Here is a 70,612-nt window from a genome sequence, read left to right as displayed (position 1 = left end):
CCTGTGATCTGTCTGGTTTTACTCTTTTTAAAACCTTAAAAAAGCTGCAAACAGCTTACCAAATAAAATGAGGGTGTTAATCGACCGACTAACTCACAGCAAATGCTTGTATTGCTCTGCAATTGCTGGTCATGTAAGTACGCTGGTATTTTTAAAACTCATTATTATTTCAAATGATCATATAAAATGTGCAAATACATTCCACAATGTGTTTTCAAACAGTTGTTTCAACTGTTGCCTGATTATCTGGGTTGCCAAAAAAATTATTTTTGTACATTTAACACAGATTTATTAATTTGTTATCAAGATTAATCTGAAGTGTTACTTAAAAGTGCATGAATCCTTTGGAGTTTTTTTTAAATGTTTCTATGAACATGAACTCGAACATAATATTTATGTTCAAATGAGTCATTTGTTTCATTTGTTTAATTAGCCAATACATACAATATTACATATCTTCTTATGGAGGCAAAAGTAAAAAAAGTCTATTCTGTATATCATCATCAGGACTTTGATTTTTTCTTTAATCTTCCTTTGACAAAATAACTTGTGTGCTTAAGATCATTTTCTTGCAGCATGACACTTCTCTTGGGATCCACTTCATAAGAAGATGTCTATACTTTTTCCTGTATTACGACTTTATTGATCCATCAAAGACAGCAAGTTGTCCTGGCCCAGGTACAGCTGAACACGCCCACAGAATGAAGCTACCACAGGCATGTTTCACAGATGGAAGAAGGTTTCGATACCAGGGTGAAGTTTTTCCTCCACTAAACTTAAAAGATCAATTTTGTTCTCACTCCTCTTCAAAGCTTCTTACAAGCAGCAGCCCCCTGGTTTCTCCAGATAATGTGAAGTGAAATGCAATCATATTCTTTTTTGGAAATGTATATATGTATACATTTACATATATATATATATGTGTATGTGTATGCAAATATACAGATAAAGAATCACTCCAGCTGTGTTTAATCTGCATCAACAATCTTTCCCTGCAGCTGTGGCTCGACCACTCATCTTCCTGCTGATATGGATGGATCCCCTTCATCTCCCTATGCTGTAATCCTCGTTTTTTCTTTCTTTCTAAAGAAAACATTGTTTTTGAGGCTCCAGTTATTTTCATTGAAAACAAAGGCATGGGTTTCCTCAGTCGCTGAAACAAAAAGCTGCATCAGAAAACAATGAGTGATCTTGGTTGCTCATCCTGCTTTTGTAATTTTGTTTGTGTATTCCAATTTTCTTTATTTACCCATAGATTATGCTATCTGGCTATAGTGTGAAAAAGGCTGACTAACAAAGAAACACACATTTCTGAAAGTGCAGCACTGCGGATTTTTGCTTAACCGTTGAGGCAAAGTTACCTAAATCCAGATAATAAGAGAGTCAGGTTGACTGAAGTGGACGAAGACCAAGAGGGGAAGAAACTGATGAGAACAGAAGGAAAGTGGATATCATTCTCTTTGTACTAAAGTAGTGGCTGTGTCTCCTTGTCTCAGAGTTCTGTCTCCCTTGTCTGTCTGTGTTTAAAAACCCCACCTCCCCTCGTGTTTCTCTCCTCCCCTCCCCTCTCCTTCTCTCCTGGTCTCATGCCGAGGAATCCCAGGCAGCATTTAATTGCAGAGTGCAAAAGCTCTAGTCGGGCTAATGAGCTCAGCACCGCTGCTGACACTGTTTCACACACTCTTTGAGAAAACAAAATACCACATGGAGTCCTTTACCAGAGGAGCCTCACAAAGCGGTTGGATTTCAGGTGGTGGGAGAAGAAGAAATTCTCAAATCAAGGTACTGTCGACTGTGTGAGCGAATATACCAGAGGCAGGAGGCGTAAGAGGTGGAGAAAGAGAGGCGAGCGGGCGAGGGGAGGGGAGGGGAGGAGACGGGAAATACACTGCCAGAGAGACAGAGAGAGGGAGAGACTGGACGCCTGCAGCAGCAAATGAGACAGAACAACGAGGCGGGAGAGGTAGAAAGAGAGACAGAGAGGGAGGGAGGTGGAGAGGGGCCCCTCATAGGATAGAGGGCTACAGGGTGAGGAAGAAGAAGGAGCGAGAAAAAGTTAGGAGAAGTAGGAGAAAGAGGGTCTAAGGAAAGTACGCACACAAGGATTAACAGTTACGGGAGAGAAGAAGAAGGGAAACAACAGACAGGAAGGAAGGGGAGGGAGAAGTCTTGGGTAGAGCGTAAAAAAGAGCTGGAGAAAAGTTTTCTTGTGGGAAGACGCAGATGAGGAAAACAGAGGGAGTGAATGACTGGGCTGGAGAGAGCTTGGAGGGGAGGAAACCCGTTGTTTACTGAGGCGTTTTCTACACAAATCTTTGGGCTTCTTTGGACATGTACACAGAAAGCTCACAATCAACGGGACACCATCGATTTCTTCAGCACAGCAACACCCCCACCCCCTGCCCCTGGCAGTACTGCATCCACTATGATCAGCCATACGACTATCACCGTGGGTCCGGATACCAACCAGCATCAGTTAGACAGACGGACCACCCATCACTGGACAGCAGGAGAGACATCCAGGCTCCTCGGGTTAAAGATGTAGGAGGCAGAGCTCCACCAGTGGACAGAGTTGAGAGAAGTGGTCATCGAAGCCCACAGAGGAAGCCTGTGTTTGCAGGGCCGGGCCCTTACAGCCAGTCAAATGACTGCAGCCAAGTCTGCCCCTTGGAAATGAACCCTGCCCAGTGGAACTACCCACCGGAGCCTGGGGTGAGACACTACTCATCTGTAAGAGAACAATGTGGCTGTGTGGTGCACAGCGACACCAGGGTACACCCCTTCCACACCGGGATACCACACCCACTCCCTCATCTTCAGGTCAAAGGTCAAGGGTATACGCGTAGGAGGACAGTCAGGTACATCTCTGTGGATGAGGAAGAGGACTGTGGATGCAGTTGTGAGAACTATCATTTGGAGACACACAAACCGGGTCATTTGCTCAAGCAAAATGGCCACAGTGGACCAAGGCCTGTGTTCTTTGAGGGAAGGGAGGAAAAAGATAGCCATCAGGACCGCGGAAGGCAGAGGGGTGGATCAGAGGAGGGTTTTAATGGTTGCGGTAGCTCTCATAAAGGGTTCTTCTCCACTGAAGTCCCACTAAAACATTTGAACCAAAGCAGACGGAAGGGGCACTGCGCCCCTCCCTCCACCATCACCTGTTCAGAAATATCCAAATCGCCAACCAACAATGAACACCAGCGCCAGGGTTCGGAGGTGATGAGGCACAAAAGGAAGCAAGATTCAGTGAGGGATCAAATCCGGCAAGTGGTGACAGATCTGGAGGACGTGCTGGGGGGTTTGAAGCAAGTTCACGTTGAGATGAAAGAGGTAGGAGGCTCTATAATTAAAGATGTTTAATCTTTACACGTAAATCAGGTGTCTAATCATTGAAGTCTGGGTCTACTGCCTTTTATCAAATCTCCTCTGGTTACTTTGACATTTAAAACGATTATCACAAAGCTCAGATGCTGAGAAAATGAGCCACAGTGCAGACCAGTTTGACACAGGTTATGTATCTATGTGGGAATGTTTATAGGAGAACGTGTGTGTGTGTGTGTGCACTCCGACAGCATTGTTTGTGACTCAGCCATCACCCCTTACTGAATCAGTGATTAAGGACAATTTGAGATGACCTTTCGCAGAGCGCTTCTGTAACTTGCAGCATACCGGCTAGCACATTTCAAAGCCTGGTGTTAGACTATTACTAAATCATACCTTGCTCTTAGAGCATCCATTTTGCATGCAGCTGGAAATGAGCATTGATTCACAGCTTATTATTGTTGTATTGTTAAGAACAAAACATTTCCATCAATGTGAATTGAGACACTTAAGATCAAATGCTGATACAAGTGTGACAATAGGTCAATACACATGGAAGGTTATTATACTTTTACATTGCCTCTGAAACTGAAATAATCATGCTAGTTCTAATGAATGTTAAGAACCAGGTTTGCTTTTTGATCATTTGTTGTAATTTATGCTAAAGAATCTGGTAACAAAAGCTGTTTAAAACACATTGAATTCCAAGGTAAAATAGTAAAAACTTTTACATTGGTTAGCACAGATAGTAGAACTAAGTTTAATTGTACTCACCTTTTCTTTTACCATTCAGGTGGTCAAGCAGATTGATCGTCTTACAGCCAACATCAGTCTCAGTGAGGAGGCATGCATCTATGCATCTTCCAATAACCATCACAACTCAACTAATTTAGGAGATTTCAGGGTGGCCCAGCTGCCCAATCACAAGCCTGCTTCAATTCAGACATCACAACATGCTGATGAAGACCGCGTCATCCTCAGAACTAATTCTCCCTCCCCTGTCCACATGGCTTCAGTTGTCAAAACCAGCCACTTCATCCCACCCAGTCTCCATAAAGACCACCAAAAACCAGGCATGAATGGCCACCTGCCTCATCTTTGCCCCACGAGAGACTCCAACCACACTGGCCAAACATGTCCAGAACACCACCCACAAACCCTACACCCTAAGGTTATAATAGGGAACAGCACCGCCAATCCAAGAACTCAAAAGCCTCCACCTTACCCGCAAAATGGTCGCTGTGGGAAGGGCCCATACCCACCGCTCAAGTCTGTGAGGACCCCTGCCTACCCTGTGAGAGGACGCCAGAGCACCAGCATGGTGTGAAGGAGGGGGTGTTCTGCCCCAGTACCACAGGGGCCTGAAACTTGAGGCCCTGCAACAGTGAGTGGAGGTCAGAGAGGGACCAGGCAGGGGGACGACTCATGGTTAGTTTTTTCTCTTCCTTTGCCGTGTTGATGTTTGTGTCAGCTCACAGCTGATGACGTTTGCTCTGTTTACTGGCAGAGCAGGGTTCAAAGTCAGTAAATGAATTGCAGTGCTCCTCTCAGTTACAAGAAGAGTTGTGTTTGATGTGTGTGTGGAGTCTGTGTGTGGGCGGCAATAGAGGGGGAGGGCGTAATATGTCTGCTTTTGTTGATATCACATGATTTCCCAGTCTTCACTACACTGTAAAATGTGTCTTGGCAAGTGGAATACACCATTATGTCTCAGTTATGTTACACATGTGGTTGTAATCAACCGACAGAGCCAGTCATTTTCATTTGCTGACGTAGAATTCTTCTTTCATGAGTAGGTTTGAGGAATTTCTGACCTTAAAAAACAACATTAGCTGCTTTTTATTACATATTTTGAAACATGGAATTATGGGGAGTTTTATTTAAGCATCTTTAAAAAAAAAACTCAGATTTGTGCTCTTTTAATCACCGTAACTTGTTAAATCTAAAATCAGAGAGCACAGTAAACTCCTCAGACAGATGTTTTTTGCAGCATATCTTAGTCATAAGTTTTAGGGAACCAAGACTTGGCAGGAGTTCAGTTGTTTTTGGCACAGGAAGACCCCAGAGCCGCTTTGACTCCAATCGTGCGACACTAGACTTAGACCTTCTTTTATTGTCATTGCACAAAAATCACACGTGAGTTTTGACAACGAAATGTCGTTCCTCGACTTCCGGTCAACATCGCTAGATTGCTAGATTGCTAGATTGCTAGATATTCAAATTATACAGATAAAGAGGCATCATTAGATTTACAGGATGATCATTGTTTTAACTTAGAATTGACATAATTTACTGTTAGGGGTTGATGAAGGGGAACTAAAATCTCCATCTCATGCCAAAATCATATTCATCATTACAGCCTGTGAACTAGAGGCTGACGTAATAACAAGGTGACATCTGGGGAAAAGTCCTATAGCAGAGATGTAGCAGGGGAATATTAAACAGTGTATATATAAAATTAAGCCTTCCTCTGAGAAGTCCACCTTTGCAAATGCTGCAAAGACAGAGACAGATGTGCTTCTGTACTTCCCTCTTGTGCAGACTATGCGTAACTGCAATCTATTTTTCTAGCCTCTCCGAGTTGGGTAAGCGCAGTCTGGTTTTAATCATAAAACCCCCTAAGCCACGTGCCAAAGCAGAGTGAAGCAAACTCTTGGTATACTTTTGATGTCCATATAAACAGTAGAACCGCCGCTCAGCAAAGCAGCACTCCACACAATGCTGTAGAGAGACGCATCCAAGGCTAAAGCTTCATGTTGAGGTCAGCAGGCAGACAAAACGTATTGACAAAGGTACAAGTCCGTGAAATAATTTTTTTATTTGAATGTGATAAGAAGAGGATGTTCTAAGTAACATTCTCTTTTTTTTTTAAAGCTGTCATTTCAAATTCTTGAAAGCTTCTATGTTGTTGGCATTTCAAGTGTCTGAATCATCTGAATTAGTCACTTAGAGCAGACCCAATGTTAAAGCTGCTTGCAAAAGACATTGCTAAGCAACCCAGGCACACACATAAGGTGTCCCTTGACCGCTTTTCTTTTTTGTTAAAAAAAAGAACAAACAGAATTCCTATTTATATCTTTAAATGTGGTGGCTAGTCTTCATTGGACTGTGGGAATATGCATCAAAAGGAAAAAAAATGAATACATAGCGCCACTGCAATATAGTTGTAAACAACCTTTAATTTAGAGATTATCAAGGATATAAATATTTCATATATCTCTATTATAAATTAAACATTTTAAAATGCTATAGAATTGCTCAAATTTATTCTGTCATTTGTGTATTTGCTTAAAATTTGACTTGAGTTGATCTGTATATTGCTGATAAACCAAAAAATTAACGAAAACTTTGTTTAAAAAACCAAAGCCAGAGTAGTAAGTAGCCGAATGTTTCCAATCCTCTGACCCAAAAAACTTCCACAGGCATTCGATTGTTGGAAGAGTGCAAATAAGGTAACTATGATATTAAATATTGATATTGTGTTCATAATTGAAGCATGATAATGCAGTAAATAATCCAACAGCAGGGAATTGGTCTAAGAACACAAACAATATAGAATTGGCTGTATTGCACTTAACACTGGTAGCCATATATTCAAAAGAAAGAAGAAAAATTTCCTGTGACGTCTGTTCTAGATAAGATCAGAGTCGGAGATGAAGCGGGAGAGATGCAGTACAGTGATTGGTGGTTAGAGTGGAGGTATATGGGATCTGTCATGAAAGGTGATACAATCTAACACCGACCATGCAGTAACTATCTGCTATCACAGTGTGTGGCTACTATTGCTACTTTAAATCATGTTGGTGGGTGCAGGAAACTCTTAACACGGTAAGAGTTCTTAAATCTTACTGATATTTTTAGTGAGAGGTTTCACCTTCTTGATCTCAGTCATCCCACTTTCGTAGCGGGATGACTGATGAAGCCAAGACCAAATAAATTTTACTGAAAGCTACACAAAATAATTGTGTAGTGGATATTTTGACCACCCCAGGTTTTGAGTGATTACCCCATAAAATTCCAATGTCATTTAAATAATTAACAAGTCCTCTCATTATTTACTTACATCAATTCAGATACCGTCTTTTATTATGCTAGATAAATATGCTTTGACTGAATTACCAGAACAGTCCTACTTTACGTACATATCGTCACTTATTTGGGAAAAAAAAAACAAGGTGTTGGATTGATTAGACTTTGAGTGACAGGAGGTATCCTTGCTGTGAAGGTCTAAAACTTCTCACAGTCTTGACAAAGACAGACTGAGCAGATACACAAACCTTTTGACACCAGTTTTATAAAAATCTGATTAACAGTGCTGACTCACAAGCCAGGCAATGTGACTCACAAGGACACATAATGCCTCACTTTCATACAGTACAAAGTGATGCTGCAAGAAGAACCTTGAAAACAAGCACAGTCTGTGCGTACAGTGTTGAATTGGGGAGCGGCACTGAGTGAACTCTGAATTTAAAAAATGTCTCTCCCTTTTATTTTTCCATGATGTTTCCAGCAGAAGCTGATGCCACTGAGACAAGCTGTCAACTGGTGGAAACAGAGCACGGCCTGAAGGTGGGGATATTTCCAAAGAGAAAACTCCCCCAAGAGCTGACCTGCCACTGTGTGTCACATGAGCACAGAAGTGTGGAGGAGTGGCAGTCAAACCTCTCTCTGAATTTAAGCTGGTCACGTCCGTCAAATAACGAGAAGACTTCCTGACAGACGGTTACTCAACAACCACCAACTGAAACATAAATGTATATTTTCATGACATTTTAATTTATTTTTCATTAAAGATAAGATCTATTTTTTTGGTAGTTACAGTCTAGATATTACTGAAACTATTGTGTACTATATTAAGATTTATGCCATCTTAACAGCTGTAAAGATATTTTATATAAGACTGGTTTTCACCTGGATACATGGTTGTTTTTGCATGTAGCGTGAAAGGATAAAAAAAGCTGTCAGCAACAGGAAAAGGAGCTCAGGCAGAGCAAAGACTGAATTACAATACTTTAAATTCTCCTGCACTTTCTCAACCAAATCCATTTGTTTCAATGGTCATCTCATTCTAGAGATGGCTCGTTGATTGTTGAATGTTCAACATTTGAATTTGAAATAAAGAAGCGACACCAGCATTTTATCAAACTTGACCATGCTGAATGATTTTAGCAGTGAAGCAAAAGAGGATGTGGAAGTTGTTGAAATACTTCTTCAGCTGATCTGGAGATGGCAGTGTGTGGTCGTCTCTCATGCCTGTTGTGGCCAGCCAGGCCAGCATCTGTGTCTCTGTTTGTTTAAATCTTGTCTGAGAATTTCACCACTCTCTTCTCACTACCTCCTGCTGCTATCGGAGTGCAATGCCTCCCTAGAAGAAGCACCACGATCAATCTTTACAAAACATCCCTCCCTTTCCACTTTTCTTTGTGGTCAGAGGCTCAGTGACAGATGGAGGATGACACACATGAACTGTTTACTGTCTTGGCCATTTTGTCACTGTCTGTGTGAGTAATTGCGTTATAGTGGTGACTGAGGGGCAAAGTTATAAAAAGCTGATGAACTTCTGCAGATAGAGAGTGAGGTCATATTCATCATTATTTGTCAACATTCAAAAAGAAAATGAAAAATGTTGCTCTGACTCAAGCATCCTATTGTAGTTCCGATTTTTTACTTCATGACCGATATAAGAACAAAACTCCCTCAGTGGATTACTGAAGACAAATATTCTCTCTTGTCCCATGCTTTCTTAAATTTTATATTTAACCACATAAGGTAACGTCACTAAACATAGCAATCTGCACAAGAAAATAAATCCAAATGATTGTAAAAGTCATATTTGTTACATTTTGTTGATATATTGTTACTTTATTTTACAAAGGAGTTTTTTCATCTCTCCTTATGACTCCATAGATAAACAAAATCCTCTCAGCCAGAAAGATTTTATTGTGACAATATTTTCAGGATTAAAGTACAATACAAACCAGATTTTGAGTTGTATATGAGCAAGCCCATCTAAAAAGAGCTCACAGAGGATTAAAGCTGGGATTTTGCTGTGCCTGGAAGTGCTACTGAAGAGAAGATTGTTTATGAGAAACTGATTTTGAAAAGTGTTTAAGGTATTAATTTTAAAATTCCACAAATTCTTCCTTAAAAAAAAGTAACAGTTTCAACTGAGAACCTCCACATGTTGAATACTTATATGAACGTTTTTTCCCCATCAGGATTCACTGAAAACCTGGTAGACAAGGCAAATTGATAACTTGAATGCATAGTTTTGGATGTTTACTGTCAGGTTTTGGAGGAAGGGAGGACACGGATGCGGACTTACAAAAACAAGGAAGATTTATTAACGAAAAACAAAGTAACAACATAAAACGGGGCTATAAACAAAACAAAAGAACATGGCATGGAATAAATACTTATCTTAGAAAAAAACCGTGGAACTCATGGGACGTAGGAACCTTAGCGTGGATTTTGAAACTTGACATTAAACAAAGATCCGGCAAACTGACAGGGGGGGCAGGAAACATAGGGAGTGAGAGTGATTGGGGAGTGAGTGCAGCTGAGGAAAAACACAGGTGAAGTGAGTGAACTAATAAACACAGTGCAGGGAAACTAAAGCATGACAAAAAACTAAACATGGGCTGAAAACAAAAGCATAACCTAAAACATGAAACTAAAAACGTGAGTCCATGGGTGTGACAGTTTACACAAGTCTAAATGAAAACATTTCACTGATGCCAGTGTGCACAAAATCTAAAGACACTGACTAATAAAACTACATTTTACCTGCAGTGCCTTGGCTGATGTGCAACTTTTTTTTATTTGATTTAACTTTATTTTTGGCGAGTTGTTTAGTATTAAAATGTAAGAAAGTGATGGATTCCACTCACAAATTCCATCTAGCTACCCCTGAGGATGTTTAAACCCCAGTTGCTGCAGAGGCTCTGCAGCTTAGCACTGCAGGAGGTAGACTGAACTCAGAATTTATTGTAATTTTATGGGTCTACTTGTGAATGTTGATTTCACACAGAAGTAAACAAAAGTCCCTTCACATTATTAAAAGGCAGCCACTGATTTTTCTGAATAACAGCAGTTTTTAGCAGTAATCAAAATATTAAAATATACTGGATACTTATACTGAAGCTGAGTATGGTTAAAAAAGATCAACACAGCTGATGATTCATTAAGAAACTAAAACAATTGTTTTTGGGTGCACCACATATGAAGAAAACATGTTGCCAAAATGTCTTTATGGTAGCATAATGATGCACATTTTCTGCATGTTGAAGAATAAAGCAATTTTTTTTTAACTCAGTCAAGCCACAGTTTGTTGTAAATTAGTATGAAATCCTTGCATTACAAACTTTAATGGCTGTCTTTGCAAGTTTGGCTAAAAAACAAACTAATTGATATTGATTATCAGTGTAAAAGAGCAGCAAGAAGCAATAAGACCTAACCAGGGGTGGAGCAGTGATTTTAAATGTGGGGGTGTTACAGGGGTGGCACATCAAGCCCATAGACACGACGCTGAAGTTGGCATCCAATTCGCAAATTAAATGGCTGGGCATAAAGGGCCATATCACTGCATTTTTTTGCATTTTGATCGCCCTAAACTAGGTCCTGTATGGAAACTACAATAGTTACTCTGCTCAAATCTAGATAGAATTATTCTAAAGAGGTTGTAGATTCATTAAAACCTTGTTTGGGATTTGTGAAACCTTTTTCTGGGTTGTGAAAATGCAAAACGGGGCCATTTTACACCATTTTTTTTTGCATTTTGATCACCCTAAACTAGATCCTGTATGGCAACTACAATAGTTACACTGCTCAAATCTGGATGGAATTATTTTAAAGAGGGTACAGAGTCTTTAAAACACATATTATGATTTGTTAAAACTCTATTTGGTCATTGAAAATTCAAAAAGATAAAATCATGTTGCTGTAAAAGTGGGGGTGTCGAAACACCCCCATCCCCCACGGGTGCGAAGCCCATGGACCTAACATAAAGGGCTGTGGAAACAGAGTACACCTTAGGTGCTCTTAAACATCTGTTGAATAAGGCATGAAAGGTACAGAAAAACACAACTGAGCATACTTAGCAGGTATACTAAAATACAATGATATTTGCCACACAGTCAGAGCACATATATGTTCCACAGAGACGTTTACAGGTTCAGTAAACACTGAAATCCTGTTTGGTATTACGAATAACTTCCGTGTTTGGCTCAGTTAATAATAATGACACATTTTCCATGTTGCATTTCTGGTGACAGATAGAAATATTGAAGTGGTTGTTTGAGTATGTGTTAAACCCCCGGCAAAAATCACTTCAAACTGAAAAGGAAATGGCATCTCAGCTTTTTGACATGTCCAATAAATCATAAGTCCGTTATGAGATGTCCAGTATTGAAAAGTTTCCTTTTTTTTTTAGTCATAGTCATCAAAAACCTTTCTTGCAGTGAGATTAAAGCATGTTTTTAAAAAACTTTCTTTTAAGCATTTAAGTTTGAAGTAAAACCTTTAGATCTGACATGGAGTTGGCTGTATGAATACCAAGTTGTAATAAGAAAACTCATTGAATAGGTATATTCAGGCTGTATAGCCTTGATCTCAGATAATGTCTGCAGTACATAAAGGCTGGTGGATTTAGAGAAAAGTCATGTCTATGCTTGCTGTCCAAGTCTGAGTCTTTCTGCACACCGTGCCTATGAATCTTGTCAGACAGAAGGCACACCGGCTGAGCTGTTGGCAGTGGCTTTTTTGTAAATATTGGCGTGAGTCTGGAATGTCAGACAGAGATTCAGACCAAGAACAACACTTACGAACATCTTCCTTTTGTCTCATGGGCCCAAAAATAATACATGTGTAGGATGCTTGTCAAGGCCACATTTGTTTAAATGCTTGTCTGGTGGAGTATTGATTCCTGGTCTGTATATGTTCTAGATGGAAAAGTACAGTGTGTTGAACAACTGGAGCCTTTGTCTCAGTGGCAGCTACAACAAGTAGGTGCGAATAGATCCAACCAGGCTTCTAAAATCCTGGCAGGCAACACACAGCTGCAGCTTACAGATAATGAAGAGCAGCTGATTAAAAACTATTTGAAAGCCTCCAGATTTTACATTTAGTAACAGAGCAGACATGGTAAGTCTGAAATTGATTTTCTTTTTTTTAAATGTTCAGCTAAGCTGTAGTAACACAGCGTGGCCACTAAACTAAAATACTGTTCGTCAACGTTCAAAGGAGCTTATTGTTGAGACGGTTTCATCTTTGATCTCATATGTGATCCAATCCAGTATCAGTGTAATGTATGGAATAAACCTACTCAGGTGATTGTGTCAGTGTCAAATATTGCAACACAAATATTGGCTCAAATGCAAAATTACTCTTGTTTTGAGATTTGAGCGACAGTGCATGCCAACATTAAGGTTTCAAAATATCAATCCTTTTTTGAGGATATTGTTAACATTTATCTATGTTGAATAAGGTTAGTGTTAATTCTGACTTAATTCAGGTTTCATAACAAGTTCATATGTGTGTATGTGTAACACTGACTGTGGTTGCACAGTTTTTGCCATGTTCTAAACACAAGGGGGAAAAAAAGCTCCTCATGTCACAAATGTGTAGTGGAGGAAACAAATGCAGACTCATAGGCAGGAGTGCAAGCAGTGGGCAAAAGCTTATTTTAAAAAGCTAAATCTAAATAACAAACCAAAGGTCCTGTAAGGCAAGAAATCTGAAGCTTAAAACTTAAATCCAAGAAATGAAATCCAAAAAGACATAGTGCAGGGCAGAGTAGAAAACAAGACATGAATATAAGAGAAGGATCTAGCAATGAGTAAAGGAAACCTGTTTGATATACTGATAGTGATGTAAAACAAGTGTTTCAATGTAAACAACAGTTTTAAAACAAGAAATGAGGGAAAAAAGAAATTACCAAGAAACAAGCTCCTGCTAAATTGAATAGGATTTAGGGTAAAGTAGCACATAGAACATCACTAAGACAAAATAAACAAAGGAAACAAACCCAAAACTATAGGTCAGAAGCTTGCTGCATGTAATCCTCTTGTTTAGATCTTGATTACAGGATACTTGGTGAGCTGTTTCATCTAAAAATGTTTCATCTAAAATGTTTCATCTAAAAAAAAACTTTCAGTTTCAAATCAAGTTATATCAAGTAATATCAAGTATTTCCGAAAAACATTTGTTTCTCACATATCACACTTTAGCCATTGCCTTTATGGGTGGGAGAAAGAGCACTAAACACATTGCTTGATAAAAAAAAAAAATTAATTAATGAAAGTGTTTAAAGAAAGAGATGAAGTGCTTAGAGACAGTACAGTGGATCAACAAAAGCAAATCTATAAGCCGTCCCTCCAAATACCACCCAAGTTACAATACCACCCAGCTTGAAACAGTAACAGTATTCAACATCAGTCCCACTCGAACATGACTCCAATGTTTTGTCTCTGAGCTCGACGTAGTGTTCACCGGTCTCATTTCTGACAGCTAGCCTGCTGCTTGTGTAAGTAACCTCAAGTGAGGAAGTATCCCACTGTGTCTGCCCCATGCTCCCTCTCTGGTCTCCGGCTGACCCCAGCTCTGTTCTTAATCTCAGCAGCATGACAGAAGTGCTGAGGAATTTCTCTGCTCTGTGCCTAAACCAACCTGCCAAGGTGCTCTCTTTGGGCTGAACACGTTCATCTGTTACGTCCCTGCCGGCTCTCACGTGGGGCAGCTTTGTTGAAATACAACCTGCAAATACCAAACCCTGCCCTTAGTAACCTCTCCAAACACTGCCCACCTACGTGCAGATGCACCCGGAAAATGTCTCTCCTCGCCATTGTATGTTCAGTGTAGACTGCAGGCACATTGCAAAACCTGCTCCATCCACACCACCTGTAAGCGGGATTGTATGTTCTGAAGTCAAATGAAATGTGCCAATCTGTGCTTTTTTTTTTTCTTTGACTTTGTCAGTGCTGTTCTTTGCTTGTATAAGGCTAACAAGAAACTGTCCAGATGTTGGTGTGAAGCCCCACAGCTAAGCAAACAGTTTTCTCTACAGCATGACATGTTTAAAATGACATTTTGGTCTAAAAAGGGGAAGATGAACAGATCTGATTGTCTCACTGCTTTGTATAATTAATCCTTCTACCTGCAGTGATGGAAATGTTGGTCTGACTTATGTCATTGAATGAAAGTTGGGTCAAGAGAGCGACAAATAAATAAACCCAAAAGTTTAGAACCTAATGGTGAGCAAAACAAAGACATTGTGCTATGTTTGATTTCATTTGTCTGGTATAAATTTTTTTTCAACGTTATGTTAATTAGGTCATCTGCCATGTTCGCTACCCACTGCAGAAACAGAGTAATTCGCACGAACAATAAGGAATCATTTTTCTGCATCAAAGCACAAATATAAAAATCCAATTCATACCACTTTGCAACACAGTTGGTATCCAGTGCCTCATATTCTCATATTTTCTCATATTTTCATAATCAACTTCTATGACGCGTGCCAGCTCATTCCAGCCACCAAGCTAATCTCTATGAACTGATATTTGCATATAAATTTACTGAGTTAATGGGCAAAGGTTTCATTTGTAGCCCGAGGAAAACAGACCAGTCACGGTCGAGTGGGCTTTGGTTGCACGTAGGTAAACAGTCATGAGAGGTGAAGAGACGGAACAAAGTGGGAGAAACATCATTAGCATAACAATCTCAGTGACTGTCAACAGTTTTCAAAGCTAAGCTTATAAAATTGATCTGCATTTATTCCTAAAAAATTTGGCTCATACAGCCATTAATCAGATATCTGTTGACTACACTTAAAGATGTAAAACATTAGTCAATATTTCAATATATTTATATGGTAGCATTGGGTGGTGTTACATCATTGCAATATTAAATGCCATCATGACGTTATTTTCAATGAATATTTGTATCACTGACTTGTCTCAGAATAACATTTGCCACATGTTGTGTGCTACAGTAGCAGTAAGATTAGTTTTTGCTATTTCATTATAATGAAATGACAAAACACGAATATGTGTGACAAAACATAACATGACTAAAACTATAGTACTTTACTTTGCCAGTCAACATAATTAACACCGATTCAGCTTACACACACTTTCATTGGTGCTGGTTTTAAAAGCAAGTCCCCGGATCCTGTAATAAAATATTAATCTCATGTAATTCATACAATGTGTGTTTCCTCCTTCCTTCCCTCATTTCTCCAGACAAATATTTTAAAGGATTTTTTTTAAAGGAAGTCACCTGGAGGAGAGAGTCTTGACCAGAAAGGAGGTGTGTTACAGGGCATGTAAGCACGCATACGATGGCGTGTCCTTTGTTTTTCACATTGTTATTCAATTAATGTGGTCACGAACACCTTTCATGCTCATTTAAAGTTACACTATAGAAATTGGCAGTTACTCTGCTCTTGAACTCCCCCCACAGCTGTGGGATTTAACACCATGTCATGAAAACTAATCTTTGTGCAAGCCCTGCACATGTGTAGCCGTACACATGAATTTTCTTTTCATGTAGAAGAGACCACAAAAACACGAAGTAAAAACTTACAAAAACAGTGTGATGCAGGGTTGGAAACCACTATTCTTTGGCCCTGGGTGCTCCAAGGCAGTTTCAGGCGCGGAATGTGCAAAATAAATGTTAGCATACTTAAAGATTAGTCAAAAGCACATATATTAAAGCAATACAATGTAACTTCTCAAAAAGTCCACTATGGAGCTCCCCCTACAGGCTTGGAGGTAATGTACGGTTACACTGTCGTAAATACAACACCCTTTCGCTTTCACGTTTCACGTTTGTTGACGAACCGGCGAGGAGTCAGAAGGTGCAAGATATGTCGACCGAGAATGTAAGAGTAATCAAATGTACCTGGGAGTGTGAGAGGGGTCTATTTGTTTTCACGGTAGGTGTGCCAGAAAGCAAGTCGAAGTACTTCCGCTCAGCTCCCGGGCCGGTCCAGCAAAGTTACATAGCGCAGTCTTTCCAACTCAGACCCCCGTAGGGCATAGGAGACAGGCCAATCGTAATATTAAAACTCATTCTAGCCGCACAATTTTTTTCAAGCTGTTATTTTAAGGTAGAAATGTTACATAGTATTGCTTTAAGATCAACTTCTACTACTCTCCAGCTTCACGCGCGCTCGAGGTTGCTAGGCGACCAACACTAACCACTGGCCAGCCATCCTCAGTACTTTACGTTCGCTGAACAAGTAACGTTCATAAACAAAATCACATAAAGTCCAACCGGGATTATAAAGTACCACATAAACACAAATTCACAAATTCCTTCGTGTTTATTTAATAGAAATGATAAAAATCAAGAAATTGATATTGGTTTAAAATGACAGTTCAAAAACAATTACGTCTCATTTGGTTAAATATGTCTGATTTGGTTAAAAGCACGTCACCTCGACCCCACTGCTCACATCTCTGGTGGGAGGAACTAAAGGTGGTAGCATGGTTGCCGCGTCTGTCACGGCGGTGTCGCACCGTGACGTCAAAATGACGTTTGGCGCTTCCCTTGAAAAGACGGCGCAGCGCGTTGTCGTGCACCAGTCGATTTTTGTAACTTGGCGGCGCCGAGCACAACGAACCGGATGGACCGATGTGAGACCAGGCTCAGTGAGGAGGTGCGTTTGTACAGGCAGCTGTACGAAACTGCAGTGAAACAACACAGGGAGCACGTAAACTCCCCAAACTGGTGCACAGAGATTGGCAGAACTTTGGGGAAAGAGGGAGAGTTCTGTAAGAATGTGTGGAGGAAGCTACGGGACAGATACGTGAAGGCAAAGAAGAGGGCAGAGACTGTGTTGATGCCGGGGGCTTCAAACCTTCACCTCTATTAACTGAATTAAAAAATTAAAATGATCCGAAAACTGCAGCAGTATCATTAATTACAGTATTCTTGCTCTTGACAGCGGCATTGTTTTCTTCTCCACTTTCGTGGTTGTAGAGTAGAGGTAACCTTCACGTAGCAGCGCCACCTCTGTGACGGAGAAAATTGCAACTACTGGCGCGCAACGACTTGCGCCACTATATAGGGTCCTATGGCGGGCACGAACTCATGACGTCATCAACACCGCTCGCGCTAGCAGACGCGGCAACCATGCTAGAGCCTTAAGACTCAAGGAGATGAGGGCAGGAATCAATTTTGTATGATTTGAGAAATTGGAAAGGGGGAATTTCTTCTGTTATTGTTTTGATTGTAAAACGACTTCGGTATGAACATGACACATTGGAAGCTCACCATTCCACTAAAAAAATCTCAGCAGTAATTCCATGAATTGCCATAAAAGTTTAGAAAAAACCTTTGTGTGGTCCAAAGGATGAAACTCAGTGACTCTGGTAGTCTTTACTTTTTTTGATGTCTGCAGTGAACTGACATTGTTGTTGTTTAAGCAAAATGTCTTGATAAGTACTGAATGGTGTTCCCTTTACCTTTCACCTGACGCCACTCCAGTTTTGTACATGCTGAGATATTTTCTGGTGAAAAATCTCAACATGTTGATGGAGAAGCACAAAAGTTTTGAAAATTTCATAACAAAATTCATGGTTATCAAAATATCAAATTAGATGCTTTCTCTCTTTCACCGTTTGATGATAACTGCTCTCAGGCTAAATAGTTTATCAGAAATATGAGACAATCTCTGCCCTTTCATGTTATATTTCTAGAAGTTTTAACAACCACAAATCATCATTTGAAAAATGCAAATATTCCACTCTGACTAAACTTAAGCTAAACCGTTAAGGTGACTCTGATACGTATTGTTATACAAGTTAAGTACAATCTTGCAGAGCTCCTAGCGTTGCAGTGGACATATTTTCTAACAGGAGATCTAGACTTTAACCCTCCACTACAGATATCTTTTCCTACAAAAGTCATTGCTAGTTCGTATTTTCTTCAGAACTTCTAGACAGACTAAATTGAAGTCGACTAAATGGGAGTAGGGGGGATTTTCCAGACATTTTCAATAATATACACAATCTATGCTGGCAGGGACGCACCTTGGCAACTTCTAAACCTTTTCAGTTGAGCTTAATCTCCCTGATTCACTGCTTTCTTAAGCTGAGACAGAGCTCTGTTTCATTTTATAAATACCCAACACCTGTGCATTTAACAGTGCATACATTGTCTGGGGTGTGTTTTCCAGTACATCATTCAAAACCGCCTCATAACACCTAAGACTTGTTTGAAGCAGTGATTTTTTTTCGAAGGTAAAATCTTTGAATCAGCCGAAGCACTACCCGCCACAGAATGAATGTGATCCACCCAGGTCTTTCATTTCGTCTGTCATTTATTTGGTATGTGAAACTGTCTAACGCTTGCTGCAAAAACACATTTGTCCTTGGAAAAAAATCTTCCAGTCACATGCTGCAGATATTTTTGTTGGGGTTCATCAATCCTCCAATGAAGAGAAAATATCCCAGTGTTATTAAAAAGACTGCGTGTTGATTCCATGAGTCTGACTCAAGACATAATGTGATGAATTCTGAGCCAGGGAGTAGTCCTTTATAGCAGCTGGCAAACCCTGTTTTTTTTTACCATAGAGCAAGGAGGACAGCAAGAAAAGGCCTCCATTCATTGCTTTCAGGATGTGTTTCAGTAGATGTGGCAGGGATATATAAGATCCTGCAGCTTGTGTCTTCACAGAGGTCTGTCAGCAAACATGCCAAAAGATCTGCCTGCAGGCCTGTTTGTCTCTGAGGCCACAGAAGGAAGAAGGAGGCCAAAAAACCATTTTGTCTTGCAGTGTGCGGCAATAATGAACAATCTGCTCTATACGTTTATTGTCCTTGGAGTTTTAATAATAAAACACAAATATTAATTTACAAATCAGAATCCTAAGAGATCAACAGAAAAAGAGGAAGTTCTGGCTTTTCACGAAATTAAACATTGCCTATTGTTACAAAAAACAGTTATGTTAATAAAAATATCTGAAAAACTCCTCAAATGGTATTGCTTTAAATTCAATTTACTAAACAGAATGCAGTAAATGTTTCAACAATGTTTGAACAGTATTAACAACTACATTCAGTCAGTAACACACAAGTACAATTTCCTAAAAACTTACCCAACAAACTGCCTACACCACTTAATATTAAATGAGATTTTAGTTTCATAACCAACAAGAGGTTAAAGGATAAGTCAGATGATATCCTGTATCAACATTCACATGAAAAGACCAACAATGAACAAATTCTACAATAAAAGTCAAATATGTGAATATAAAAACCCTGGTGCCTCTAATGTTGCAGAGAGCTCAACTGAAAGAAATAATATCATGAGTCATATCATGAGCCCGACTTTACATGACATGAAAATAGCTCCCATACTCCATCCGGGAACACAGTCACACCACATTTTTGTGAATCAGTCAAGAAACAACTACAGCATCACATGCAAGAGGCTACGAAGTCTGCATTTGGAGGTTGGAGAGGTTGGCAGACAGAGCCACACAAACGACTGTCCTGTCCCAACCAGTAACTTTACTCAATTTGTCATTTTAGGATTAATATGTTTCATTGCTGTTTTATATTGCTGTATAAATTTATATTACAGTATAAATTGTTGTTTTAAATAGAAAATTTATGGTTATGGTTATGATTAGGAAACATCATGGCTTGCATGTAAGACCAGATAACTGACTGCTTACTCCTACCCTCTTAGTGAAACACTTTAAATGTATTGGACACACAACTCAGATGTCCTACTGAAATTCATTACTTTGAAAGTTGCGCTAGACTTTTGTGTTAATCAGCATGAGTAAAAAGTTTTCTTTTTTGTGTCTATGTCACTTTTTTTACGACTCGGCACATATACCATCATACTGCCATATACACCCACATGTGTTTGTATCATTTACTCGTGTTTGTGCAACATTTGCTCACATTTACAATGCAAAACTGTTTTAACAATCTATTTTTCATTAAACTCACTAAGTTGTTTTTTACTAACGATGTAGCCTAGCTTGAAAGATTCAAGTGGAAGTGACTAAAAATGGGCATCTTTCCAGACACTTAATTACTTTATCTCACCTGTATCACACTGTAGTGAATGTTTTCAGACCAAACTGCAGTTGGGTTTTTACTATGATTAGATTTGTTAACAACATTAAAAATAAAAAGAATATATCATTCTTGAAATAAAACTGTAACAACAATGAACAAGAAAACAATACAAAAAAACGGCAACAAACCACACATTTAAAGCAGTTAACCAACATTGAAGTAGAAAAAGTGACATTATTAGTATTTATGTTTGCTAATTGTTTCTAATGAATCATGGCACATTTGAAGAAACACAAGATCAAGTAATTCTTATGATATCACTTGTTCAATTTAGAAACTTGGCTATCACTTATATTGTATTTAAAGCAACTTAAGACTTAATACCAGGAATAACACTTGTAATACAGACTTTACTAGCTGCACTTTTTGTTAATGTGATGATATCCAGTACTGGGGGAGATGTTTTGGTGCAAAACTCCTCAAAATTATACAGAAAATGAAGATTTCAAGCCCTGAAAATAAACAGAAATAGATCAAAACACTCAGATTAGACAACATGTACATAAAGAACACACTTGATTCAACATTTCTGAACAGCCATCAGACAAATTTTCACAATTTTAAAATAAACTAATGTTTTCAGGAACAGAGAATAGTCCTTTTTCCGCTTTGTGGCATCCTTTTTTTTTCAGCTACACCAAGTAACTCTTAATTCCTCTTAACATTACATTCACCAAAAGTATATTATGTTGATCTTATTAAGGGGTGCAACATGCTTGAACTGAAATTTAGGCTCATGCTGTGTTCATTTTCCTGCAGGAACTCTCACCTTGTTGTGCGACAGTTGCGTGTCTGAACATAAACTCCCGTGTACATGACTTCACATCTCACAATGTTGTTGGTGAAGTCTGACTCCAGAACATGGAAATTGGGATTTACCATAACCTGAAAAAAGATAAATACAACTTTGCAGCTCTACAGACAGGATTTTGCCATATGGTTGGTGCAGCAGACATAACTGTGCAGGTAAAAAGATACAAACTTATGTTTGAATAAACATAAGTTTTATGTTTTGAATGTTACCTTCAAAATGTAGTTTCCCGGAGGTACATCAGTGATGTCAATCCACTGACAGTCGATGTTGGCAGCATAGGTGTCATGACATCCTGGGCTCAGCCCCTTGAAAACACAACCCGACCCACAGAGTGCTGTTAAAAAAGCTGTGATCCTGGACCTCCAAAATTTGAGCGTAAGTTATAAAAACAGCTCTGAGAAGCAAAGTTGTTATAGGAAACCAACACTAAGAAGTGCAAAGCCTGAATCAGAAAACCCAGACAACAGATAAATAAACACTCCCATGTTCTCAGGATGTTTCTCTTTTTTCAGTGGCATGCACCAGAGTTTCAGTTACAATAACATCTCTGAAAGTGGATCTGGAGGATTAGCAAAAAAAAAAAAAAAACTAAAGTGCCTGTGCAGCACATAGCTTCCTATGGTAGGTTACTAACTTCTTTTTGACAGAGAAGCTACTACCCAGTCAAACACTTACTCATTTTAAAAGGTGGTTGGTGTTTCCAAACTTTTGATCGGTATTCTGCCATTGGCCAGGAAAGCATGTTCAAGAGTTACACCGATTTACTGTTGCAGGAGAACTAAAAATCATTTCCTGCATAGGCTTCATGTGGAATTATGTTGACCAACAAATCCACCTAAAACTTGAATATCTTTAAAAATCAGAGCAGATGTAAAGTCTAGTTTGTTCAATCCAAAGGGAGAACAAATAAAGAGCTAAAAAACTTGCAAGCTCCTGAGTAAATGATATGTTTTGAATTTTATATTTCCTGACTGGACTGAATCAGCAGAGGAGTGACTTTGAGCACCAGGTAAACAGTTGAACAACTCACCTGTGTATGGGATGTGCAGGCATAGCGTCGTCTGAATCCAGGGTCACAGCCCGTGTCCTCCAGGCAGAAACTGGCCTTGTGCCCTTCAGCGACTTTACGCCCCGTGGCAATGTCCAGCAGGTCATAGTTACTGAAGGCATCCATGCTGTGGTAATGCCTGAGGGGGTAAAATAGTTTGAATAAAACAGAAACAAACTTGCTTTCATGGCCATCACTCTAATGAGCCCAAAAAATACCAACCACCGGTATTTTCTTGGCTCATCACATCTGAATGGAGCTGAACAAATACCAACAACGTGTTTTTAAACAATGTGAAGTCTTTTTATTATCACTTTTACACTGAGTAAACTCACTGGTGACAGCTGTGCCAGTCCCACTGATATCTGGGCTTGACAGGGAGGAAGTCAGAGGTTCCTTGGTTCTTCACTTTCTGTGGGAATCGCAAGAGGACCCTGAAGTCGATGTCCCGCACAGTGGGTGCATAAGCTGACCTTGGATGGATTACAGAGGAAACAAGGATAAACTGTGCTGGAAATTGCTACTGTCTGAGCTCTTGGCTCTAGTTTTCTTAAAAGTAACGGAGCGCAAATGGTTTGTTCCATTCAGCTTAATGCTTTTGGGAAAACCAACCCAGAACATTTATATCTTGGCAGGACATGATGTTGGCAAATCAGAGCTCCATAGTAAGATCAAACAGTTATTGTAACTCCATCAACAAAACAGTTATTTCAACACGTTGACAACTTCTACTTACATAACTGAATGCAATCCTAAAATAGCTTGAAACCAACCAAAATTAAGCTTCAATGAGTGAAAGCGAAGGAAATACTTGTGTGTGAATGAAGGTGTGAGGGGTTTGTCTGTGTTGGATCCTACTGCCTACCATGTGCAGTGAACAACTGAATCACTTTTGGCAACTCAGATTACCTGGCCAGACAGTTTTCCTCAGCTGCACAGCGGAGCGCAAACATCTGCATGCGCTGGATATAAGCACCTGCTTGGATGGCATATGGGTCTGGCACGAGGTCTGGCAGTCCTGCGGTTGGAGATTAAAGGGACAATCAAAGTTTTTTTCTGAGCGACTTTTCAGCTTCCAGTTCCAACATGCCTGGAAGGGGAAGATGAGACAGAGCTTCCAGTTGGTTAAAATCTGCAACTTCACCACTAAACCGTTCATCGATTTTCCATACCCACCTAATCCTATTCAGGATCATAGGGGCCGGAGCCTTTCCTGGCTGCTATGCATGCAAGAGGCAGGGCAAGGTCTCTGGTCCATTGCAGGGCCAAATTGAATGTTTTTGAATTCTGAGAGAAAGCCAGATCACCCAAAAGATAATCCACTTAAGCTTGAGGACAACAACCTGGAAGCTTCGGGCTGTGAGGCACCACACCATCTTGCAGCCCTGTCAGCCTACGCCATAAATTGTAGCAATGGATTTAATAAAAGGTATTTGATGGACATAATTTAATGATTTTTTAAGTTGTTATTAATACACATTTTAAGTAAGTCACATGTACTTTGGAGTAGGAAAAAGCTTAAATAAATTAATGCAATTAAGTTGAATAAATGTAAAAAAGATCAGAATGTAAAATATGATGGGGATGAGGGGGTCAGTCCATAATGCTCTTGGCTACTATTTTAAGACAATAAATGAGGTCATTCATTTTATGCAACTTTTTACTTTTACTCTTGGTTTCATAGCTTAGTTTTAATTACAGTTACCCAGCATTGTGTTGATTGATCAACCGTTGATAAAACAATTTTAGAGATTTAGAAACTTATTTAGTTTCCTTGTATAATTTGTTGTTGCTGCATTTGAATAAATAAAGCAATCAGGTGATGTCACTTGTGATGATCTCTACCTCCATTTCATGCCGCAGCCAAGTGTCTTTTATAGTTTCGGTGTGCTGCCATTTCACTCATATGAAAGTGGTTCTCAACAAATACACAGGAAAAACATTATTTGGTTCTCAAATAGACCACCTATCATGGATAATGCTCCTTGTACCATCGTTTTACTGTGTAGGCAACATGGCAAAGACATACAAAATACATCTTACCTTTATTTTATTTGATGATGATTGAACAAAATGGAAGGTTTTCAGTTGATTTAATCAGGTGCATGTTACTGTTCTCAAATTAAAACTGGCAACTTTCACAAAGGCCTTCACTTTTCCAGCCATATCAACCATGGAAACTATGTTTTTGGTGCACCACAAGAGGCCAGTTAAACTGATACAGACAAGGAGCCGCCACACAGCAAGCCTACAAGCCAGTCACATTTCACATGGTAAAGCTGACCAGAAATCAATTTAAGAAGGGTAAGCTATCCATCATCCTGTGCAATGAAGGTGAAAATGATTATGAGTTACGATGAACATGCTTAGACTTGATAGCTTGAAATAATTTGTACTTCCTTGTGTGATTTCAACATACTCAGATTTATACATTTTATAAAAGTTCTGTACATTTAGGTTGTTCGAAGTAACTGTACTCACTCAAGTCTCAAAACATATTTGTTTTTTGAGGCAACGAGTTTGCATATAACTAACTTCTTAACTTTTACAGTGCACACACTGCTCCTTTAATATTATACATAAGTAGATTGAGCTATTCAGGCTAATCTAGATGCCATTCGAGTTAATTTGGACCGTGACTCAATAAAAATGGGCTGTAAACTTAAGTGGAATCGTGTACAACTTTATAAAAGGCGGTTTCAGTGTCCACATAGGCTACTCGCCACAGTTTTAAAACATTGTGAACATGTGCTTTAATCTGGCCAAAATGATTTAATATGAAAAAGCTGCTTGACTCACCATTCTGGAAATATCTTGTCATGAATCCTGTGCCTGGAGGACGTTGCGTTTGGGCCCTGCCTCTTGTGGGATACATGTTGTAGAATACAGAATTCCTGTGGTTTTTAAATGGGTTTCGAGGGTCGTCGTTAACCATGTTCTCTCCATCAGCGGTTGCCTCGTTTGAAACATCTGCTCTCCGTGAAGGAAACCGAGCAGGAGCCCCAGGCTCTGATTCTAGAGCTGAAGAACGTGCCACAATGGAGTAATCAGTCTGCCCGGGTTGCCCGGAGACGGGCATCGCCTCTGGCACCGCGCGTAAACGCTGGTTTTGCGCACCGGGCCCTGGTTCCCCACCTCTGGTGTGTAGTGCAACATTATCCACAACTTCTCTTCTGCTTATGAAATCTGTTGAAGTCACCGGCGAGGAGGCGTTGATGTGCTGAAGCTCTGCGTGCGTGGACTCTCTGGTCCCTGACTCGCGGCCATTGAGTATCAAATATTGTCTAACATCGCGCCCTGGGCCAGGAGATCCTGGCTCTACACTGTGATCAGTCCTAAAGTGTCTGGGCTCAGCCTGTCTGACTCTGCTGTGCACCCCTGGTATATGGCTGCTGGTGGCATCCCTCCTGCTGTTCACATAAACCCTCGAGTGGCTCCTGGACCGAACCGGGGCCTGAAACTCTGGTCCAGTGCTAAGTAAGCTGTAAACCTGTCCGTTGTTCTCCCATTGAATGCGATGCCGCCAGGGGCCAGCTATCCGCTGCTGCCCAAAGATGAGGGAAGGCAATCCTTGAAAAAAGTACAAAAATACAAGTAACCATCTTGCCATGACAATAAATTTCAAAATATCCTCCCGGATGGTCAGTAATTATTGCATAAACTACGTGGACAAATGTTGGTGCTCTGTAGACAGCAGATGTAAATCAAGGATGCGCTCTCAGTTCTCACTCTTACATATGACAACATACCACCGCTTACAGCTGGAGGAGAGAGGAGGGCTGAAGCCTCTTTCTCCTCATTTACTTTTTTCAGCCCAGACCTCAAAGTCTAACTTCTAGAAAGAAAATTTAACCCATCCATTGCCGTGGTTAATTTTGGTTACATAAGTAGTCTAAGTTTGCCAAGTAAACTTTACGCATGGGTGTAAACTGAAGTCATCCCAGTGTTACCAGTTCTCTTACGTTCAAATGAAAACTCAGACCATTAGTTCAATAAGTTCCCAATTAGTTCCCTCCCGTTAGTCTAACTAATCAGACAAACGACAGTAAAAGTAGGTCTTGTGATTTTGATAGAAATAATTCTAGTAAACTTAAAACATATTAATTTAACTTTTAATGGATTTCAGAAGCTCACTCAGTAAATGTTTTCGGATATCAGCTGATAATTTCTGTTAAAAATCCCAGCACTATGCAACAACTCTGAAAAGGATGCATTTTAAAATTGTACAGTTGGAAACATTTTCCACAAGGCGGCACTGTCTCATTTATTATTACAAATGGCTGATGCGACTCAAAGCCTCAGTCCGAGATTTTGATTATATATTTGTATATTTTGCGCGGGAAGCTTATTTTCTTTTCTCTTTATGAGACTATTGACACTGTTGTTTTTATAATACCATTGACACATTATCATTTCGAAGTCTCATCCGTTTAAAGTGGAGTGATGCAGCACCACGTGCACCACAGTGGATGATCCTCAGGAGGATGGCGCAGCCGCAGCTTGGTTTTGAAGTTTACCAAAGTTGAGCTACGTGCAAAAAGTGTCGTTCATAGTTTTCACTTGATCTAGTCAGACTCAGAAGAAGACGAAATGATCCTTCTGTTATCCAGCTTTATTATTAGAGCTGGTGCCTCACATTGTCAAAGTTATCAGAGATTATTATGGTATTTTTTCAGGTTTTAATACAAACAATTGAATATATACTGCTGACTGATGTATTTTAAAACAACCGAAGGTTAAACTTAAAGAAGAGCTCACTCTTTTGCTCGGTTAAATCTACAAATAAGATCAGCTCTCGGCCATATAAGCCAATTATGTGAAACAAGATTATTAAAAAGTAAGTTTCCCTTTAAAACATTACAAATTTGTAAGTCAATAAACTTCAAACTTTATTAGAAATTTAAAGTTTAAGTTTAAAAACCCTAAAACAACACAACATTAAATCACATAAAAAAACACTCAGAGAAAAATGTACAAATCAGTCAGCCACAAGAAAACAGCTGGACCAGTGGCTTCACCACTGGGATTGGAATGTAAGAATGACCTATGTTCATGTTGACCTTAACATTAGCGCAGGGTTTTATAAGTTCGCTTTTGGTATTTCTTTCATAGCCCATGCTGCTTTTTCCACTACATATTGACACATATATAAGTAATAGTGTCACAATAAATCTCACAAGAAGTAGTGTGATGATTTTGCTTGTTGATTTTTATGTGGAAGTTGACTCAACTATGTGATTCTTCATTCCTAAACCCAATGATTTTTTTTTTTCTTTACCAACAGCTATTTAAGTTCAACCACATATTTTATGCCTAAAACCTAACCAGCCATGACTGGTGGCAAAGTCGAAAATGGGAGAGTTGTACGACGGCGTTTGGTAAAACATGGTTTTTCGTGTGTGACAGTCCAGTGTGTAACAACACATCCATTCTCTTATGAGATTAAAGTTCTTTAGCATTTTTCTTCAACAAGCACAAAAAGGGTAGTAATGTTATCATTTTTGAGCCTTCATTGTGAAACTGCCACATTTTACGAGCCAGTGTAGTGACTTCACAGGTGCAAGACTGCATTACTGATATGCTATTTTTGTTATTTTCAATTAGGTATGAGATTCAAAGGCTTCCAAATAATTTCATTCTGTCGATTATTCCATTCATCATAGTTTATTCTGTTTATTCAAATCTTACACACTCCTTTTAGAAATTAGTTTGCATTACTACTATCATTTATCATTTTTCAGCTATTGGACACGTTTTATATGGTCATAAACAGTATAAGTACTCTGAAGTCGCGCCGACCTTAGTATTCGTCACCTCAATGAATCACATGGTGGGTTTTATCTGCCAAATAGGGCATCAAGATGGTGAGCTGTTCTATTTTTATCCAAAGAAACCTTCTCTTGTTCCAAAGTCCAGCACCGCCCTGCTTGCTGTCTGGAACAGCTCTGATTTATAAGAGGCACAGATCCTAAGCACTGGTTTGGCACAAGACTACAGAGCAGGACATGTAACCCACAAAATATAGCCAGTAAGTATTAATGTTGAATTAAATCTTTCTTGTGTGTCTGACCTGAAAGTAAACAAATCACAACAAATGTTGCCACAAAAAATAACTTTTACTGTAAATTAGGAGTGCTTGGAAATAAAACAAGGAGTTTCTGGTTGTTTTCATGGTGAACCTACAGCAGCAGCTGCAGCAGCAGATCCTTCCCTGAGTGAAAAACTAATTCTTTTACGCTTTTGAATATATCTTATTCCATGAATCTAGGTATCCAGGGCTGCTCACAGCTTTGCTTCTTGTGAGATTTAACGAAGATGATGGTCTTAAAATGGTTTTACTACAAGAAACTTCCCCTACTTGGAATATACCTGTTGTCTTCCCCTGAGGCCTCACACTGCCACTCTGAGGAATAAAATGATAGATCCAGAGGGTTTACCACAGATCTTGGGGAGGCAATACAGGTGAGATGCTGGAAAACTGTTTGGAAACAAATTAAGACTATTCAACTCTGCTGTTACGTGGAAATTTAATTCCTCTTGAAAGCACTAAATATAAATAAATCTGATTTATCTTTTAGTCTAACTTTTATGAAAATAGAATGACCAATGACTTATCAGTGACTGGGTAGAACATGATTGTACATCAGCGGGTTTCTAGTGGCATGTGTCGTGCTTATTTCTGACTAACCTTTGCCGGAATCAGCGTGGTCAGATCAGCTCACGTTTCAGGTTTGAGGAACATGCTGCTATGTCCATCTTCACGTTTTCGTTCACTCACACATGTCAAATTAGTGCTGAGAGTGTTAATATGTGATCCATTGAAACTGTTTTATGGGGACTTCCATAAAAACTGTATCCACCATTAATACTGTCTCAAGATGAGGTTAAGAGTCTTTGTTTGAAGACTTATCTTGATCTTAATTCTTTGATTAGAAAGAGGGGCAAAGTGACTGTGCAAATATACTGAAGTATTGTCCCACTTTGTTGCATACTCTTACTTATAGTAAAGACCTGAGTACTATGAACACAATGTCTTTAGGTTTATTTATTTATTTAATTAATATGCATTTGATTTTTTTAGGATCATTGATCAAAGATTTGAAGGATGAAAATAAAATGATTCAACAGAATTGAGGATGACAAGTATTTTTAGTTAGTCTTTAACTTCACACTTGACCACAGAACGCTTGCAAATGGCAAGACTGCAGGGCACAAAATATTTCTTTCTTCATGTCAGTAAATAAAAACAACTAATGATGCTCATCAGCCAGGGCATGAGTTTGATAACATCGGTGTGATGCACTGAGTAAGATTAATTGAGGATTAATCAAAGGAGAAAACACAAGGCTTGATAAAACCACAAAATGCATGTACAGTATATAAAATATTGTAGACTTTAGTTGACATGTTCAACATTTTAATGTCCTCACTGAGAGAAAAATCTATAGAAAAACAGGTCATTTCACTTTTACATTTCCTTTGGGAAATAACAGTAAGAAGAATCAATGTTTTTTAACAAATAGTTGAGATGTCTCTTAATTTGAAAGAAAATGGCATAACATATACTCACTTCTAGCATCACATGCCAAGAGGTAGAGATGACTCGGGCAGATTTTCTTTCACAAATTTCAAAGCTAAATGTAATACAGTATTGATCACATGTCTAATGAAGATGGATGGAGGTGGAATCTTTAATAGAAAAGTATCAGCTCCAAATGTACTGTGATTAATCTTTCTGGTATGAGTTTTATGTCGTTACAAACCAATCAAGAGGCTGATGACCAACGGATGACACACTGATCACAAGGGCAGGCTATTTAGGTGTGACGGAAAGAAGCAAAACTCTAGTTTAAGAACTTCTAAAGAAAGATTATTTGCAAGCACACACCAGGCACTTCTTTTTACTATACATCCACCAAGATCTGTAACTTATCCTGTAACAATAAGCAGTATCTGGCACATTAAACGATTATGGATTAAAAAACTATTTATTTAACATCAAATAAGTCCTTTTAGAGGAAAGAAGAAGTAAAACACAAATACTTAAAATGTCCTCATCCCTCTTATGAACTACATTATTGTGATTTAAAAATAATTAATCATAGACTCAAGTCTTGTAAAATCACCTTGAAAATGGATTCAGTTGTTCACACTTGTTATGGGTCAGTGAGGCCACCACAAATATTCCTGCAATTCTTTCAGTGGCAAGCTCACAACTGTTCATATGGCTCAGAGGTCCTCGCCCACACACAGGGTGACATGTGACAGCTGCTTATCTCTTGTGTCACTGCCTCTCTTTCCTTACACGGACGTCCTGGCCGTACATGTGGGGTTTCCATGGTTGCAGGTGACGTAGGAGCAAATGCCACCCTATATAGTTCTCACCTTACAGGGCGGTGTTATGGGGTACTGGCCCTTGAGTCAGGCCTGGCTGTTGGAGTCTCAAGTGGGTGTGTTGCAATCAGAAATTTAGATGTACATTTGTTAAATATGTTCCCCTGACACCACAGGCACTTATAGCCTAAATATAAACCAGTAGAACAGCTACCCTTTGCTCCAGGCCAACTGCTGGCATGTAAAGACTCTCAGAGACGCATCACAAGACTCTGAACTCTCTGTGGTCCTGGGACTGAGTTGGATATCCTTTTCACAGAAAATGATATGGTATGAAGTGAATTTGGTGATCAGAATACAATAAAAATACTGTAAGTATCCTGTGATTAAAAATGTGGGAACATCTTAGTCATCATGGTCTGTCATTTGTTTTGTTTTTTGGTTCATAAGTGATTCAGTATTGTCACCTGCAGAGTCACAGCCCTGTGATCACCACATCATTCACTTGGTTTTTGATATTATAATATCAAATAAAAAGTGGAAACACACTGCTGCGTGTCTGCCCTCATTTCTGTGCAGACAGTGCTGGCTGAGTCTGAGGGTCGAGCAATGTGGGTGACTTCTGGGAAGACTTTTGCTCATTAGCAGAGGTGAAATCCCATCAGTGAAAAGCACAAGCACTTTCACTCCCGTCTGCTTGAAGTCGACATCAGAAATTGTGAAGAAATTAAAGTTATGATACTCTTATGTGGGCTGTTCAGCAGACTAGGACAAACAGAGGTTGTTTAATGGTTTTGGTTAAAGATATACAGAAATATCATCCAGTTAATTTTACTGAGAGATTTTCAAGTCTCCTCATAAATTAAAGCAATTTACAGTAAAACACACTTTTACTGTAAGCTACTTGTATAAAAAAGTGGGACAAGGGCAACAAAAGAAAAGCTGTTCAATGCTAAAAACACATACAAACAGGAACAAAGCAATTTAATCAGTGATATGACTTGACATAAAGAGCATCCCAGATATATTTCATCAGTAAACATGGGGAGGGTTTACAATTACGTCAAAGAGTGCATCCAGGCAATTCAAGAATAAAGGAAAAATATTTTTGGAGTGTATCTTCTGTGGTACACTTCATAAAGGATTCTAAGAGGAAACATTATACAAGGCAGAGGGCAAACCCTGAATGGCTCTGACCTTCACTGCTTTTAAAACAGACATGATTCTGTGACAGAAACTAGGCTCAGGAATACACTGAAAACATTTTTTAGTGAACAGTTTGTTGCTGCATCCAGAAATGCCAGTCAACTTAACCCTGCAAAATAATCCTTACTCTCTTTTCTGGGCACAAGCTCATTTAAGACGTACTAAAACAAAGTGGAAAACTGTCCTCTTTTTTTTAAATCATGGATGCTGCATCCTCAGGGACCACCTGGCTTGCTCACTTTGCTCAGTTAAAAAAATCTTCCTCTGCTATGGTATGGGAGTGGATGAGTGCACAAAACATGGATAATGTACATATGTGAAGGCAACATTAATGAAGAGTGCTACAGACTTGGGAACTAAATTAACTACAATTTAGATGACTTTTTCAGGGAAGGTTTTGTTTATTTCAGCAATGCAAACCACTTTCTGCGCATATTATAATCAACATCGCTCTGCAGTAAAATTTCGCTGCACTCCCATTCAAAACATCCAGCACATTATGAAATAAAATTTAAACTTACTTCCCGGCATATGATCTCCTCAGTTCCCAAAAAGTGTTCTTTAGAGAAGAGGTGACGCAACACCTTGACCTCTCCCACCCTGACATTTTTACTGTCTGTTTCAACATTTGATATGTTGTCTCTGTACTATTACCAATTAACCATATGGCTTTAAATGATTTGTAAATGAGCGTGTTCAGTTCTTTTGTTTGACCTGATTTTGGGAAACAGTTATATTCCTGATCAGGTGACCTAGCTGTTTTTCCTTCTTAGCTTATTCTCACATAATGCTGTTCTGTGATGCCTGGCTTAAATATTTATATAATTTAGCTGTAAAAAGTCATCATACACATCTTTGTGTCTTATATTGAAGATTATCATTTACACTGAAACCCAGAAACAAACTAAGAAAGTATATATTTACCTACATGTGTATTTTTGATCATATTTAGGCAATATTATAAAGCTAATGTGAAAATTTCTCTCTTTTTTTAATATAGAATATTTTTTTTATCTTTATGTGTCCTGATCTGTGAAGTCACAGTTAAAAAGTAGTTGAACTAAATCACTTCTTTTTCCTTCCTGCTCTTTCATCATCTATTGTCATTTGGGGGAAATGATTCCTCCACTGCCAAATCCTTTTACAACTTAATGACACATAATCTTATCTGGGTGATAAGGAAACCTATTGAAGAGCTGCAAGATGTCATCATTCATTCTCAGTTTACACAATGTAAAACATCAGCTTTATGATGTTTTATGGGAACAGCATGGGTGTACGTGTTTATTGAGCTACAGTAGAAAGAAGAACAGGAAACATGAATTGATTTCAGAAGTTTCTTTGAGTTGTAAGACACAAATCCGTCTTCCCAGTGAGCAATACATAGTTTCATGTACAACAGGATCAGAGTGTAGATGAGTTACTGATGTTATAAACACTGGGCAGACAAGAGGTGGCTCATCTTTTAGAAAAAGTTACACAGGATTATACCAAAACAACACTTCTGCCAGTTATTCTTAATAAGTTACTTGATTATTTACAAATTAGGCTAGAAGTACAGAACTGGTGTTACACATTTACTCAAAATTATATTTACAAGTCTATACACAATCCGCTGTCAGTCCGTCCTGCTGTAGAGACAGAGAAGGGGAGCAATGTTCCTCAAACTGATTAGGAATTATCTGTCAGTGACAATGTCCACGATTAAACAACCTATTTACCTATAAGTTGTTTAGCAGTGAGTTTTGAACACTTTCGTACACTTTGTTGTAGATATCTTCCTTAGTTGTCATCCCATCAAGGTATTCTGTGCACAAAAAAAAAAAATCAGAGCTGCAGGTTGGCAAATTGGAGCATTTTGCCATAAGTTTATATGCCCCCACCCTCATGGAGTGCCACTGATATTTTGATGAGGAAGTGACTTTGCAAACCTATTCTGCTGCAGTTGTTGTCCATCTCTATCCTGTGTCTCAAGTACATGGGCCACACGTGGCCATCGAACAGGCCGGGGGGGTCAGGGACTGTGTATGTTCTTGTACTGCAGAGACAGAACCATGCAGGAATTATTCAAGCTTGTCATGGTCTGTGTTGAAGTTGCTGTAAGTTGATTAGTGAGGTGGTTACCTTCTCCTCCTTTTGCACTCCTCATAAGGAATGGAAATGTAGAAACATTTGTCATAGGTGTCAATCAAAGGCCTGCAGAGAGGAATCAGAACTCAGGTCAGTGAGAAGTTAGTTTTAAGGGTCAGTGCAGAAAAGCAGGTAAGAAGACCTACTTGTAGTTGTAGATGAGGAACCCCTCCACGATAAGAATATGGATCCCCTCTTCTCCTGAGTTGGATTCCTCGGCTTCAGGTGACAGGCTTACACCATGTGAGCGTGCAAACTTGACTGGGTTTTCCTGCCAGCCTTTCACAGTATTGACCATCGCCTCCATGTCCAGAGCTGTGATCACTATTGCCGAACAAGGAGAGAAAAGAGAGGAGCAGACTTTAACATACTTGCAACCAACACTTCTCACTAATGTGCCATGCACACATTTGTCACAGTTAGTGAATGTCTTTAGCATTCACAAAAAATTGATTGAATATCAGAAAGTTTAGGATTGACTGGTTACCATACTAAAGAAATGTGCAGGAAAAAAATAAGTACATTACTGCAAGGTTTTCGTACGCGAAATCCATTCTTACCATCCCACTGTCTAAAGCCGTCCTCCCCAACTTCTATTTGATCGGGTTTCTGAAATAACAGTCACCAATAAAACAATGCTGCAACCTAGTAACCAATCGGAGCTGATCACACCTGGACAGGACAAGTCAGGAACTCGTCTCCACCAAAAGTGGACGCATAGGGACATTTTTACCCGGGTTCAAAAGTTTCCCTCAGTGTTACCCTCATTAAATTTCTGTTTCGACACATTCAGCTATGCCAACTGAACTTCCTTTGCTATGTTTTAAAACTTTGCAGGTGAGTAATTATGGCACCTCTTTTTGAATTTTCTAATAAACTTTATGAGGTGGAATTTCTTCCTTGTTCAGGTAAATGCTTTTAAGAAACAATTTTTTTGCAAATTATTAACAAGAAAAAAAAATAGTTGTTTAACATAAGTACAACTTAAAAAGATGTCGGCTTCAGGCATCTTTTAAGTGAAAAAAGATTAAAATCAGGTTACAGAATTTGCAACATATCTGAACAAAGTCTGACTTTAAGTGGGGACGCTCAGGCCTTTCATTGGCTGTCCAGGACACAATGAGCAAGATATATTACTAGGCTGCTGCGATGGCAGGACATCTGCAGGTCAGACTGGCGATTTTTTTAATTCTTAGCATAAGAACTCTTTCATGGCAACTTTAACGTAGCAAATGAAATGTGAAAAATAAAGCTTGCAAAAAGTCAGCACTAATAAATCACAATAGTTACTGTAGCTTTAGAGTTAACATGTTGTGACTTGAGAGGAAGAATTAGGGGAGAAATAATCTTACCTTGAAAAAGTCATCCTGATGCACCACACAACAGTTAGGCAATGTCTTTAGTAGTCTATTTGTCAAAGTGGTCTTCCCACCGTTGGTCACTCTGAATTTAATGTCACATAGAAGTAAGTTATGTCCCAAGTTTTTGCAAATATCTAACAACAACAAAGCTGAGCAACTACATTAATCAAAACTTACCCTCCAATGCCAATGATGAACTTCATTTTTTCCTTCTTCTATGTATTGGTCAGTGCTTGAATTCAGTAAGTAAAAGCAGGGAACCCAGCCAAAGCAAACAGTCTGTTAAAGGCTTCCACTAAAGTCCTTTCCCTTTTCCCTTGTCCTCCTCCACATATGTCCCCTACTTTTACTACTTCATTGATAGACAATCTCTTTGCCGGGCATATAAAGGATGTGGCTGCAGCGTCACAGTCTCCCAAACCAATTACCTTCATTTCCCAGCAGCCAATAAGCTGGTACTTCATAGCCAACAGCACCAATGATATGATTGGAACTTCAGAAGCCGCACAGTTGCATGAAAGTAGATCCCCAATTTTGCACCTGCTGTCAGGGGGCAACCACATGCAACTAAAATCCCAATCCCAACAGAGGTCTTAGCTATACAGTGTAGAGAATGATAGAGAAACTGAGTGGTGGATACTGCAAGACCCAAATTTAATCCTAACTTTGGTGCCTTAGAGAGGAAGATGCTAAAAAACTGGTGAACGTGACAACTTTGAGTCAGTTTTAACATTGAGATGCACAGTTTCACAATCTCCAAATCTGTAAGACTTAATGTATATTCCTTTTTTAAATGCAAATGCCACTCATCATAAAGGGGATTTATTTCTGAGAGGACACTGCATGGAAAGGAGGCAAGAGCTGCCAACTGTACAGTCATAATACAGTAAATGAAAAATAAATGATTCCTTACATAGTGTATATTCTGAGACATCTGTGTCATAGCACAGCGCACTCCTTTGCTTAGACAGCTCCAGGCAAGCGCAAACTAGGAGCTCTATATTTAGTTGACCATGTCTGACTGCTGCATCACGAATATTTCTGATGCAACCATCTAAAGTACACGGCAGACCGCCATCTGACTACAGTGTCTCAAAAGAACAATAAAACACGTTTTTTCCTTTATGAGCACGTGCACCTGCTGCTTATCAGCACTTATTGTTACACCCCTTCAGATGTTTGCAGCCTTATTTACACAGTATGTGAAGAAATAATTTGAGTTCTGCCCTTATCTCTTGAGTTATGAAGGTGTGAAGGTAGTGAACTTTGAGTGCCTGCGAGTGGAACGCATGGTCTCATGTTACCTTAACAGGAACAACTCAGTGGAAAAATGATGCCTGCAGACACCGAGTGATTGATGGCTTTGATGTCTTGTTGTCTCATGTTCATAAACAGGAAAAAAACAAAACTCAAACTGACTTTGGGGCATCAAACCATGTGGTCAAACATGTGAAGCATGTGTTTCACACACTTTTTCCCTCCAAGAGTCACAAGACGGCACACCGTCAGAGAGACAGCTGTGACCAATGTAAGGCAAAAGGAAATGTTGAAATGCAACTTTCTAAAGGATGTTATACAACCTTCTCCAGAGAACTGAAAAGTACCCGCACCTGACAGCTGTTGGTTGAAAATGCTTTCCATGTAACAAATGCATACAGCTGTTTTCATAAAGATTAATCGGTCAGCTTCAGGTGACTGTTTGAATTTAGGACAGACCTGGGCTTTTAATTCAAAGCTATGCCATCGTCTACATGTATCCTGCTCTGTTCTTAGTGCGGACATGAGAGTAGGATCCAGATCTTAAATCTTGACAAGAAAGAATTGATGTTTAGGCTGTTTTCCAAAAAAGCCTGAACTACTCCTTTAAAATTAAACAAAGTAAACGTACCATGTTGATTAAGTTCACCATAAGTTTGACGACACACAGTGCAGTAATGTCATTTTGCTTCTTTTTTTCTTTCAGATCCCCCAAAACAACAGGCTGTTTAAATAAATGAATTTGAATAACAGACATAAAAGTTAATAGTAAAAAATGTCAGGGAACATACATTGATTATGGGTTACTGTGCAAATACCTTGCAATCACATTAACACTGCATATATGAATAAAGGACGGTCACTTCAAGGGTATGAAGCCCACAAATACGGGTGTCATGTGGGCTTCATACAAAAGTAAAACAGGACAGTCAGCTGATATATAGAGCATCAACTGACACAGCCAACACATTCATAGATCAGAGTTACACCCCCTTAATAACTCAACTGCCAGAAACATTCTGGGCCAAAGTGGAACACAATAAGAGGCAATAAAATGATGGTAAATATACACTGTAATGTAACTGAGCCAAACTGTCCTGTTTTAAGAGTTTTATGGTTGAGGAGAGAAGTGAATAATGATGACAAGACTCACTTCAGTTTGCTCATTTATTCTTTTTTTAATATTTTTTACAAACATTAAATGGCACAATTTCATAAATAACACTTAAATAAATAATTGGACTCTCTCTTTAAATATATTTTGTTTAATTTGTAGCAATATTTGCTTACCTTTACCTTTTTTTAATATCTGACAAAAACATGTACCAAATGAGGGAAGGATCCAAACAAGCATGCCACCTGCATACTCAACTCTGGAAAACTGTAAAACACTTTTGCATCAGTGACATCTACCATAGATTTGAGAAGAACAATATCATTGCACATTAGATTTCAGTAAACATCCATGAAACCAAATAGAACCCATGCCAATTATCTGCAAACTCCTCCCTTAAAAATATATTACAAGTTTATACATTGGCTAAGCTCTTTAAGAAGAGTTCATCCTTTAGTTTGCATTCAAAAATATTTGAAGTCATGCTGTTGAGTAAAGCTCAATTTAGCATGCAGGAAGCAGACAGTTTTTGATTGAAGCTGTAATGTTGGTGTTGAAGATAATCTTTGAATTGTAACAAGCAAGCACTGGTTAAGAGAAATGTTGAGAAATGATTGTCCTGCAGCTTATAGATCCATTCAGGGGATTTCATCCTGTGCAAGAGTTGCTGGTTTCCATTGTAATGAAGGTTTCCACTGGCTCTTCAACTAAAAAATCTGTAATGCAAACACAGAAAGGTGAGCTTTCGTATTATCACTATTACACAAATGTAGTGTTTAGATTTGGCAGTGTGTCAATAGGCACTAAATCTAATCTAAATCCAACTCGACACACCATATCATTTTGGTTGGAGGACACTGTCTGCCACCATTCCTGAGATGTCAGCCAGTCCTCTCGCTGATGGTTCTTTTGATATATGAGGGCAGAGAGGACCGGTCAAGCTCACAGGACAGCACAGGGGGTTGGGATTCTAAAATAATCTTCCGTACTTTAACCAACCTAACCCACCCGGACTAGCCAGAGCGGGTATTTCCCCCCGATTTCATGACAGGCTCCATGGCGTAGATCAATTGGCTAAATCTAAGTAAAGATCATTAAAAATAGCATTGATACCTTGTGTGCAGGCTGGTTTGAAAAGTCAAGCAGCTGGTCTTTATGTAACATGGGGTCCTGTTTTAGGATTACCAAACATTTCTTGGATTCACACACAGTCTGAAATTTCAAAACCTGAAACATAACTTGACAAAAACAAGCTGGGCCTCATGCTCAAATGTAATCGAACAGCAGTGTTCTGTTTCATATTTTATTGAGTGCAGAGATGAAAATTTGATGCATTTGAATTTGATTGCTTCGCAAGATAAAAAAGGACAGTAAAAGTACAGTAGTTATCAGTCATGTGCTCCTATTTTCTTATTTTAGTTTTTATCTTTTTTACTGTACTGTCCTACTTCTAAGTCGTTACAATAAAATATCTTTGACGTCTGGATAATTTGGACCTCAGTTCCAGAGCACTGAGAGATGACCCTTTCGATCTCTGGCCAATGACCCAAAATATCAGACAGGACACTGCCAGCATATTATTTATTGTATCATGTGTCTTTTGCTCACATAAGCAAATGTTTGTGACGAGAGAAAATGTTCCTGCATGTCAGAGATAAGTTATTGTGGGCCGACATTACAAACCAGCCTGCAGAGTTAATGGGGCATTTAAATGAGCGGGACCTCTTACCTTAATGTCAGACGTCGCGGCCAACCTCTGTTATCATTGACTTTGGCCTGGAAACAACAAATTAAAATTAAGCCATGGGTATATATCAAAATATCTATAGTTTATATCTATGTGGTTGCAGAAAGACAATTACACTAAAAATTCTCCCATTATTATTGCCTTTATTGTCATCTTAAATAAATGAAGTTAAATGAGAAAAGTTGAACTAAAAGAAAAGGCCTTTTGTGAAGCGTAGCTACATGAAACTGACTGCATGTACTGCTAAATGAAGTCACCTTTCTTTTGGTAGTGTTGAGATGGTCTGCTGTTTGTCTTGCTCAAGTCTGTAAATAAGAGAGGTTGATATCAATACAACTTAAAGTATGTTCAGGAAAACCTGATTCTTTTGGCACCAAATCACAAGAAAATGTGTTGCTTACCTTTCCCTTTGTGCTTTTATCTTCTCATCATCATACCTTTGAAAGATTGGAACAGAAATTTGACTGATATGCTTTTACATCCACATCATCCCCAGCACAGTACAACAAAGTTAAAAGTTTATCAGATGTAGATGCACAAAATGAGCCAAAAATGATGTCTTTGCTTTTGTCCCTTTTTAAATTCACTGCAGTGATTCCCAGAGCTTCATAAAGCAGTTGAATCCCAGAGTACGTCTGCCTAAAGTCCGCTTTTAAATGTGTGAATACTAGTATCTTTGAGATTAATGATCCAGAGCAGCATTGTACGTACTGAATCTTAATATTCAATGTTTCATATGCTCGCCTACATGCAAAAACAAAAAGCATAATTTCATGCTGTTTTAATCTCTCCGAGGTATTTGATGAGTAAGACTGCAAGTCATTGTCATGTTCAACGATTCATTCAGTGAACCCTCATGTCCTATAAATTTGGGCGCTGCCATCCTGGAAGAGAACACTCCAGTAACGAAAATGCTAAATAGGATCAAGGTGACCGTTCACAACTCTATCAGCATCAGCACAGTCTTACAGGAAAAGGTGATTGGTACATTTCGTCCATGTATCCAAAATGTAGTAGCGTTACAATAAAGGCCCAGAAATTGTGGGAGCCCAACGTCCTATTGTTTTATATGGAAAAGTCTTTAGGTGATGTGATGCAAACCTGTAAACATGTAATTATTAACTGTGGTCTACTTTTTCATCTCCAATTGTAGATGTGTCTATATTCATTTGTAAACCTAATCAAGTATTTCCAGTGACTACACCTAAGCAACCACGGTTGAGAACAAGGTAGGAAAGTGAACTTCACATGATGCAAAACATATTCATGTTACAAATTTGAAAGGCAGATGAAGACATTTATAGATTTTGGTTCCTTATAAAGTACTGTACCCTGACAGTTTTTGAGCCTATATTGTGAACCTGCTTCTTGTGATGTGGACCAACATAATTATTTCCCTTTCTGGTGTGAGACTGCACTGACTTTGTATTGATTTGCAGTAACCCTTTCCTCTGAGAGGACCTGAACTATGGCATATGCAAAATGCCTCCCAAAGCATAACAGAGCCATATGATACCCTTACTGTGAGGGCCAAGGTATCATGTCATACCCTTGACACGTATTAATTAAATAGTGGGAACTTTATAATTTAATAGATACCAAATCTTCACATTAATCTCCATGCTGACAAACTGTCTGTAAACTCTGGCTGGCTGAGGTGGCCATGATGATTGTGTAATGTGAAATCTTTCCAGGTGTTATTGCTGTGTGTTGGCATTACATCACAGAACCTGGGACAGACTCGTGCAGCATTTCAACAGTGACCCTTGGTGGCTGACAGTACTTACTGCAGCACACATTCAGGGATCTGCACATGCTCCATGGGAATTATCTGGCTGAGCTCGTCCAGGGTCTGAACATATCGGAGTTTATCCATGAACTTCACACTGTGGAGAAACATTTTCACAATTACAATCTATCTGAAAACCTCCATCCATAAGAGGCCATGTGGCACCAAACTGTCTGTGATTATGAAACAGCTACATTTTTATTTTTTTGAGATGTTTTGGTCACACTGTGTGACTCATGAACAACTTGAAAATAAACGTATTATCTTCTCTGTTTATTTGACATCCGTCACTGACAGTAAATTATGGACAATAAATATTTCCTCACCTGATGAAAGGTCTTGAGATGGCCAGGACAGTCCGGATGAACCATGTGGGGTGAGCAATGATGAGACACTTTAGATTCTTCCTCAGTCTGCAGGAGACATTCAAACACTTTTCTTTTAATCGCCATTGATTTGGAACAAACTGTTCTGATATTGTCTTTCTTACTTTCTGTCAATCATCTGGTAGCATCTCTTCAGCCAGCTGATTCCCGGCATCTTCCTGCGAGGAGTGGCTCCGTTCAGGTAAATAATCATATAATCCTCAGCCACAAGCAGCTCCAGGCTGCTCACAACATACCTGACAACAGAACAACAAGCTCAGATGTGCATAAAAACAACACATTAAATGAAGAAACTACAGTGAAAGCTCAAATTGGGACGTTTCAAATGCAGGTACTCTAAATGAGATGGGGGCTCCCATTGATTTTTTATTTGGTGTAAATCACCATTTAAAACAGGGTTTGACATTACAGAAACATTTCTCTGTTGATGGTCTTTAATGCATTATGCAGTTAAAAAAGAATTAAGTCGGATTACAGTAGAGTGTGCAGCTGAAAGAGATCAGAGAGGCTCTTACAGGAAGAGATTCTCCATGATGTATGTGTAGTCCTCACAGCTGCTGTCAGGGAGGTAGCATGCTGCAAACACGATGATGGCATTCAGACCCTCACCATAATAACCTGAGAGAGGACAGAAGCACATTTAGTATATTGCTCACTCATGGTTTTTTATTTTGCCACTATTATGATCTTTGTTTGCTTGTTTTTCTTTTGCATGAAATGTATGGTGTGAATTATGTTTGCTTTGGGTTTCGTTTCCCTTCAAGACTTTTGATACTCATCAGCTTCAGCCTGACATGGTTATTATGTATTCATCCACCAGAAAAAAAACTGTTCACACATCTTAAACTGCAATAGATTTTTTGTCCTTTTCTACGGTCTTTCTTTGGCATCCATCAGTCATTCAGATTCAGAATTTAACCTGTACTGCCAGAATATAAAAGTTATTTCTGAAAACATGCACATTTGTTCATACTTGTACATTTCAGATTCATCAGGACATGGTGAAGTGGTGCTATTAGATTTCCACTGACACACTTCCTGAGGGCACCTATACCTACATCTACTCTTTTCTCCTACTCTCAACTCAACTTTATTTTTTATTTAGCACCAGCAATTGGCGGCAGTAAAATGATGGTTAGATGACGGAGCTGTGCCAAAGATCATCAAAATGACACTGCAAGCAAGGGTATATATAAATATATATATATATCTCCCAATTTGAGGAGAAGATTTGAGAAGGAATCCAATGTTTGCAAATTGAGAAATGGAACATGAGGCACCACAACAGTTAATTAAGCCACAAACTTCATTAGTTGTTTTTGTATCAAAGTTTGTACGTTTTTGCTAATTTTTTTCCATACCTGTAGACCGTGTCTTTGAAATACATGATTATAACCTGAAACGCGCTCAAACAAACCTCCATGTGTGACCACTCGCAGGTACGGTCTAATGACCTGCATGTCAATCCGTTGCTCCTGGTCACCAATGATCACTGTTCGCCACAGACGACCAGACGAGTCTCTCTCCTCGTCACTTTCTCCTGGAAGACGCTTAGCAGTGGCCACAGGAGTATCATCTGAAAACAAGGTAATGGCAGAGAGATCCCAGTCAGATTTTTTAATGTTTTTCCATCTAAAGATTATGATTCTTTAGAACAAGTTGCCCGAAAGTGTTATTTAATAAAAAAAAGATTAATTAATTCTCAATGCACTGTACCTTTTGCCCTGCGAATATATCAAAATAAATGCTTATTGATATTTTACATCCAATACAAAATATATCAGCAGTGATGGTTGATAAACAATATTTTTTTGTTTGCTTTGAAGCATAAGTATTTATAATGGAATGGAAACACAAACAGAAGCCTATAATGGATTTTAAGAACGAAAGCTCTTAAAACTCTTTAAAGAGATCAGTCTAACTGGATTTATGGACTATATATTTTTTTTTAAATCTTGTTCTCCAAGCAAAGTGTTTATCAGTACACTAACTGTTTATTCTAATTCTAAATGTATTTTTTTATATGATAGTCAAAGAACTGATTTGTGTTACTTGACTAATGAATTCTAACACGCGTCCCTTGACCTTAAAACATTTCAGCACTGACTATCTCAGTGTTCTAGAATGCGCTGCTGAGGGTGGCAGCACGTTGGAGTAGCTCTGTACCTCACATTGAGATTTTTCTTTTTTCTAAATTTCATTCCTGTTATTTCTTGGAAGAAATTGCATTTTTTGGACAACTGTTCCTTCCTGCCTTGGATGCTGTGCAGTTGGATTAATTTTTCCCAATACTTTTGTATATTTTACTCTTTTGTTATGATGCATAACCATAGCAACAAGGTGGTTTACAACAGGGAGCAGCTGATTAACATTGGAAAAGCAGAAATAATTCGACAACTGAAGCCAGAAATCCCACTGTAATTGAAAAGGAGGCGTCGTGGATGCAGAGCAGGAGCAAAGAGGAGAGAAAGAAAGAAGAAGTTCAAACCATCTCTGCCATCTGTCATCATGGGCAATGTAAGATCATTAGCTAACAAGTTGGATGAACTTCTAGCCTTGACAAGGACTCAGCAAGAATATCGGGAATGTAGCATTATGTGTTTTACTGAGACATGGCTGCAGGATCATATCCCCGACTCCAGCGTCTCTCTGCCAGGCTTCATGACTGTACGAGCAGATCGAGATTTAAAGAGTAGCAGGAAAAGGAAAGGGGGTGGATTGGCAGTGCTTGTCAACAACAGATGGTGTCACCCAGGACATGTTACTGTGAAGAGTCGTCTCTGCAGTCCTGACATTGAACTATTGGCAGTAAGTTTTCGTCCATATTATTTGCCAAGAGAGTTCACCAGTGTTGTTTTGGTGGCTGTTTACATTCCACCCTCAGCTGTTGCCGACACTGCATGTGATGTCATCAGTTCCGTTGTTGCTAAGATACAGACACAACACCCCAATTCTTTTGTGGCAATATCTGGTGATTTTAATCATGCCTCACTCTCTGCTACATTGCCAACTTTTCAACAGTTTGTCAGCTGCTCTACCAGAGAAAACAAGACATTGGATTTGTTTTACACAAATGTCAAGGATTCATACATTTCGAAATCAAGACCTCCCCTGGGTAAATCAGATCACAACCTTGTTTTTCTCTGTTCAGCATATAAACCCCTTGTCCAGAGACTACCTGTCACAAAAAAGACTGTTAGAAAGTGGTCACATGAAGCTGAAGAAGCCTTACAGGGTTGTTTTGATGCAACTGATTGGATTTCTCTTTGTAAGCCGCATGGAGAGGACATTAATGTTATGACTGAGTGTGTGACTGACTATATAAACTTCTGTGTGGACAATACCATCCCCACCAGAACAGTGAGATGCTCCCCTAATAACAAACCCTGGATCACCAGTGAGCTAAAGGAACTATTGAACAAGAAAAAAAGAGCCTTTAGGGAGCGAGACAGGGAGTTACTGAGGAGTATACAGAAGCAGCTCAAAGTCAAGATCAGAGAGAGCAAGGAGGTGTATAGAAAGAAGCTTGAGAGTAAACTGCAGAGGAACAATATCAGAGATGTGTGGTCAGGAATGAAGAAGATCACAGGCCTCAAACAGAGGGAGGATAGGATGGATGGAAGTCTGGACAGAGCAAATGAGCTGAACACATTCTTCAACAGGTTCAGTTCAGGAACAAGCTCACCATCCTCCCCTCCTGTTCCCAGCCAAAGAGACATCCCACCCTCCTATGACCCACAGCTTTCCTGTAACATCTCCACCTCCACCTCAGTCATGGATTCTTCTGCTTCCACTAGTTTGTCTTCAACCCAATCAGGAGATGCTGCTGTCCCCTTTGCCTCCCCCTCCCACTTTTCTGTTTCTAGAAGTCAGGTGAAGAGGCAGTTGGAGAGACTGAACCGGAAAAAGGCTGCAGGTCCAGATGGTGTCAGCCCCCGAGTCCTGAAGGCCTGTGCAGAGCAGCTCTGTGGGATTCTGCAACACCTTTTCAACCTTAGCTTGACCCAAGAGAAGGTACCACTGTTGTGGAAGACATCCTGTCTGGTTCCGGTACCAAAGAAAACTCACCCTTCAGACATCAATGACTACAGACCTGTTGCCCTGACATCCCACATCATGAAGGTCCTGGAGAGACTCCTGTTGACCCACCTGTGTAAGCAAACCAGCACATATCAGGACCCCCTGCAGTTTGCTTATCGCCATGGAGTTGGAGTTGAAGACGCTATCATACACCTGCTTCAACAAACCCACTGTCATCTGGACAAAGCAGGCAGCACTGTGAGGATCATGTTCTTTGATTTCTCCAGTGCATTTAACACAATTCAGCCTGATCTGCTTCGTCTGAAACTCCAGAAGACTCAGGTGGAGGCCTCAACAATCACCTGGATTAATGACTACCTGACAAACAGACCACAGTTTGTCAGACTGAAGAATTGTGTGTCTAACCAGGTGATCAGCAGCACAGGAGCACCACAGGGGACTGTACTCTCACCATTCCTTTTCACTCTGTATACTTCAGACTTCCAGTACAAGTCAGACTCCTGTCATCTACAGAAATATTCAGATGACTCTGCAGTTGTCGGGTGTATCAGAGATGGACAAGAAGCTGAGTACAGAGAGCTGGTGGACCGCTTTGTGGCATGGTGTGGGAACAATCATCTCATCTTGAATGTTAACAAAACAAAGGAGATGATTGTAGATTTCAGGAGAAACAGGGTCAGATCAAACCCTGTTTCCATCATGGGAGAAGAAGTGGAGGTGGTTGAGGAATATAAATACCATGGTGTTCATGTGGACAACAGACTGGACTGGAGACACAACAGTGAAGCAATCTACAAGAAAGGACAGAGCAGACTGTACTTCTTGAGGAAGCTAAGGTCCTTCAAGGTTTGCAACAAGATGTTGCAGATCTTCTACAAGTCTGTTGTTGAGAGCGTCATTTCCTCTTGCGTCATCTGTTGGGGCAGCAGCATCAGAACCAGGGACCCCAAAAGACTCAACAACCTGATAAAGAAGGCTGGTTCTGTTCTGGGGACGACTGTGGAACCTCTGGAGACAATAATGCAAAGAAGGATTTTGCATAAAATCAAGAGAATTATGGACAACCCTGAACATCCTCTCCATGAGACTGTTATCGGAAAACAGAGTCTCTTCAGTCAAAGGCTTCTTCAGTTTGGATGCAAAACGGACCGCTACAGGAAATCTTTCCTGCCCACAGCCATCAGCATCTATAATAACTCCTTGATTTAATTGAGCTACATCAACATTTAATTTCCCTCTGGGATGAATAAAGTATTTTTTAATTGAATTGAATTTGAATCTAAATGTAATAATGTGTAAATGCTAAAAAGATGTCTGACCTTCCCATTCCAGCTCATTGCCATTGTTGATGAACTCAAGCGAGTCTGTCTCATCAGGTGTCTCGATGTCGTCAACATTGATGTCCAGGTCGTCGGGCGTTTCCAGGAAGTCATCAGAGAGCACCGACCCCTCGCTTTGATCCAGGGACAGGTTCATATCTGGGGCGACCAGTGTGCGACGCTTCCGCTGAGTCATGGACTCCCCAACATTCAGAGTGCTGGGAGGATCTAAAGCAGCAGGAAAGTTTAGATGCGGTAGTATATAGTAGGAAATTATATAACGCTGTGTATATATATATTCCACTTGCTGGTTCTGTTGTCTGTGAGACCGCATGAGTCAACATCTCCATCCTCTGGCAGTGGCCTGCGGAGAAAAAGAAATTAATGAAATTAAATTATTGATGCTTATTTCTTCTCTTTTATCTAATGCTTCCCACTACCGTGTCAATAATGGTTTTAGTTGTTTCATGATGGTGATTGAGAGCATAACTGTTAAAAACTGTTAAACTGTCTTTTGTTCAACACCACCAGTAATTACCAACTCCCCTCTGATATTATCAAGCTGTTATGAAGACAGCTGGACCCTCAGTGTATGGGGGAGGAGAGAGCTAGATTAAAGTAGATAGCACACATACTGTACCAACACACTTACTCAGAGAAGGACACAGACATTCATTTGCAAACACACTCCAAAAAAAAAATAATACAAGTACGGGCTGGCTGGTGGAGCTACAAATATGATTGCTGTTATTATGTAGTCAAGTTTGAGTAGGTAGAGAGGGTGAACAGATTACCTGGCACTATGTAAAACATGAAGAAATACAAGTAAATAAATGACTTTCCTACCATTTTGTGTCTTACTTTTTAAGTTGTCCTAAATATGTAAATTGATATGATTTCGTCCTGTGATGTATTGGCTAACAATCATGAGGCACTTGCATCTATCATCACTCACAATGAACACCAAGATGACTTCCAGGAGGCATGTATCTTATTTGCACAATTTCACGAAAGGTGCATGTGTGAATGGATTAGGCATGATTACTTTTGAATAGCTGCTTTCTCATAATTCTCTGCTGAAGTTAAAATGAGAGTGGGTGTCTGTTTTTCCACTTCTGGACACTCTGACGTGCTTGACTCCTTTTTTCTATTTGCCAGCTGCTTTGTTTACTGACATGATACATTCTCATCACGTAACAACTACATAATGGGAAGCACACACCTGCTTCCTCTCAGCCCAACAGGCACACACGTGACCGCCTTTCCATCACAGCCCGACCTGTTTGTGCCAGCCGGCGCACAAATCAGACAAACTGCACACAGATACACACAGACACTTTGATGCACACTCTGTCATACTGCTCCAACAAATACCTGGGAAAGTCCTCATCCTGCCACTCATCCTTAACCTCCATGCTGTCCATGCGTAAAGTGGCCTCTGCTGTACCCATCCTCTGCCAGGGAGGACGGGCTTCAGCTCACTGTGGTCAACAAACAGATGCAAAAAATCATCAAGACTGGGAAGCTACTCGTTAAATTAATGTTAAAACACACAGTATTGTCAGCTGTTTTCAAAAGGAACCCCACCCATTTACACACCTCTGATGATTTGATTCAGATTATCCACAATTTGACAAGAGACTTTGAACTTTTGAAGCTGGAATTAGAAACTAAAGTTGTGGAGTTTATAGACGTGTGTGGCAACCAGACAGAGGGACTTTAATGAAATAAGCTCCCAAACCAAGATATGTGTTGTCTTGCCAAAACTGTTATCTCTTTCAGACTAATATGAGTTTGGGCACGCTCGGAACATCAGCAGTCTCTAACATGTAGCTGCAATTTAGCCAGGAGCAATTACGAAACAATGACGTCATTCTAACAAGGACTCTGTAAAACCAATTCCCAGTGAATGTTCTTCCTTTTCCCTGGAGGAAGGCGGCAGAAATAAAACACTAAATTGTATCTTATAGTAGTAAGTCCCTGCAGGGCAGAAAGTACAAGGAGATCATATATGCTTCAATAAAGCCGATTTTAGGTTCCACACAACCAAAACAGAAGTGCATCATTTCATTAAGTTTGTGTATTGTGTTTGGATCAAACACAAACATAAGACATACATGGATCAGTCATGCACAGAACAAACATTATGCGCGTCTCGTCTCATCAATTGGGGTGACTTGTGCCCCTCTACGTCACTGTCCCAGCCAGAGTTCATGCTACAGCAGATGTTACTGCAGCCTCTTTGTCCACTGGGATGGCACTGATGTGTTGGAGCCAGCCCATATAAGAGGGGTGGGGAATAGTGGGCTAAAAGGCGCAAGCCCTCAGGCTACATGTTCCTGATGCTGTTGTGCTGTGATTCCAAATGATGGAGAAAAGAGGAGGTGTACTTACAATGTTTAACTCCAGGAGCAAGCTGCAGTGTTTCGATGTAGACCTGATGAGGAATACCACCCACAGCACTTTAATTACGACTCCTCAAGCTAAACCTCTCTTAAAGAAAGACACTCACATGATCAGTAAGTGTGGTTTGTTGTCTGCGCAAGTGTCACTATTCAAGGCTCAGCTGTTTATTAATTCAGTGAACTGCTGATTAATTGACAGAAAGTAATGACCCAGCGGCACATGTTTGGTGGGGATTTGTGTCCAGATGGCGTTGCTGCCTTTATTTCCCTGCGACTATCTTAGGAGTTTTAGACTGTGCTGTGCCTAGCAGACTTCAAAATTCACTTGCACAGATGGAAAACAAACTTGTGCAAGAGACAGGTATTACACGTGCATTCATTTTATTACATCATTTTGCACAGATGTAGTCTAAATTAGATTTTTACAGCAAAGTAAGAGGAGTTTTCACTTGGAAAAGTGGTGTTGTATTGTTTTTGCACAGCTTGAAGCTTAATGGACAACAATAGATCCACTGAGAAAAAAGGGAACTGAGGTGTCATGATTGATAACAGGCTTCCTTTCTACAACTTGTCTGATGTTATCTTAAGGCGATAGAAGAGTGATATCAAAGCTTGAAAACTTCTCTACAACATTTATCATCACACAGAAAAAGTTAAAAGACATTTTTTGGTATTACCCTAATTGAAGTTTTTGACTTACTGACTTCGACTAATTTAATTTGCGACGGTTGTGCTGCTGTCATTTGATCAGATTTAATTGTAACCAAACAACTCAACAGCAGTCATTAAATTTGGCTCCATACCCTTCCTTTTTCTTTTACAGTACCCTTTGCTTAGAGAGATGATAAAAGCCCAGAGAAATTAAGAATCAAAGTTCTGTCACGACTTCCATCCTTTAGTTATATAAAATGTCAGAATAGTCTCAGTATTCTGAAGCGAAAGCAGTGGCATAATTGAACAAAGTATTGGACATCACATTTGCCAATCTATCTTGTCATCAGTGAAAACTGCCCTGAAGAGGAGCACTTTGTCTGACTTTAACCAGGACAATCATTAATCATATACAGACAGGATACTCACATATTGTAATAATGAGGCTGTCCTCTTGGCCGTCTTAAAAAGCTTCCCTGTTTTGCTGTCAGGAGCTCCACGTCCTCACTTGTTCCTTCTTAAAGCTGCCAAGTGAGGGTCATCACTGTTTACCTCTGTACGTGGTACACTCGTGTGCTCAGAAATTGGGTTGCTGCAGAGTTCTTGCTGCTTGCTGATGCTGCTAATGGAGGCAGGGAGACTGAACGTGTTCTCCTGTAGAGAGGAGAGCGAAGAGGAGAGTATGAAGGAGACATCATCCTGCTCTCATCGTTTCATTATCCTCTGGCCTGTGCTATTTTTTGGACAAAAATTATCCTCACCCTGTGCTTTTAAGTCATCTCTTTTCTTTCTGCCTCCCATTTACTTGTGCTCGACTCTGCTGTTATCCCCTCGCCCCTCCTCCCTCCACCAACACTAATGCCCCCACCCCAGGCTCTAATCCTTCAGACGATGTCAGCCGTATGGTTGCTGGGTTGTGACTGTTATGTCACCAAATCTACCTACCTTCTCTTTGACTCTGTAAGGCTGCCCAGATTCAGGATCACCCGTTTTCCTCACGCTTGGTCCATTTAGCGTCCATCATTAACTAAGTTGTCATCCTCTTGCGAGCTGTAAAAAATGGACTCTTCTATTTCAGCCTTGTATCCTGGCAACAGCATCTTCTTCTCTCATACACAGTCTCTATCTCTCTCTTGCTTTTTCTCACCAGCGATTGCAACCTCGCTCACTCTTGATCAAACCCCTCCTCCACATGAACTCCCGTCCTTTTCTCCTGCTTGCAGGTTGTGACGTTGTTCCTCCCTCTCCCCTCAGTTGCTCACACAGCTGCACTGAGCTCTGGGCGATGTCAGTAAACACAGTGTGGCGTCTATCTCGGATTGCCCTCATCTCCCAGCGGGGAAGCAGCCCCATTTTTCTGTTCTCCATTGATTTCTTGGAAGAAAAATGTATTTCAGGTGTGTTTTACGGATTGCATTAATAACACTACATTGCACAAGACTGAAATACTCAAACAGAACTGAGTAGTGACTAAATGTATTTTGCATTTTCAAAAAGTATTTTGACTATTCATCTTTAGGTTTTTAACACCATAACAAAATTGCATCTATTTAAAGAAAAACATGTATGGGTAAACTAAATCATTAAGGTTTAAGGCAAGGCGGGAATCTTCAGCAGAGACTGACACAAAAGGAGGGTTCAATGGGTTTTATTGGATAGTTAGTTTTCCAAATTGTTCTTTGACATATTTAATGGCTTTGGTGTCTATGAGAGAGAAGCTGGTTAGTGTTGGGTGACTATATATTCCAAGTCCAAATCCAAAGTAAAAGCTTTCTTTTCCACATTTCTAAAAGTCGAAGTGAGTAAATGAGAGGTAGATGTATTTAACGTTGAAGTTTTTCTGTCTTGTCCTGGTTGGCAGCGACTGCAACATCCAGGTGAGTACAGTACAAGGTAGCTTGTGGATTGTGCATTTTTTTCCTGAGACAGAATGATATCCACGTGAGAACAGGAAAAAACTTTTTCACTGAGCACAAGACTTATCTTAGGTGGCCTGAACAATTCAATGTAGAATCTGCTGACACACTGGCAGTCAGTAAGGGACAGACCAGAGCATTAAAGCACAACCTCAAACAATTTCTCGCTGGTTGATCAGCGATTACGGCATCTCCTGTGTCCACACCTGCAGAGAGACAGAGATAAACAAGAAAAAACAGACAGCTGCACGGGCAAAAGGGGAAGAGATACAAAGAGGATTGTGGTGAGGAATGTAACTGCAGACCTTAACATAAACCTTAATTCAAGTTGTTTAAGTTTGTTTTTTAAATTTCCTTTTAACATAACATGCAAATTTTTTAGGGAATACACAAAATAAATTCATGCTTTAGTTGCATAATTGCATACATTTTTGTTTTGTTGCAATTACTAGCCCAAACTACTGTGATGTGTTAATCGGTTCCAGCCATTTTCAGAACGCAACTGGGTCACTGGAACATGGACCTTCCTGCCAGCAGATGGTGCAAGAGGTCCAAAAGAGAGACACTTCAACATTTATTGTCAACAAACACGAGTTACAATGATCTCTCTCCTTTTTTTTTTTTTTTTTTAATTATAAATCGTTAGAATGATCTCTTGGTGAAGCCTGTGTGTCAGCATCTTAACTTTGTGGACTATTTATTTTAACGGTTCTACTGTAATAATGTTGACTTTTGGAAGAAAAATACATTATATATATATATATATATGTACATTATATTGTACATTACAAAGAAGACAACACATCAAATGTTGAATGTAAAAAAAATGGTATTTTCATTTTTATTTTTTTCCAAATCTCATTTTGAATTCGTGCCAGCAACATGTTTCAAACATATGAAACCCAAGACCTGCAATGCTTGAGAAATTTCTTTGATATATTCTATCTCAAGATCACAAGTTTTTATCTCAAGAGAACAAAGCTCATTTTGTTCTCTTGAACAAAGTCTGCATGAGAATTGTGGCGTAAGCAAGCCTTTTTTTGCACTCCAAACCCTAATATAACCTGAACGCCAGAGCAGTTTAAACTATAAATATAATACTATACAGCTCTGTCTTATGAACTAGCAAAGTATTTTAAAGGCATTCTAAAGTATCGTCTTACTTAGAGTTCAGTTTTCACAAGTTTCTTTGAAGTGTTTTAAGCCTGTGATCAGTAGTAACATATTGTATCTGATAGATGCGTCAGCGTCAATTAAATACTGCTGGTCTCCAGAGAAAAGGTGATTAATTAACTTTCTGTCATGCTAAAACAAGCTTTGTTATCTCAAGATAACAGAATAATCAACTTATCATCTTGAGATAATGACATTAAAATGAGTCATTACAGACAAGGCCACTTTTGGTTTAAGTACAAGCAAGTAAAGACTGGAAAATGTTGACTACTACTACTACAACAAAAAAAATAGATTGAACTAGGTTTAACTAGCAACAGGTCAGTTATATAACTTGTTATAAAAAGAGCATCCAAGGAGAGTCTGACTAAGTCAATTGAGACATCTTTGTCATTTCATTATGGATGCTCCCTGCACCTCAGAGGGGGGAACATTTGTTCACTAAGTTTTTCCCTGCAGGACTGAAGCTCTGCAGCTCATCTCTGGACAGATGCTGCACTACACCAACACCGATACAGTCACCCAGCACGTTGGTGGCAGTCCTCAGACGATCCCTGTTAACACACAGATACAGTTGAATCTGAGGTTAAAAAAAAAGGGTACTTTTATGGTAAGGCTTAACAAGATGTTTTAAAATTCAAAGCAAAAAATGATTTTTATTTTCTTCTATTACATGTATTATTATATTTATCTAAATGTAGAGTGCTTCATTTTATAGTCTTCACTAACATTAAATGCTAGACGTCCATCTGTTTACTTACAGAATCCAGTCAACAATCATGAGCAGTGATATATCTTCAGTGGGCAGTCCAACTGACGCCAACACAATCACCATGGATACCATGCCAGCCTGAGGGATGCCTGCTGCACCAGTGCTTGCTGCTGTGACAATCAAACTGAGCAAGGGAATGAGTGATGCCTTTGTTAATGTAATTATTGTTTCAGCATCCATGAAATCAGGCAGCTTCTATTACTGTTGCTCTATCTTGTAAAGGCGTGCATTGTAAATAGCATAAAATAATCATCATCAAACTTCTCCGCAGTCTAATTTCGTCTTGGTAAGGCAGAATCAAATCGAGTCAAAGACAGTTAGAACATGCACTTATTAAGGGCTAAGCAACATCATTATGATAACAAAACATTTACATACACTGTATGCTACTTGAACTTTATTATTCACCAGTCTAATACACTAAAAATATGGAAATCATGAATGAGTGAATGTACTGTAAATCGATTTAATGTGACCATACAGTACCTGAGGACAATGATTTGCCCAAAGTCAAAATCCATGTTATGAATCTGGGCTATAAATAAAGCGGCCACTGCTTCATAGAGGGCTGCACCATCCATGTTCATTGTGGCTCCTATTGGGAGCATGAAGCGTGTCACTTGTTTGTCCATGTTGTGATTCTTCTCCATACAATGGAAGGTAACAGGCAGGGTTGCAGAACTGTGACACATAAGGTATACATTTTTGTATTAAGCCCACTGACTTCCTATCATTGTTAATAAGTCCGCAACACTCTACATCTAATATTCACCTGGATGACGTCCCAAAGGCAGTGGTGAGTGCCTGGAGGATGCCTCCCACAAACCTCAAGGGATTATTTCGTGTCACTAAGATATAGATGAGGGGAAGAGTGAACAGGCTGTGGATCATCAAGCCAATGATCACAGTGAGAGCATACATGGCAACTTCACGACCAATCTCTCCTGCGTCTGCCATCTTCACAATCTGTCCTGCCAGCAGGAAGATGATTCCCACTGGTGAATACCTGCCATAAAGAGAGGGGTGATGCAGCAGAGGAGATGCAGTGACTTGAGCTAATTTTAGGTGAAACCAAGGCGATACAGCAGATTTATCAACAGTAAACAGACTGAGCATGCAACTACCAGACCTGGCAGTAAACTGTATCTTGACCACCAAAAACACCTCATAGATACAGACAAAACAACAGCTGATTTACATAAGAAATGATTCAATGACACTGAAAAAAAACTATTACACAAGCAGACAAATACATGTGCAATGGACACAAACAGTTCACCTCAATATCATCTCCTCTCACCAGATAACTATATTAATCAGAAGCATAATGGCTTTGTTCAGGGAGTTGAATAAATCCCTCAGAGGTTTTCCCTCTGTCTCCATGCTGCTCAAGATGAGGCCAAAGGCAATGGAGAACACCAACAGACCCAAAAGATTGATGCCATCCGATTTGCCTGGAATTGGTGCTGCCCAGTGTGCGAAACAAAAGTCAAATTAGCAGTGAAATAATGATGTAACAACAACCACATTATAAGAGGAAGTGACATTAGGCCAGACAAATGGTTGGCTAGAATCACAGTTACAGAACAAAAACAGAGAAGACTCACTGTTCTCAGTCTTATTGAAGACACCCAGATATTTTCCTGAAGAATTACTGCTGGAGTAAACTGTCCTATACTGGACAAAAAGTGCACACAAATGTTATTTAGTATTGACAGTACAAATATAACACCAGACATGTCATTGGTAATGCCTTACCTTTCTGAAACAAGCTTCCACCAGATTTGAGGGGATCATGTTTCTGTAAAGCACAACTTTGTGATCATTATAAGATACACACAGTCAATTGTTAGTGTTCAGTGTCCAAGGAAGGCCTTAATACACACCTGATCAAATCCAGGAAAGCATCCACACTCTGCACAGCCTCTGCTGTACCACCAGAGGGCTCTGTGGTATGCCTGGATGATTTCCCTGGCTGGATGACGACAGCCAGGCCAATGCCAGTGAAAGCAGCAATAATAGTGGTAACCATATAATAAGTGAAAGCCCTTAGTCCGATTCTCCCATAAGCCTTTCTGTCTACACTCGACATGCCTGCAATTGAAAGACGTAGTTTTAAAGTGCTGGCAAGAAAACTGTTTCTTTCAAATTGCCTGTTTCTTTTTTTAATTCCTTGAAAATAATGTTTTGGTGTAAATTGTATAGGATATTCATAATGCCCAATGTATTCAAGCTTGTTGTTACTGTGGATCTGACTTGAGGATTCAAAGGGGATTTTGGCATGTTCTTGCTGAGCGATATTTCTTTTAGCATGTTTGGTGATAATTTTCTTTGTTTTGATTTTTTCTGCTGCCAGAGTCTCTGACATCTCCCCATTAGTTACCTTGTTAAAGCACTTGATCGAGCTTCATTTCATCAGTCCACCAATAGTTTTTCTGAGTCCAAGTACTATTTGGTATTTTTCAGGAATGGGGGTTTGTTTATGTCTACTTTTGCTTCTTATTTCTTTCTCTGCTATGGATCTTGCATGTGATAGACTTGTGAACAGAGACATCAAACAGTTCCAATAATGAGTTGTTAGCTTGGGCTTGATTTTTTTTTACCCCACCAAGCATTTTGCATTTGAGATCAACTCATGACATGAGTTTGTCAAATCCAATCTTCCAATCCAAAATTGAAATAAGAATAAAATTATGTGAAGAACAGATCACATGACTCATTCGCTTTTTTTCTTCTTCCTATAGTATAAAAATCTTAATCTGAATTATTATCCAATTACTGTTGTTACTCAAGATGTTAGATTATAAACAGGCAGGTAACAGAATAACTAAGTACAGTATACTTGAAAATGTCATTATTTTTATGTACACTTGAGAAATTTATTTTGGCCTTTCAAACTAAAACTCTTCCTATAACTGCACGTTTGCAAAAATGGGCTGTATAAGCTTTAGCAATGCAGGAATAATATATACAATGTTCTCATTTTTTATTGAGATGTATCAAATATAGGTTTTCATCAGAATATGGGACAGGAAGTTGATGGAGTTTGAGGAAAACATGTTGATACCTCATTTATTTGCTAATTTGTTTGAATTGCTTTACTGCTGGATGTCAACTGCTTTCATGTGTTTGTAATATTCTCTGCTTTTTCTTTTGCAAAGCACTGTGTTGTGCTTATGTTTGAATGGTGGCATATCAATAAAATTAGTTGAGTTACCTAAACAAAAAAATAAGTTATACTCTTTTTAGTGGCAATTTAAGGGTATTACAGATGATCAGTTTTAAAAACTTTCTTCACTCTCATCAGCTAACCTGCAATCAGACTGGAAATGATGAGGGGAAGCATCAACATCTGCAGCATCCTCATAAGTATCTCTCCAGGAAAAGTCAAATATTTAATTTCCGCCGTTGACATATTAATGTGTCGTAGAGCAAAGCCAAGGCCAATTCCTGAGAAACAATGGAGAAAATTCAGCAAGTTAGTCTCTTGATCAAAAAGTGAAATCTAAGGAGTCGGTACACAAAGCAGAGCTGGAGAAAGTAACAATGCATGTAAAAAAAAAAGTTGACAGCAATGTGATTTTAAAGGTGCTTAGATACATTAATTTATATGAAAAGATATTGGAAAATCAGGGCTTTATTTTAAAATGTTTTGAAGACTACTTACCTCCGGCAACAGCAGTCACAGTGAGAGTGACAAAAGCATTTCTCTTGAGAAAATTCCATATTTTAGATCTTTTCTGGATAGAGGCTACATCATTTGGGTTTCTTTCAGGTCCCAGAACCTGTACCGAGTCCATCTCAGATATGTCATCAGAGCTGGAAAGCATCTCCTTCATAATTAGCCACGACCGGTAAGACTGCAGAGAAGGTCTCTTGGTCTCTGATCCGCAATAACAGAACAATGATTTAACTGTTATACAGTGATCCTTGTCAAAAGAGAAGACATTCTATGATGAAAGTAAGTTAAGATGATGAGACATAAAACTGAGCTAAAACGAAAAGACGTTAAAATCACATCAATAGATTTATATCTCAACTTGTATCTTGTACAACTATATCGCATCATGAAAAACAAAGATTCCCACTTTTTCAGCTTGGTCTGAAAATGGAATTACACAAATGAAGTTCAGTGCCCTTTGGTTGGTTTAAAGTCCATTTACTTTCCTCTTGGCAAAAATACAAGTTTTGCAACACTGTAACTTTAGGACATTAATTATTAGCTTTGTGTACGTGAACTTTTGGATTTCATGGCTAACCTAGAATAACTTCAGTGAAGATGTACCTCTATTACGTGTCAGTTTTATATGGAAGATTGTAAATGCCTATTCAGTTAATCATTCTGTAGGTTTTGTATTTGGATTAGTCAACATGCATAACAGTAGATGTCAAAATGGTGAAACTATGAAACAGGAAGCAAATTTAGAAATGAGGTCAGAGTCCAAAGAAAAGTAATGTAGTAATATAAATTACAAGAGCAAAAAACGTATACCACATGTGGACTTGATTAATGAGTGTAAAACGTTTTGCAGTGTTTTCACTTCTTTAGATAAGAAGAAAAAAGGCAAATGGCCCATACTTAACTTTTCAGTGCCTTTTTTGTAGTGTTAGCCCGATTCTTTTATTGGAAGCCCAAGAACAAGCTGGAGAAGTCTTAAGTTAAACAAAGTGTTTATTGGTAGTCACACGTCAAGTATCAGCGCTGGACTCGGAGAGATAGAGTTCTCGCATGAAATCTGTCCGACCGAGCCCCGATATCCGGAAACATTTCATATTTATGTTCACCTTTATCTCAGAGGTAGTACCTACACTTGACAACGTATCATTGAACATTTACTAATGATGTGAGCAGGCCATCCACCATCTTCGTCATGTTCTTTGGATGTGATAAGCGATGTGTGTGTGAGTGTTGTTTCAGGCGTGCATCTACTGCACCAGACCTATCTGACCCAGTTATTTAATCCCGCTACGTCATCTTAAAGTCTTGGACATACATTGCGTTTGTATGAGCAGAGTGTACACGTACAAACTAGGAACATAGATTATTTAGTTAACTACAGCATGTGAATACATAAAGTCTAAGAATAAAGCCAATTTATAACATTAGGCTTCTACAAAGCACTTAATGTTTTTCTCATTTACCTGTTCACATGGACACATACAGTTCTTCCTATATATTTGGATTCTATAAAATACTTTCTTCCATACTTACACACACAGAAGATCATATTTAGGCTACAGTGGGGGTTCAGTGTCTTGCTAAAGGACACTTTGACATATGCAGGGGCTGGAAATTGAACCACCTGTCTTCCGATTGGGAAAAGACTCCTTGTCTTGGGCCACCAAGGTCAGTTTGAAAATTTTAAAGTTCCTTTCAGCACACTTCCCAAGATTTCATGGTAAAACAGTACACTTCAACATGCCTTTGTTCAGCTTTCAAAATCATCCCGCAGTATAATAATATTCTCTGCTCTTTGTTTAATATTGTATATACAACACAGCTCATAACACAACTTTTGGTGAAGATCTTTTGAACAGTAGGCTAATAGTTGGATGTGAAACAACACAAGTATTTGACACATATTGGAAAATCTTTAATAAAACTTTAACCACAGTAATATCAGGTATTATGTGTGTCTAATACAAAGTTTTCAGATATAATATTTGACAGTTTGGCAGGAGTCCAAAAGAGAGAATATCTGCAACAAATCCTCAGTAATTAGTTGATCTTAAGCCATACATGGTTAATGTCCGGAGCATTATTGGCACTACTGTTAGGTACAGAGCTAAGACCAAACCAGATAAGGTGCTAAGACCAAAGTGCTCCTAATATACTCTTTGTAGGACAATGTCAATCCTCTGCGTACAGTAGAGCGGATTGGGAAGATTTTAAGGATCTAACACCCTCTTCAATTCACTTCAGTCTATTAGTGACTGAAGTCCTTATTGGACATTCAAAGACACAAAGTACCTTTGAAATGGTGTCAGTTGTAAGTAATGTCTGACACTAGAACAACAGACGTTAAAAGACCCAAGAACAATCAGTAGAACAATAGATGCAGTCAAGGTCATGTGTAATCAGAAAATGTTTGGTTTAAACAAAAAGTTTCTACAGAATGTTACGACGTATTTTCAGGAAATTACTCTGGTAATGGTTTCATTGCAAAATCCTCTTTTTTAAAATGGTTCTACTGAAAATATCATTGTTAAAGATAACAACCTAATGTCCATGGGGTTTTCCCCTCCTCTTAGTTTTGTGTTTTATCATGTTTTAGTTTATTTCATGCCTTAGTTTTCTTAGTTCAGGTCTTGTATTTAGTTTTGCCATCGTTTTCCCCACAGCTTCTGTTTCCTCAGTCCCCTTGTTCAGGTCATTAGTTCATTCACTTCACCTGTCGATTTTCTCAGCTGCAGTGTTGTTTTTGACAACCATCTTAGATTTAGTCTTAGTCTTTTGGACTAAAATGCTTATTAGGCTGCGGCTACACGGAAACGTTTTTCACTGTAAACGATACTTTTTCTTATCGTTTCGCTGTCGCGGCCACACGGAGCCGGCGTTCCCACTACCCCAAAACGATAGTTTTTGAAAACGGGTTCCAGAGTGGGAAAGTTTGAAAACGGCCTCGTTTCGTTTCCATTGTTACAGCTAAAACGTTTTTGCGTCAGTCACACGTTGACGCTGGGAGCCAATTTTAACACTTCTCTATTGTCTCACAGCGTGGCGTGACACAGTGGCGTGTGTATTGTATCGTTTCATCGTTGTCGTCTGGACAGCAGCGCGTTTCCGTGTGGTCGCAAGAATTTTCGAACCCGTTTTCAAAAAAAACCTCGTTTCGTTTTCGTGTAGCCGTAGCCTTAGTTTTAGTCACATTTTAGTCACTTCTATATGTGATAGTTTTAGTCCAGTTTTAGTCGACGAAAACTCAAAAGGGTTTTAGTCTAGTTTTAGTCAAAAAGAAAAAATAAGTATAGTCTACCGTGTTAAGAAAATAGTATGTGTAGCGGCCAAAGAAGACTTCATGTTTATATGAATAGGAATTAATGCTTAAAAAGATAGATCATATATTTTGGATTTATAATTTAATAGATATGTTTATTTTATGGTAAAAATGATGACTATTACATAGAAAGGTTAAAAGAATTATAATTTATGTTCTTAGTATATTTGTTACCTATAGATTAAAAAGGTGTACTGTCGCTTTAAGGACCGAGCCGGCCACCTTAGAAAATGCTTTTGCGCTTCTACCTTCAGATCGCCAGGAACTAATGAAGCAAACAGTTTTCTTACCTGCAGCTCTGCGCCTCCGGCAGATATTAGAAGCCTTGATTTCAGCAGTTTATATTTAAGTTAATGCATTTAGATTTTTGTAAGTGTCAAGAGGAGGAGTAAAACTTCAACTTCTCATTCAAAAGTTGTGGAGTGGATTTATTTCAACTACATGGATATTCACAGCTGTGGAAACAGGAGCAATTGGGCTGGAGAGGAGTTACAGCGTAAGAAGTAGCAATTTCCTAGTGATCAATAAGAACAAGCCTCTACAATAGTAAGAAAACTTGCTTGACATTGGATTACAAACGCTGGAGAGGTTTGCTGAAACTGGAAAGAAGATACTTGAGGGATTTACCGAGGAACTTCAGAAACAGCATGATCATGGGCTGCATTCGTGACTGGTGAGTGGACAAGTGGCTCGTGGCTGCTACGTGACTGTCGCAAGTGGAATCGGGAAAAAACCGGACTGACATTCAAAGAGCAATCATGACGGATGATGAAGAAAAAACGGTAAGCCCTCCGGGGGAAAAACGTTTGGTTAAACCAACACAAGTGTCATTGGAAAATAATCTGCAGACGAGAATCAGATCCAGAAGAGCTAAGCTAGGCAAATTGACTGAGAAAAGAAACGAATTGCTTGCTTTAATGGATGATGATGCAAACGTGGAAATTGTAACACAGGAATTACTAAATAAGTATGAAGAGCTCATTGGAGGATTCATTAAGATAAATGCTGATGTTAAAGACCTGTACATTCAGCTTGGATGTGTAGAGAACATGAAGGCAGATCAAAGTGATTGGTTTCAGCCAAGATACGATGAGCACGGTAAATTTGTGCAAGAAGTAAACTCGTGGATACAGGATGTAATGCTTCGCATTGAAGAGTCTAAAAAAGTGAACAGTGAGGTAAATCCTGAAGATAGCGCTTCAGCTACAACCAGACAGAGTAAAAAAGCTAAGTCTGTCTCATCTGCCTCCGTAGTGTCAGCAGCTCGCGCTGAACGCTTAAAAGTTGAATTGGAGCAAGCTACTTTGTTAAGCAAGACAGCTAAATTGAAACAAAAAAGAGCTTTGGAGGAAAAAGAGCTACAGCTCAAAGCTGAAAAGGAACAATTGGAGTTACAAGCAGAGCTTGATGAATCAGATGCAAAGTTAGCCGTGTTAAGAAGATATGAAGAAAGCTCAATTGTGTCACGAGGCTCTAAGGGCAATAGAGCGGATTCACTGATGGCTACTCAGAGACAACATGTCAGCCACAATAGGAGCAATGGGGCTAGTAATGTATCTCAGCACAGCCATGGTGGTGGAATAGCTGTCAATGCATCCAGCATTGCAGCGCCTGCTGCACGACCAGCGTCTGTTTCACGACAAGTGTCTGTCACTTCAAAGGGCAATTCTGCAAACACAGATAACCTGGTTTCTGTTATGCAACGCCAAAACGAAATAACTGAGAGTTTAATAAAGCAACAAAGGTTATCAACATTGCCATCGCCAAACATTACAGTGTTTAAAGGAGATCCAATGGAATACCGTCTCTTCATGAGAGCTTTCGAGCATCGCATAGAGAGCAAGACTGAAAGCAGCAAAGATCGGCTTTACTATTTGGAACAGCACACAAGCGGTCAGCCTAATGACTTAGTGCGCAGCTGTTTTCATATGGACGCAGAACAGGGCTACTCTGAAGCCAAGAAATTACTAAAGGAGCGCTTTGGTGACAAATATAAGATCTCGATGGCATACCTTGACAAGGCTCTAAATTGGCCTACTATCAAGTCAGAGGACGCTAAGGCACTTGAAGCATATGCTCTCTTTCTGATCAATTGTAACAACGCAATGTCGGACTTAGAGTATTTGGATGAGATGGACAATGCCGCGAACATGCGCACAGTCATCTCCAAGCTCCCATACAGGTTGAGGGAGAGATTCAGAAGCATCGCCATTGACATACAGAAGAAAGACCGGCGAACAAAGTTTGAAGACGTGGTGTCATTCGTTACCAAACAGGCTGAAATGGCAGCGCACCCTGTATTTGGTGAAATTTCAGGTCAAACCAAGCGCCAACCTGAAAGGTCAGCTGGCAAGAAAAACATCACAACGTTAGCCACTGAAGCTAAGGAACAGAAAGCAGTGAAAGATGTTGCTGGTGCTGACAAGAAAGTTAAAGAGAAGAAGCCAAACATGATCATGGCTTTCATGAAACCTTGTATCTTCTGTCAGGGAGATCATACAATGGAACAGTGCAAGAAACTTCAAAAAAAGTTGCACAAAGAAAAATTGGAATTCCTTAAAAGCAAGGGACTCTGCTTCAGCTGTCTTATAGGAGGACACATGAGCAGTACCTGTGAAGAAAAGAAGAGCTGTGAGGTGTGTTCAGCTAAACACCATACGCTGTTACACATAAAGCAGAAACCTAAAGACATACCAAAAGAGGAGTCTTCACAAGAAGAACAAACTGTGGTCAGTGGATTCGTGGATGCAGGGCAAACTTGCTCTCAGACTGGGGCCGGGGGTACAGGAACTGTCCTCGCCATCGTTCCAGTGAGAGTGAAGGCAAAGAAAGGAAAAAAGGTGCTGACTTGCTATGCGTTCTTGGATCCAGGGAGCAACGCCTCCTTTTGCTCTAACAAGCTAGCCAACAACCTTAACCTGCAAGGAACAAATGTTAACATCCTACTTACCACCATGGGAGACCAAAAAGCAGTCTCATGCAAAGTTCTGCCAGACCTTGAAGTCAGCAGCCTGGAAAGTGATGACTTTGTCGAGCTCACTGGTGTGTTTACGCAAAAGGCCATACCTGCTAGTCAGGAGAATATTCCAACTCAAGAAGACGTGGATAGGTGGCCACACTTACGAGGCGTACGAATTCCATCGATCAAGGCGGATATCGATCTTCTGATTGGGACGGATGTCGCAAAGGCTTTGGAGCCCGAAGAGGTCATCCGCAGCGTGAAAGATGGGCCGTATGCAGTTCGTACAGTCTTGGGATGGACAGTGAACGGACCGCTGCGTGGAAACATCAGAAGCTGGTCAAACCATGGATACCCACAGATCCAAATGAATCGGATATCGGTGGCTCGACTTGAAGAATTGTGGATGCAACAATTCAAGTATGATTTTCCCGAGAATGCTCTAGGAGAGCAGCGTGAGATGTCGAAGGAAGATCAACTGTTTATGGACAGAGTTACCACATCCACTAAGCTGGTCAACGGTCACTACTCAATTGGTTTGCCGTTGAAGAACAAACATGTGAAAATGCCTTACAACAGAGCAATGACAGAGCAACGAGCGATCAACATGAGAAAGAAGCTTCAGAAAAACCAGACATTACGAGATGAATACGTCAGCTTCATGAACCAGGTGATCAGCAATGGATACGCTGTTAAAGTCCCAGACGAAGAACTAAACAGGAGTGATGGAAAGGTGTGGTTTATTCCGCATCACGCCGTCTACCACCCCAAGAAGCACAAACTTCGAGTGGTATTCGACTGCGGCGCTTCGTATCAGAGAACTACACTCAATGAACAACTACTGCAAGGCCCTGACATGACCAGCAGTCTGGTTGGTGTCTTAACTCGATTTCGTCAGGAGCCAGTCGCAGTCATGGCAGATGTGGAGTCCATGTTCCACCAGGTCAAGGTCCCACCTGAAGATGTAGACCTTCTCAGGTTTTTATGGTGGCCTGACGGGGACATTTCAAAGGAGCTGCAGGAGTACAGAATGGAGGTACATTTGTTCGGAGCCACCTCCTCACCCAGCTGCGCAAGCTATGCGCTGAGAAGGTGTGCCAAGGACAACAGGAATACTTTTGATGCAACAGCTGTGGAGACAGTGTTGAACAATTTTTACGTTGACGATTGTCTAAAATCAGTCAACACAGAAAAGGAAGCGATCAAGCTACTCCGTGACTTGACGGCCATCTGTCAAACAGGAGGTTTTAGACTCACAAAGTGGACGACCAACAGTCGTAACGTGCTGTTAACCATTCCGCTTGAAGACCGAGCGACGGAAGTGAAAGATCTTGATCTCGACCAGGACACACTCGCCATCAAGAGAGCTTTGGGAGTACACTGGTGCATCCGGTCAGATCAATTCAAGTTTCAAGTGAACATTGAGCAGAAGCCTCTCACCAGAAGAGGTATCCTGTCAACAATGAGCTCAGTCTATGATCCACTCGGAATGTTGTCACCAGTCATACTACCTGCAAGAAACATTCTGCAAGAATTGTGTAGACTAAGAACAGGCTGGGATGACACTGTGCCAGAACACCTCGCACAACAATGGACCAAGTGGACTGAAGAAATCCAACAGCTCACTGACTTTGGAGTAACTCGATGCTTCAAGCCACCTGAATTTGGCAAAACTGTGCAAGCTGAATTGCATCACTTTTGTGATGCATCTGAAACAGGCTATGGTACTGTCACGTACTTAGTTCAGAAGAATAGCAGTAACCAAGTACACTGTTCATTCGTCTTAGGGAAGGCGAGGGTCGCCCCTCTGAAACCAACTACCATCCCACGGTTGGAGCTGACGGCGGCTGCCTTGGCTGTGAAGGTGGATGTCATGCTGAAGAAGGAGCTTCAGTTGCCATTGGCAGACTCCAAGTTTTGGACGGACAGTACTGCCGTACTCAAGTACATAGCCAATGAGAACATCAGATTTAAGACATTTGTGGCAAACAGGATTGCCATAATTCTGCAAGCATCAAACGTGCATCAATGGAGCTACGTCAACACTCAGTTGAATCCTGCCGATTGCGCCTCAAGGGGTCTAAGAGTGAATGCCTTCATGAAGAACGAGGTCTGGATTGCTGGTCCCAGCTTCCTTTGTCAACCAGAAAGGGAGTGGCCAGTCAAACCCGATCAGCAAGATGAGCTCAGGGCTGAGGATCCTGAGGTGAAGAAAGGCATACTGGTTAATGCTACCACAGTAGAAAGCACTGATGCAATGCAGCAACTAATTCAATACTTCTCTTCATGGATACGGCTCAAGAAGGCTGTGGCACGGTTTACGCGACTCAAGGAAATTCTGATGAACCTGTCTAGGAAGAGAAAAGAGTTGAAAAGATTGTTCAGTGATGAACAACAGTTGAACAAGGAAATGTTGAACTACAAAAAGAGTCTCAAACATACTTACTTGACTGTGGAGGACCTGCAAAAAGCGGAGATCGGAATCATTGGTCATTGCCAAAACAACAGCTTCCAAGAGGAGATATCTGCTCTTCGGAGAAAGGACTCCGTCAAGAAGAGTAGCCGAATCTTCAGACTCAATCCACAACTTGAAGAGGGAATCCTTCGCGTTGGAGGGAGGCTCAGCCGAGCATCCATGCCAGCCGAAGCCAAGAATCCAATGATCATCCCTAAGAATCATCACGTGGTGGACTTGATTCTCCAGGAAGCACATGAGTGCCTAGGGCACAGTGGACGTAATCATGTCTTATCTCACGTACGCCAAAGGTATTGGATCATAGATGCCCCCTCGTCAATCAGAAAAATGCTGTCTCGGTGTACTACCTGTCGAAGACAACATGGGGCATCAGGTACACAAATGATGGCAGACTTACCAAGAAACCGAGTTCTACCAAATGAACCACCCTTTACCAGAACTGGTGTGGATCTATTCGGGCCATTCATCGTCAAGCGGGGAAGAGTGTCTGTGAAAAGATATGGGGTGATATTCACCTGCCTTGCATGTCGTGCGGTCCACATAGAAATGGCAACATCATTGGAGACCGACTCCTTTATTCAAGCTCTACGTCGCTTCATTGCAAGAAGGGGTCAGGTGAAGGAAATGAGATCCGACAACGGAACCAACTTCGTCGGAGCCAACCATGAGCTAAAAAAGGCAATAAAGGAGTGGAATGCTGCACAGATTGAGAACAGCCTGCTTCAACGTGACATCAAGTGGTTGTTCAATCCACCATCCGGATCCCACCACGGAGGAGTGTGGGAAAGAATAATCCGTTCCATCAGGAAGATCATGAATGCTACGTTGAGAGAACAAAGCCTGGACGAGGAAGGTCTTCAAACGTTCTTCTGCGAATGTGAAGCCATCTTGAATAGTAGGCCTATCACTACGCCTTCTAATGACATGAATGATTTGGAAGCTCTTACCCCACAACACCTACTTTTGCTCAAGACTAACCCCAACCTACCACCGGGTGTCTTCGATGAGGATGATACTTACGCACGAAAGAGATGGAGGCAGGTCCAATACATGAGTGATCTGTTCTGGAAACGCTGGACCAGAGAATATCTGCCTCAACTCCAGAAAAGACAGAAATGGAATCATCCATCGCGTAACTTCAGCCAGGGAGACGTAGTCTTGATCGTCGATGAATCAGCCCCCCGAGGATCATGGCTGATGGGAAGAATAGTGAAGATCGTGGTGGACGAGCATGGAGTCGTCCGCAAGGTTCGAGTCAAGACGAAGACGAATGAACTTGAGCGGCCGATCACCAAACTCTGCCTGCTTCAAGAAGCAGAATGAAAAGGACTGTTAAGTATTTTACTTCTATTTTTGTAATTGTTTCTAGGATAGAAAGCAATTAGGGGCCGGGTATGTAGCGGCCAAAGAAGACTTCATGTTTATATGAATAGGAATTAATGCTTAAAAAGATAGATCATATATTTTGGATTTATAATTTAATAGATATGTTTATTTTATGGTAAAAATGATGACTATTACATAGAAAGGTTAAAAGAATTATAATTTATGTTCTTAGTATATTTGTTACCTATAGATTAAAAAGGTGTACTGTCGCTTTAAGGACCGAGCCGGCCACCTTAGAAAATGCTTTTGCGCTTCTACCTTCAGATCGCCAGGAACTAATGAAGCAAACAGTTTTCTTACCTGCAGCTCTGCGCCTCCGGCAGATATTAGAAGCCTTGATTTCAGCAGTTTATATTTAAGTTAATGCATTTAGATTTTTGTAAGTGTCAAGAGGAGGAGTAAAACTTCAACTTCTCATTCAAAAGTTGTGGAGTGGATTTATTTCAACTACATGGATATTCACAGCTGTGGAAACAGGAGCAATTGGGCTGGAGAGGAGTTACAGCGTAAGAAGTAGCAATTTCCTAGTGATCAATAAGAACAAGCCTCTACAGTATGTCTTAACTATCAAACAAGTAGAACAAAAATACATAGCTTATTAACTGACACTGTACTAAAGCTTTCTGATTTTTCATTCTGTACTGTGCGTGTGTCCCAACTTTACTGTAAGCGCACTAAACGCACAGGTCTTGGTTAGGGCTGCACAACGTCACTTGTGGCTTTTAGGCTAAAGCTAGCAGACTCTACGTATAACAGCAACTCGACCTGTTTAACATATCAAGTTACGTGCTGACAGAACGTACACACAAAGAGATAACCACACCGTCACTGAATGTAAACATGGCTAAACATGCTGCTAAAGTAACACACATAATGAATTGACGTTAGCGTAACAAAAGCTAACTTTAGCCTGAAGTTAGCAGCCCATTTGCGCCGGGGTCTGCCCGTTTCTCCGACGCCCCTTTGGTCCGACCCATCAATATTCCGAAAATTGACCATGGATCCTACAGCCCATTAGTCCTACATACCTTTGCTCCGATAAAATGAAGCCCTAGTCCGACCAAAGGCTGCTTTAGATCACATCATCTTTTTGGGTAATGGAATTAAGAATTATTAATTGGGCCTATCAGTTTAGGCCTCGCGCATTGCCAACCTCAGTTTAAATTCGGATGAACCAAACAAGCGCACATTTGATGAACGTCACGTTCCAGGCATATAAGAAGAAATCTCGCGAATTAAAGTTCAGTGGCAGTTGTGACAGTTGTGGCGATGGCCTATGTTCAGCGCGCCATGACCGACTCCAAACAGCCATTGGTCGGAACATTGAGCTGTCGGAACAAAGGGTTAATTTAATCGGAACAAAGACATTTCTAACGAGTGGGCTGTAGGATCAATGGGAAATTTTCGGAATATTGACGGGTCGGACCAAAGGGGCGTCGGAGAAATGACATGTTACCGTAGCGTGGTCCAGAGTGAAGACTGCCTCCACTACACATTTAATTTGTTGTATTTATTTTGTTCTGCAAAGAGCAAAAGTAGGTAAACTTATTCATTACAGTTCGCCACACACAGCTTCTTTCACATTCACGTGTGTGTTCTCGTTCTCTAATAACATCTGCACCAACATCAAAACAAATAATTATGTACGTTACATCACTATTCAAAAACCAGTTTCATCAAGTACATTCAATATCAACTTGTTTCTGAAATACACAGTCAGTCAATCACGTCTCCCAAACATTGTCATATTAACCAAATTAATTATTTATTTATTTCTTAAACCATGAACTAAACATGACCCTTGGGTCGTAACACCCCCACCCATAAAAAACAAAACAAACTTTAGTTTGTTTTAAAAATCTTCACAGTACAAAAAAAAAAAAAAACTATCACAAGGTCTCTACCTCACACACGGGACAATGCATCTGCTACCACGTTCTCCACTCCTTTCTTGTATTTGACCTGTATATTATATTCTTGCACCAATAATGCCCACCGCATTAACCGTTGGTTATGGTTGTACATCTGCGCCAAGAACACCAGAGGGTTGTGATCCGTGTACACAGTCACTGGGAGGGTACTGGAACCAACGTACACCTCAAAGTGCTGTAAAGCAAGCAGCATCGCCAGGGTTTCCTTCTCGATTGTTGAGTAGTTTATTTGATGTTTTTTAAACTTGACCGAGAAGAAACACACTGGATGTGGCACACCATCAGCACCATCCTGCTGGAGGACTGCCCCAGCACCACAAGCACTGGCATCCACCTCTAGCTTAAAAGGGCTAGAAAAGTTAGGTGCAGCTAAAACTGGTGCACAGCACAGCAGGGATTTGGCAGCATCAAAAGCTTGCTGACAGTCCCTTGTCCATTTAAAAGGTATCTTTGGACTACACAATTGTGTGAGAGGAGCAACCACTACGGAGAAATTTTTACAAAAACACCTGTAATAACTAGCCATACCAAGAAAACGGCGTAGTTTACGTCTGGTGGTGGGCGCTGGATATTGTTTCACAGCTGTGATTTTTGCATCCACTGGTCGGATTTTTCCATGCCCCACTTGTTTACCTAAATAGGTCACTGTCGCTTTCCCAAATTCACATTTGGTCAGATTGAGTGTTAGCTTGGCCTCTGCAAGCCGCTGGAAAACAATCTGCAAACTGGAGATATGGTTAGACCAGTCATCGGAATATACCACGACATCATCGAGATAAACATTACACTGCGGTACATCACTCAACACTCTGTGCATCAGACGTTGGAAAGTAGCTGGTGCATTCTTTAAACCAAAAGCCATAACCGTGTACTGCATGAAATGGTCAGGAGTGACAAATGCTGATTTTTCAGTTGCTCTATTGGTTAAAGGAACCTGCCAATATCCTTTTAAGAGGTCTAACTTTGAGATGTATCTGGC

General features: G+C 39.9%; 5 protein-coding genes and 1 long non-coding RNA gene across 12 annotated transcripts; 2 read left to right on the top strand and 4 right to left on the bottom strand.

Moving 5' to 3' along the window:
• The first annotated feature begins 1,876 nt into the window (after positions 1 to 1,876).
• On the top strand, positions 1,877 to 8,483 carry LOC142398818 (uncharacterized). 2 transcript variants are annotated; one of them, XM_075483017.1, is made up of 3 exons: positions 1,877 to 3,330; positions 4,115 to 4,749; positions 7,835 to 8,483. In XM_075483017.1, the coding sequence occupies exons 1-2, from the start codon at positions 2,332 to 2,334 to the stop codon at positions 4,646 to 4,648; spliced, it is 1,533 nt and encodes a 510-aa protein (XP_075339132.1). In that variant the 5' UTR covers positions 1,877 to 2,331; the 3' UTR covers positions 4,649 to 4,749; positions 7,835 to 8,483. The 2 variants fall into 2 exon arrangements, with proteins under 2 accessions (XP_075339132.1, XP_075339130.1); XM_075483015.1 differs by having other exon boundaries at positions 7,832 to 8,483.
• Positions 8,484 to 18,628: 10,145 nt separating this feature from the next.
• On the bottom strand, positions 18,629 to 27,065 carry LOC142398813 (protein-lysine 6-oxidase-like). The gene is made up of 7 exons (XM_075483011.1): positions 25,082 to 27,065; positions 23,192 to 23,300; positions 22,618 to 22,755; positions 22,265 to 22,421; positions 21,444 to 21,539; positions 21,190 to 21,305; positions 18,629 to 20,872 (listed from the first exon to the last, which is right to left on the bottom strand). The coding sequence occupies exons 1-7, from the start codon at positions 25,890 to 25,892 to the stop codon at positions 20,866 to 20,868; spliced, it is 1,434 nt and encodes a 477-aa protein (XP_075339126.1). The 5' UTR covers positions 25,893 to 27,065; the 3' UTR covers positions 18,629 to 20,865.
• Positions 27,066 to 28,213: 1,148 nt separating this feature from the next.
• On the top strand, positions 28,214 to 47,829 carry LOC142398817 (uncharacterized). 5 transcript variants are annotated; one of them, XR_012772822.1, is made up of 8 exons: positions 28,214 to 28,310; positions 28,551 to 28,744; positions 41,518 to 41,596; positions 41,732 to 41,787; positions 42,593 to 42,607; positions 42,712 to 42,792; positions 43,046 to 43,193; positions 46,980 to 47,829. It is a non-coding gene; the product is annotated as an uncharacterized LOC142398817 (long non-coding RNA). The 5 variants fall into 5 exon arrangements; XR_012772823.1 differs by lacking the exons at positions 42,593 to 42,607; positions 42,712 to 42,792 and adding an exon at positions 40,585 to 40,660; XR_012772821.1 differs by lacking the exon at positions 42,593 to 42,607 and having other exon boundaries at positions 46,980 to 47,828.
• Positions 33,146 to 35,682, bottom strand: LOC142398815 (nicotinamide riboside kinase 2-like). 2 transcript variants are annotated; one of them, XM_075483013.1, is made up of 7 exons: positions 35,491 to 35,682; positions 35,305 to 35,395; positions 34,513 to 34,561; positions 34,099 to 34,276; positions 33,947 to 34,018; positions 33,754 to 33,860; positions 33,146 to 33,629 (listed from the first exon to the last, which is right to left on the bottom strand). In XM_075483013.1, exons 1-7 carry the CDS (start codon positions 35,514 to 35,516, stop codon positions 33,544 to 33,546), a joined length of 609 nt encoding a protein of 202 aa, XP_075339128.1. In that variant the 5' UTR covers positions 35,517 to 35,682; the 3' UTR covers positions 33,146 to 33,543. The 2 variants fall into 2 exon arrangements, with proteins under 2 accessions (XP_075339128.1, XP_075339129.1); XM_075483014.1 differs by lacking the exons at positions 34,513 to 34,561; positions 35,491 to 35,682.
• LOC142398814 (caytaxin-like) lies at positions 37,724 to 51,205 on the bottom strand. The gene is made up of 14 exons (XM_075483012.1): positions 50,968 to 51,205; positions 50,452 to 50,676; positions 48,341 to 48,447; positions 47,275 to 47,330; positions 46,967 to 47,194; positions 43,024 to 43,182; positions 42,122 to 42,224; positions 41,711 to 41,842; positions 41,547 to 41,633; positions 41,219 to 41,317; positions 39,833 to 39,868; positions 39,689 to 39,736; positions 39,414 to 39,460; positions 37,724 to 38,400 (listed from the first exon to the last, which is right to left on the bottom strand). Exons 3-13 carry the CDS (start codon positions 48,415 to 48,417, stop codon positions 39,421 to 39,423), a joined length of 1,065 nt encoding a protein of 354 aa, XP_075339127.1. The 5' UTR covers positions 48,418 to 48,447; positions 50,452 to 50,676; positions 50,968 to 51,205; the 3' UTR covers positions 37,724 to 38,400; positions 39,414 to 39,420.
• A 915-nt stretch (positions 51,206 to 52,120) lies between these two features.
• LOC142398986 (excitatory amino acid transporter 1-like) lies at positions 52,121 to 57,722 on the bottom strand. Its single transcript, XM_075483293.1, has 11 exons — positions 57,551 to 57,722; positions 57,196 to 57,333; positions 55,770 to 55,977; positions 55,642 to 55,684; positions 55,491 to 55,560; positions 55,184 to 55,349; positions 54,656 to 54,889; positions 54,370 to 54,564; positions 53,873 to 54,007; positions 53,554 to 53,665; positions 52,121 to 52,144 (listed from the first exon to the last, which is right to left on the bottom strand). The coding sequence occupies exons 1-11, from the start codon at positions 57,720 to 57,722 to the stop codon at positions 52,121 to 52,123; spliced, it is 1,497 nt and encodes a 498-aa protein (XP_075339408.1).
• Positions 57,723 to 70,612: the final 12,890 nt, after the last annotated feature.

Source organism: Odontesthes bonariensis, chromosome 14 (assembly GCF_027942865.1).
Source record: "Odontesthes bonariensis isolate fOdoBon6 chromosome 14, fOdoBon6.hap1, whole genome shotgun sequence".
Classification (NCBI taxonomy): Eukaryota; Metazoa; Chordata; class Actinopteri; order Atheriniformes; family Atherinopsidae; genus Odontesthes; species Odontesthes bonariensis.
This window is presented reverse-complemented; position numbering and strand designations above follow the sequence as displayed.

Excerpts from the sequence above, each read along its gene's own strand:
- LOC142398818 (XM_075483017.1), top strand. The coding sequence starts at position 2,332 with ATGTACACAGAAAGCTCACAATCAACGGGACACCATCGATTTCTTCAG. Across the intron at positions 3,331-4,114 it reads TTCACGTTGAGATGAAAGAG|GTGGTCAAGCAGATTGATCG; the intron begins GTAGGAGGCTCT and ends TTTACCATTCAG.
- LOC142398814 (XM_075483012.1), bottom strand. The coding sequence starts at position 48,417 with ATGGGTACAGCAGAGGCCACTTTACGCATGGACAGCATGGAGGTTAAG. Across the intron at positions 43,183-46,966 it reads CAATGAGCTGGAATGGGAAG|ATGATACTCCTGTGGCCACT; the intron begins GTCAGACATCTT and ends CCTTGTTTTCAG. Across the intron at positions 41,843-42,121 it reads ATCATGGAGAATCTCTTCCT|GTATGTTGTGAGCAGCCTGG; the intron begins GTAAGAGCCTCT and ends TTCTGTTGTCAG.
- LOC142398815 (XM_075483013.1), bottom strand. The coding sequence starts at position 35,516 with ATGAAGTTCATCATTGGCATTGGAGG. Across the intron at positions 35,396-35,490 it reads TTCATCATTGGCATTGGAGG|AGTGACCAACGGTGGGAAGA; the intron begins GTAAGTTTTGAT and ends CATTAAATTCAG. Across the intron at positions 34,277-34,512 it reads CGGCTTTAGACAGTGGGATG|TGATCACAGCTCTGGACATG; the intron begins GTAAGAATGGAT and ends GTTCGGCAATAG.
- LOC142398986 (XM_075483293.1), bottom strand. The coding sequence starts at position 57,722 with ATGAAGGAGATGCTTTCCAGCTCTGATGACATATCTGAGATGGACTCG. Across the intron at positions 55,350-55,490 it reads CTTCAATAAGACTGAGAACA|CACCAATTCCAGGCAAATCG; the intron begins GTGAGTCTTCTC and ends CACACTGGGCAG. Across the intron at positions 54,565-54,655 it reads GCCTTTGGGACGTCATCCAG|TTCTGCAACCCTGCCTGTTA; the intron begins GTGAATATTAGA and ends TATGTGTCACAG.
- LOC142398813 (XM_075483011.1), bottom strand. The coding sequence starts at position 25,892 with ATGGCAAGATGGTTACTTGTATTTTTGTACTTTTTTCAAGGATTGCCT. Across the intron at positions 22,422-22,617 it reads GACTGGCACAGCTGTCACCA|GCATTACCACAGCATGGATG; the intron begins GTGAGTTTACTC and ends TTACCCCCTCAG. Across the intron at positions 21,540-22,264 it reads CCTGCACATCCCATACACAG|GGGCTGAGCCCAGGATGTCA; the intron begins GTGAGTTGTTCA and ends TGTGTTTTCAAG.